Source organism: Argopecten irradians, chromosome 11 (assembly GCF_041381155.1).
Source record: "Argopecten irradians isolate NY chromosome 11, Ai_NY, whole genome shotgun sequence".
Taxonomy (NCBI): Eukaryota; Metazoa; Mollusca; class Bivalvia; order Pectinida; family Pectinidae; genus Argopecten; species Argopecten irradians.
The window spans coordinates 22,028,913-22,081,830 of NC_091144.1; the positions used below are offsets into that span (position 1 = coordinate 22,028,913).

Consider the following 52,918-nt stretch of genomic DNA (forward strand, 5'->3'; position numbering starts at 1 on the left):
TAGGAATTTCTAGACCCAGAAATACTAATTGTGTATTTTTCTTTTGCATGCAGAGTTCCATTAAATTGATATCCCCTGGAAGTATCTATGCTCCAGCATTTGTATACTATTGTATGAATTACTGCAGTCGAGTTACACATTCAAACTTTCCAGGGTAAATCTTACTGTTTAACTGTACAATATATAAATTCTATAAAAAATACTTACATTATGTACATTGTAATGCATGCTGATGATCAAAATACATGAACTAATTACCAGAAAGATGGGGCACAACACCTTATCTATTCTATAACGCTTTGGACTAAATGAAAGTTTTTATGATTTTTTTTTCTAATCGTTTTACATCAAATTCTTTATTAGATCTTAATCAAGGTTATTGTTTGATGTACTACACACATAACATATTACAGTAATTAGTAATAATAGATAATATTTCGTCTTATCAGCCGTGTTCTCTTCAATTCTTCAAATTGAATAATAAGTCTTAACCGATTGATAACACAATATTTTAAAAGGATATTTTACAATATTAAGTTGATATACATTTGTCGTCTCTGTCACTGTTCATTATACAAACATTTTTGTTCTGTGTTCTGACAACATCCTTTGTTTTGTTAATATTTATTTAATTTAATATTATAATTTCCGTTAAGTATAATACTTTTCAAAAGAGTTAACCATGGGGAAAATATGATTTTTAAACAATTTTGTACATCGAATATATTACAAACACACCAAATATTCACAAGCACTGACTTCAGTTTTCTATATTCAAAGATAGTGGCTATTTCATATGATTTGCGCATGTGTAACAGGAAGGCGACAAGTCGACAACTCGACAACACGACAAGTCGACAACACGACAAGGCGACAACACGACAAGTCGACAACTCGACAACACGACAAGTCGACATTTTACCGTGACAACACGAGATTCTGTACGCGCTAATTAGCGTGTTTGAAATGTCGACTTGTCGTGTTGTCGACTTGTCGTGTTGTCGACTTGTCGCGGTTCAAAAACGCGACAAGTCGACATTTTAACTGTTAAATCTCGGGTTGTCGCAGTTTGAGACCGCGACAACTCGACAAGGCGACAACACGACAAGGCGACAACACAACAACACGAGATGGCCGTAATCAGCCACCATAGGCACCGGTATGCGTTGTCTACCGACTGTTTTCTAATAAAAACTGACGGACTCATTAGGCCAACTGTCTGTCTCCAAGCGTTAGATCGATGTGAATATTGGTCATGACTGCTAAACTGGTATCGCCTTCTATCACTTAAAACTACGAGTTACAATACTAAACGACCCGCATAATTGTATTTATTTTACTAGTAAATGCATTACTTTACTCATTGTACCTCAAGATCTGTTTGTGACCATTTTATGAACAAAACCTATAACTTTAAAAAATAATTTTCAAGTGTGACAATGAAATTACCCTACGTAACTTGCATAGTGATATTTAGTAATTGTACATTGATTGAAATAAAAACCAAAACGACCTGCACATGGGCTTCTCGATCATGGATAGCATTCGGTGTACCACATGGGACACCTCTTGGGCCTCTTTTGTTGCCTGTCTTTATAAACGAACTTCCAAAGCCAGTGTTTTCGCTGACGTCCGAGGCTGACTCGATAGTGTAATTGCTAGAATATTGGGACAAGGACGGTGGGATTGTTTTAAACGCAGACAATTTGTTGAGCATTACTCGGAAGAGGAGACAAATAAAAGCCAAACTCCCATGGCTATGGTTCTGGAGATGGGTCCAGCAAATAGGAACAAACGCCGGACCATCTGATCAATCCATGAAGAGGAATCTAAAGCATCAGCAAGGTTCAAAGCTTACCAAATGCTGGTAAAGGTCCATAGGCATCTGAGAATTAGTTACAGTTTAAACAAGAGGCCCATGGGCCTTAACGGTCACCTGACTATTGGCAAAATACAACAAAGCCGATTAAAGATTTTAGCCATTTTGACCCCCTGTGGTATTGAATGAAGATCAATGTCACTTTTTTAAAACAAATATGGTACCCCTTCATCCCAGCATGTCACAGGCCCAATATTAGGTCTCTTAGTTATTCACAAAAAGTTATTTCAAGATTTTAGCCTATTTGACCCCTGTGACCTTGGATGAAGGTCAAGGTCATTCATTGAACAAACTTGGTAGCTCTTCATCCCAGCATGTCACAGACCCAATATAGGGTCTCTAGGCCTCCTAGTTATTCTCAAGAAGTTGTTTAAAGATTTTAACCTATTTGACCCCTGTTACCTTGAATGACAGTCAAGGTCATTAATTTGAACAATCTGTCAGGCCCAATATGAGTATCCTGGGCCTTTCAGTTCTTGAGAAGAAGTCGTTAAAAGGTGTCTATTTGACCCTGTGACCTTGAACGAAGGTCAAGGTCACATTTGAACAAACTTGGTAGCCCTTCATCTCTGCATGCTGCAGGCCCATTATGAGTATCCTGGGCCTTTTGGTTCTTTAGAAGTCGTTTTTAAAAGATTTTTGCCTATTTGAACCCTGTGACCTTGAATGACAGCCAATGTCGTTCATTTGAACAAACTTGATAGCTCTTCATCCCAGCATGATGCAGGTCCAATATGAGTATCCTGGGCCTTTCGATTCTTGAGAAGTCATTTAAAGATTTAAGCCTATTTGACCCCCGTGAAAAGAAGGTCAAGTTCATTTATTTGAAACTTGGTAACCTTACATCCCAACATGTCACAGGCCAAATATATCAGGTCTCTAGGCGACTTAGTTATTCTCAAGAAGTCGTTTTAAGATTTTAGCCTACTTGACCCATTTGACCTTGAATGAAGGTCAAGGTCATTTATTTGAACAAACTTGGTAGCCCTTCACCCTAGCATGCTTCAGGCTTAATATGAGTATCATGGGCTTTTCGGTTCTGGAGAAGATGTTGTTTAAAGATTTTAGCCTATGTGACCCCTGTGACCTTGAATGAAGGTCAAGGTAATTTATTTGATCAACTTGGTAACTCTTCATCCCAGCATGCTGCAGGCTAAATATGAGTATCCTGGGCCTTTTGGTTCTTGAGAAGAAGTGGTTTAAAGATTTTAGCCTTTTTTAGCACTGTGATCTTGAATGAAGATCAAGTTCATTCATTTGAACAAACGTGATAGCCCTTCATCCAAGCATGTAGTTGGCCCAATATCAGGTCTCTTGGCCTCTTAGTTCTCCACAAGAAGTTGTTTAAAGGATTTTAGCCTATTTCACCCCAGTGACCTTAAATGAAAAGGTCAAGGTCATTCATTTGACCGAACTTGGTAGCCCTTCATCCCAGCATGCAACAGGCCCAATATCAGTACCCTGGACCTTCTGGTTCTTGAGAAGAAGTCGTTTAAAGATTTTAGCATTTTTGACCCCTGTGACCTTGAAAGAAGATCAACGTCATTCATTTGAACAAACTTGATAGCCCTTCATCCCAGCATGTCGTGATTTCAATATCAGGTCTCTAGGCCTCTTAGTTATTCACAAGAAGGTGTTTAAAGAATTTTACCCTATTTGACCCCTGTGACCTTAAATGAAGGTCAAGGTCATTCATTTGAACAAACTTGGTAGCCCTTTATCCCAGCATGCTACAGGCCAAATAGCAGTATCCTGGGCCTTTTGGTTCTTGAGAAGAAGTCGTTTAAAGATTTTAAACTTTTTGAGCCCTGTGACCTTCAATGAAGATCAAGGTCATTCATTTGAACAAACTTGATAGCCCTTCATCCCAGCATGTTGTGGGCCCAATATCACGTCTCTAGACCTCTTAGTTATTCACAAGAAGTTGTTTAAAGGATTTTAGCCTATTTGACCCCTGTGACCTTAAATGCACGTCAAGGTCATTCATTGGAACAAACTGGATAGCCCTTTATCCCAGCATGCTACAGGCCCGATATCAGTACCCTTGGCCTTCTGGTTCTTGAGAAGAAGTCATTTAAAGAGTTTAGCCTTTTTGACCCCTGTCACCTTGAATGAAGGTCAAGGTAATTCATTTTAACAAACTTGGTAGCCCTTCATCCCAGCATGCTACAGGCCAAATATCGTTACCCAGTTATTGAGAAGAAGGTTTTTGAATGAAAAGTTTACGCACAGCACGTATGTAAACTACAACAATTTCAATGCCAAATAAAAGTTTTGAAAATTTGACGAACTAGGTTCGTCTTGAACCTAGTTCGTCAAATTTTCAAAACTTTTATTTGGCATTTAAATTGTTGTAGTTTACATATTTAGTATATCCCTTATATAATTGCATTGATAGTTTTCTAATTTTGCAGCTTCAGTTGCCATGGTAATCACTCTAATTATGCATAAATTATGAAAATGTGGATATTTAACAATTTCGGCTATTTTTTGTAGGTTTTTGTTTAAGAAACTATAGAGCTCATCCTTGAACAAACTTTATATTTCTCCTAAAGATGTATAGAAATTGCAGACATATTCTCAGTAAATTTTAGTTTGTTCATAGTTATTTAGCACACTGGTAAGTTAAACGTCTTCTTAATTTACCAGCATGCTAAATATGTATGGTTTGTTCAAGGGTGCGCTCTGTAGCTTCATAGACAAAACAAGGGCCCAATGGGCCCGAATCGCTCACCTGCAATCTGGAAATCATACATGGTTCATAGAGTAAATCAGAATTTAAATCATCCCTAAGCACATTAGAGGCCTCTTTGCCTCTTTGTTATTAAAAAAAGTCGTTTTTAGCCTATTTCACCCCTGTGACCTTGAATGAAGGTCAAGGTCATTCTTTTAAACAAACTTGATCCCAGTATGCCACAGGCCCAATATCAGGTCCCTATTTCTTTTGGTTTTTAAGAATAAGTTTTGGTTTTTAAGAATAAGTCTTTTAAAGATTTTAGCCTTTTTGACCCTTGTGACCTTGAATGAAAATTAAGGTCATTCATTTGAACAAACTTGGTAGCCCTCTATCCCAGCATGCCACATGCCCAATATCAGGTCTCTAGCCCTCTTGGTTATTAAGGAGAAGTCATTTAAAGATTATAGCATATTTGACCCCTTTGACCTTGAACGAAGGTCAAGGTCATTCATTTGAACAAACTTGGTAGCCTTCTATCCCAGCATGTCACATGCCCAATATCAGGTCTCTAGCCCTCTTGGTTATTAAGGAGAAGTCATTTAAAGATTATAGCATATTTGACCCCTTTGACCTTGAATGAAAGTCAAGGTCATTCATTTGAACAAACTTTATAGCCCTTGATCCCAGCATGCCACAGGCCCAATATCAGGTCCCTATGCCTCTTGGTTATTAAGAAGAAGTCATTTAAAATTTTTAACCTTTTTGACCCCTGTGACCTTGAATGAAGGTCAAGGTAATTCATTTGAACAAACTTGGTAGCCCTTGATCCCAGCATGCCTCAGGCCCAATATCAGGTGCCTAGGCTGTTTGGTTATTAAGAGGAAGTTGTTGCCTTTTTGACCCCTGTGACCTTGAATGTAGGTCAAGGTCATTCATTTGAACAAACTTGGTAGCCCTTGATCCCAGCATGCCACATGCCCAATATCAGGTCTCTAGCCCTCTTGGTTATTAAGGAGAAGTCATTTAAAGATTTTAGCCTATTTGACCCTTGTGACCTTGAATGAAGGTCAAGGTCATTCATTTGAACAAACTTGGAAGCCCTCTATCCCAGTATGTCACAGGCCTAATATCAGGTTCCTAGGCCTCTTGGTTATTAAAAAGAAGTCATTTAAAGATTTTAGCCTATTTGACCCTGTGACCTTGAATGAAAGTCAAGGTCATTCATTTGAACAAACTCAGTAGTCCTTCATCGCAGCATGTTACATGCCAAATATCGGGTTTTTAGGCCTCTTGGTTATGAAGCGAAAGTCTTAACAAGATATTTCAGCCTATTTGACTCCTGTGACCTTGAATGAAGGTCAAGGTCATTCATTTGAACAAACTTGGTAGCCCTTCAACCCAGCATGTCACAGGCCCAATTTCAGGTCTATTGGCCTCTTGGTTATTTAGAAGAAGTCTGTTAAAGATTTTCACCTATTTGACCCCTGTGACCTTGAATGAAGGTCAATTTCATTCAATTTAACAAACTTGGTAGCCCTTCATCCCAGCATGCTATAAGTCAAATTTCAGGACTCTAGGTCTCCAAGTTTTGGAGAAGAAATTGTTTAAATGGAAAAGTTGACGCCGGACGGCCGGACGACGGACGCTGCAACATAGCATAAAAAATGGCCAAAATTGTCAAAATTTCTACACTTTCATAATTTATGCATATTTTGGATGGTTACCATGGCAACTACATCTACAAAATTAGAAAACAGTCATTTTAGTTGAATCAGGGATATACTTAATGTTTAAAATACAACAAATTTAATCACTAAATAAGAGGTTAAAACCCAGCTAGTAAAGTTTCCTTTGTTGTATATGACCATTATATTACATAATGGACACCTAGGAGTCCATTATGTAACTCACTGTCCATTATTATAGGGCCACTGTTCATTATTCTCCAAAATAATGGACAGTCTATTTTAAACAAAGGGAAAAAAAACGCTGCTGTATGGAAAACTAAACATGTTTATTTGACTATCCAAAATTTTACATTTAAGTTCATTCCTCCATCGAAATTATTACTTCCCCTTCCTAGCTGTTACTGTTCTGAAAATAAAAAAAAAACATAATTAGATTCTTGCATTATTATTTGTTACATCTTTTTAAAACTTGTAATTGACGAGGAATAGGAACTCTAGATTCTTGACTGAGGTGGGATAATATGCATGCAGTCTTTTAGATCAGATATCTCACAACCCTTATAACATATAATCTGATGATTATGGTTAAACATAATATACTTAAGAGCGAAACCTGTCTAATCTGACACCTGCTTTCCCTATCCTATCTGTAACTGTTCCGTATTCAACAATAGCAACAATAGTATACAACAGTATCTGACTTTCCTACACCCTGAATAATCTGACCAAACACCCACGTGGTGTCGGATTAGACAGGTTTCATTGTATTCCAGTGCAATGCTATCATAGCAATCAGATATGGTTTTTTTTATCATATCTATAACATGCGTATGGTAGATTTTTTTAGGAAAAAACAGTTATGTTTAAATTGTAGGAAAAACTCACCTTGCTTGTATGTATTTGATGTAAAGTTAGACAATGCGCCTGTTCTTGTGCGAATAAACAGGTCACTTCAAACAGGCAAACAATCTGAATCACAGCTGCGTACATCCCTACATGTAAATGATGGCCGAGTAAGGAAAATATCACTATCCGACATGTTCAAAAACACTGTTGTACCTCCAAAGGTGTAAAACTAAATGACTGTGCATGCATCTCAACATTGTTAGTCCATTATTTGTCACAGGTGAGTGAACACCTGTGCAATTCCTGAAATGGGATGTCCCATTTCTCAAACAGGGTACGCAAGGTAGTGAGTAGTGGTATGATGGGTTTTAAGTAGGATAAATTCCTCAAACTGTCCATTATTAGAGAGAATGGATTGTACCTCGCCCTGCGGGCTCGGTACTATCCATTCTCTCTAATAATGGACAGGTTTTCGGAAATTATCCATTACTTAAAACATTTGATGGACTTGGGTGCTAAAAAGGGCCAAAACCAAACATAGTCCTTTGGGTCCAAATTAATTACTTCCTGTAAGATCATTTGTCTCAGGGAGCTTTCCACCCTTCTCAATACATGTATATATAGTACATATAAAATACTATTTTACCAATTTCTGTTCTAGACATCTAAAATGGTCTATGGGTACTTTGTTCGGTCCAAATTGATGTAAACTGTAACTAATTCTCAGATATTCACAGACAGTCTGGCATCATGACAAGGCAAATTCTGGTCACACATTTGGTTGATGTTAAATTCTAGTAAATTCGACCCAAATTGAGCATACAAGTTAGATTTTCATCCAAAATTCAACAGGATTATTTGCAGGTCAAAATTTCACAAATATCTTCATTTGAAATCAAGGTCAGTTTCAGATCATAATTTTAAGACACTTGACCATATATTTATCGGTAGTGCTTCCATAGATCGTAAGTGCAACAATTACAACAAACAAAAGCATAAACTATTTTTGTGATCTTAAAAGAAAAAGCAAGACATAATTATTTTTCCCCTTTTTTAATTAAGACATGTTTGAATTTCATTTGGAGCATGAGCAATAATAATTATTATATCTTGTAAACACCTGTATCCCAAAACAACCAACAAATCAGTTACAACTAGCCGTTCCTCTACATTATTTGATCTAACTATCTTATAGTAGCACAGCAAGATCTGATGACAATAAATCTGACCAAATATCTCACTTGACTGTTTACATCTAATAATACTGTAAATCACTTTATTTTTACATATACTGTATTCGGGGTCATCATCACTTTAAAGATATTTGCGAGTTTATTTAGTTTATTAGTTAAACGTCCTATTAACAGCCAAGGTCATTTAAGGATGTGCTAGGTTTGTTGGTGGAGAAAAGCCGGAGTTCCCGGAGAAAAACCACCGACCAGTACCTGGCAACTGCCCCACATTGGATTCGAACCCGCATCCCAGAGGTGGAGGGCTTGTAGTAATATTTCAGGACATCTTAACCACTTGGCCACTGCAGCCATTTGCGAATACATGATTATCAATTCACGACCAAGGGCTCTGAGAACTATTATTCATAAAGAATTATATAAGAATAATTATATACAATTATATTTAACTTTTACACAATTATTTGTGGAATTCACATGAACTTTGAATATAAAATGAAAGCAGGGATTAATTTTTATAAAAATCAAAAAAAAATCCTCTATATCTTGTATAGCTATAAGGTTAATGTTGGTAAACAAATAATGAACATATTCTCCTAGAAAGGTAGCTACTGTTGTAGCAGAAAAGATATCACCTTCTGACTGGGTAGGTGATATCTTTTCCGCTACAACAGTAGCTACTAGAAAGTTAATGTATATATCAATATTTCAGCAGTTATTAATTATAATTTAGCACTTTTCCCCACCAGATAACTCAAATCATATTTCCACTCTTTCATTGAGGTAGTAAATATTTCAAACCTGTTTGAAAATAAACTGTGTGATAAAATTTAATGGCTTCAAGATAAACATTAATTTTCCTTCTTTTCATGGAATATAAAAATCTAAGGTTAAGATCAAGAGTGAACACAAGTTTTAAGATAGAATTACTTCAAGATAATTAAATAAACACTATCTTATTTTTCTGAACAAAGATATTTGAGGCTGAGCAGTGAAAGTGAATTAAAGATCAATGTAGATTAAGTTCAAGAAAAGCACTTTCTTGTTATTCTGAACACAGATATTGGAGGTTGAACAAATTTGGTTTACATTTGTATGGCTCATTCTTTCTAGTGGAATTCCAGCTGAATTGGTGTCACTGATATATAACACTCTTTTATTTTTGTCGGTCCAGCTTAAAAACGAGATAATCAAATTTCAGCAAATTCAATTTGTTGTTTGATCTACAGAGCATACGTAATTTAAACATTTAACCTCAATATTTTGTGATTCAAATTGTCGCAATCATAAGTGTGAAAATTGATCCCTGAAAAAAATATATACGTCCAATTGTCTCATTATCTACAAATCTACACCAGTGACAAAGTCCATCATAAAAGTTGATTGTTGAATACTGATCTTAGCTAATATTCTTAGGGGAGACAACATAAATAACACTAAAATATATTCATCAGATCTAGTAGCAATACATTTTGTTAAAATCTAGGGCATTTCAAATCAAGTTGACAGATAAAAATACATGCTTGACCTTCACAAGGCACAAAAATAAAAGTAAACATTTCAATTATTATTGGTATCAGCTATTCCCTAGTGTCATAACTCACTATTGTATCCATCTGATTGTAGGACAGTATTAGAATGGTCAGTTTGGATGTCCATTGGGCTATTTCTCGTCTTCAAATCCGTTTGGTCACTAAGTCCATATTTATCATTATGCCTGTCCGACCTTTCATGTCTTTGACGTCTCTCTGACATTTCATGACTTTGACGACTGTCAAACTTTTCATGACCATGTCTGTCAGACCTTTCATGACTTTGACGCTTGTCTCTCGAATTATAGTCATCACTGTGTGAATGTGTCCTCCAGTTTCCTGGTGGAGACCTCTTCTTGTCCCCTCTCCAGGAACTTGTGTGACCTTGACCTCTCCTGTCCTGTCTTTCATAACGCTGATCTCTGTAGCCATTGTTTCTATAATGGTAACCTCCATAATCTTGTCCTTCACCTTCACGACCTTGACCTCTATAATCATGACCTTGGCCTATATTGTTACGACCTTGACCTCTATATTCATGAGATGCATAATCCTGTTTATCGTCTCTATAGCTCCGATCGCTATGGTAGTTGTGATATCCTGAATGCATGCCATAATCAAGCTCCCTTTGCATTTCTCGCTGTCCTTCTTCAACCTCATAGGTATATTCACCGTAAGGGTATCGATCATCCACAGGAGTGGCGTTTCTGGCATTGTCATGGTAACTGCCATGATGGCGGTCTTGATTCCCACCACTTGAATGTTGGTCCCCTGAATCTTTACTCTTACTCATTGATCTTTCTGATCTCGATCGTCTGTTTTGGTGTCCGTGCGAACCAAATGTTGATTGAGGTTTCTTTTGTTCAAGTCTATGCCTGCCTTCATTCTTGTAGTCTTCCAAACTGGAACAACCAACAAAGATATAATCATTATTTACCTAACTTATAACAATACCTTTAATCATAATCTTATAAAAGCCATTCCATTTGATTATTAGTGATATGTGATAGTTTCAATACTTAATATAAATGGAACTTTCTTTTATTGTTCCATGAATTTCAAATAAAAGATGCTTAATTTACCAACTTCAAAAAACAAGATAGCTAGATAGGTCTTCAAAGTTTCAGAGCAAGGCTGAGTCTGAGATAGATGACTTTAGAGATATTTATGTTCATACTAATGTACTCTATGCATTTTCTAATGAAAATATATCAATTTTTTTTTTCAATATTAAAAAAAATCTCAATAACCTACAAGGTTTTTGTACGTAGATTGTCGAGGTAATTCTCTCGTTCTATGTCATGTCCTCTCGCAGCATTGAAGGCTGAAAAGTTACGAGCAAGAATTAGAAGTTTTAACTAAACCATACAACGATAAACAATTATATTGGTTGTCAGGAAAGTTATGAAATATTTTCACTTTGAATCGAAAGATAGAAATATTTTATGCACCATTCCATACCAATTATAGAAATTTAACAAATATCACAGTTAAAGCTTGTAAACAAAGTCAGTGGATCCATATAGCAATTTCAAAGTAATAGGAGTATTTAAGTTAAGTTTACAAAAAGTATAGTTAAAACCTACAAAACACTTTTAAAATTCTTCCAGTTTATGACTTATCTTTATTGTAAACTCTATTATTCTATTATGGCCCTTTCCAGAGGGAACTGTTCTCCTATAGTGTTGTCTGGCGAGGTATAGTCCCCGAGTCGAAGACGTGGCGACTATACCTCGCCAGACAACTCTATAGGAGAACTGTTCCCGAGGGAAAGAGCCATAATAGATTTAGTACGTCACATGACATTCATTATGACGTCATATATTTGGTCGCGTGCTCATTCCCGGGGGACTATACTTTGGTATAGTTCCCGTAGTCAGACATAGTCTCCCGTAGTCAAGAAGGACAGGGAACTGTCGCAAAATAGATCATGGCTGTTATCCAATCGCATTCCTAGTAATTATCACGTGATGTACTAATTTAGCTTATTTTCATTCCTCAATACTAATTTTGTTTATATAAGCCTTACTTTCTTTTACCAATTTTAGCATATCAAAAAATAATACCTTGTATGGCCTCTTCTGGTTTGAATGCTAGTCGTTCTATCATGTACCTGTGGACATAAAAGTTAGGATACACATATCAGAAAGGACTGACCCGACCGGCATAGAATCAGATTCTATTGCAATCAATGCAAGTCCCCATCAATATCGAACATGTACCTGTTGAATACAAAATCATTTTGTTTTGGCATAATTAAAATCCAAAATGACTGCTAAGCAGCCATTTTGAATCCAGTTACTAAAAAGATCTAAAAGGCACGAGGAATCGTCCTACCAAATTTGAGAACAAACACATCACTTCCATCCATCGTATTTGTATAAAAGAAAAAACAAACAGACAGAAAGACAGACGAATGGACAGACAACCTGATTTCTATAAGGCACTGGCATCTTGATAGAATATAGATTGTGTAATTTTCTAACGTGCTGTTTTTCTTACCTACAAACCATGTAGCCCGTCCTGTTGACACCATGGGTACAATGCACTCCTATCACATCAACTGAAACAGTTCCCAATACATTTTTATTAAAATCCTGTAGTTTTTCTCAAAACCAAAACTTTAAGCTTTTCAGTACAAAACATTTTCATGTCAAAAACATATCAATCCCGAATTTATCCTGAAAATTGCATGTGGAAAAAAGTTGATTTACAGTAAAGTAATGCTAATTACTACGGCATCTTACCTTTATCGGATGATGAAGCTTTGGTTGTGGTTTCAATAGCATCAAAGAATCTACAATGTAAAATTAACAGTTTACTTCAGGTACATTTATTGCAATATTAATTTATGTTCTCGTTAATTCTAACATGGATTTATTGGTTAGTATCCTGAGCGGTGATACCTCCTCTAAGATTGTGATTAAGTTAACATCCAGTTTGGTAACATCACATGTAAAATGTCCTAGGGTTTCTAATACTCATATCACCCTGAATGGTGTTTGATCATGACCTAGCTGACCAGAGATAGTGAGGTAATATTGCATACTTAAGATCATTTGAAACTCCACTAACAGAGAATCTTGTCCTGTTTTCACTATAGGGAAAATCTCCCTCGCTAGACTGTTATCTCCCCAATGAGACCAATAAAAAAGTACACCATGTATCTATGTTACTTATGCTGCATATATAACACTTGGCAAATTAATTTGGTTTTTTTCATTCAACCAGATTATAAAGCAAATATCCCAATACACGTATCAGTTTTGTTAACATGGTATTACATATGTGATCAAATACTCTATATATATACACATGAAATGTTCGGTGTTACCACATACTACATACACACATGAAATGTTCAGTGTGACCACATACTACATACACACATGAAATGTTCAGTGTGACCACATACTACATACACACATGAAATGTTCAGTGTGACCACATACTACATACACACATGAAATGTTCAGTGTGACCACATACTACATACACACATGAAATGTTCAGTGTGACCACATACTACATACACACATGAAATGTTCAGTGTGACCACATACTACATACATACATACATACATTAAATGTTCAGTGTGACCACATACTACATACACACATGAAATGTTCAGTGTGGCCACAAACTACATACACACATGAAATGTTCAGTGTGAACACATACTACATACACACATGAAATGATCGGTGTGACCACATACTACATACACACATGAAATATTCAGTGTCACCACATGCTACATACACACATTAAATGTTCATGTGTGACCACATACTACATACATACATTAAATGTTCAGTGTGACCACATACTACATACACACATGAAATGTTCAGTGTGACCACATATACTACATACACACATTTAATGTTCGGTGTGACCACATACTACATACACACATGAAATGTTCAGTGTGACCACATACTACATACACACATGAAATGTTCAGTGTGACCACATACTACATACACACATGAAATGTTCAGTGTGACCACATACTACATACATACATTAAATGTTCAGTGTGACCACATACTACATACACACATGAAATGTTCAGTGTGACCACATACTACATACACACATGAAATGTTCAGTGTGACCACATACTACATACATACATTAAATGTTCAGTGTGACTACATACTACATACACACATGAAATGTTCAGTGTGACCACATACTACATACACACATGAAATGTCCGGTGTGACCACATACTACATACACACATGAAATGTTCGGTGTGACCACATACTACATACACACATGAAATGTTCAGTGTGACCACATACTACATACACACATGAAATGTTCAGTGTGACCACATACTACATACACACATGAAATGTGTGACCACATACTACATACACACATAAAATGTTGAGTGAGACCTCATACTACATACACACATGAAATGTTCAGTGTGACCACATACTACATACACACATTAAATGTTCAGTGTGAAATATTTTTTGTTGTTTTCATGGTTGTTGTGAAACCACAAATATAACAAGCAAATTTGTTGAATTTCCATCCTCCGCTTTCAGGACATATTGTAGGTAAACATTATTGAGGGTAGGTTTAATCTTGGTTGAAACATGAAAAAAAACACACCTGAAGTCTTATTCGGAAGTAAGGCATTTGACTTTGTTACCAAATTTGAAGAAAAATGGTGGCAGAAAATGACTTTTTTTTATTAAATCAATGGGCCATAACTCTGCTGATTAAGATCTGCCAAAGTGGTGATCAAACTTGGCTAGGCCCTTAAGGCATTTAACTTTGTTACCAAGTTTTAACAATATTAGTTTTAACATTTGTTAGTTATTACACAGAAACTGCAGAAAAAACAACATTTGTAGTAAATTAAAGGGCCATAACTCTGATAAATAACATCTCCTGAAAGAGTTGATCTAACATGGCCAGGCACTTAAGGCACTCAACCTTGTTACCAAGTTTGAAGAAAATCGGTTCATATTTATTACAGTTATATTGTACGGAAGTGGCAGAAACTGACTTTTTCATTTAAGCAAATGGCCATAACTCCACTAAATATGGTCTGTTGAAAGTCACAATTGAACTTGGCCAAGTCCTTAAGGCATTCAAACTTGTCACTAAGTTTGAAGAAAATCAGTTTACATTTGTTACAGTTATTGCACAGAAACGAAGTGTTACAGACAGACGGACGAACCCAAATTAATATCCCCCGTTTCGGAGAAAGCGGGGGATAAAAAATCCAACAAATTTTGTTTTTATATTATTGCCCCTATTGCTCCATTGGCTAACCACAAATATTTCTTTCCATGAAATTATATCAAAGCTCTAAACCATGAAAGAAAGTACACACAAATATTTTATAGTATACAGTATGTAAATGGACGATGTTGCTGTTATGAACACTTGATAGCTTGCTATTTATTATAATTAGGTAACACAAACACCTCTAACTGACCTGTGTACTATGTCATCTCCCGGAATCACATGACCTTCTGTGAATACTTTGAGATGTTCAACTCCATTTTTAGTAGTAAAATCCTGAAAATAAGAAGTGTACTGAAGAAATCTTGACAAAGATAAAATTAGTCATCAAATCAGTGAAATCACTATTCAATTCACTTTTCTAAGTTAAAACATTTGGTTAAAACATTTTTCCATGATAAAACTTTTTCCAATATACAACATGTACATGTCTTTAAGTCTAAAATCTATCCATCTTGCAATCAACAGGTGATACACTCTTTCGGTATTGTAAACACTCCCACGGTAATTACTCTCACTTTTTATGAAGTATTTATACTTACATCTGTGAAGTAGTATTTAGTGGTGAAAGTCAGGTCTATTACCATCACAAGTTTGTGATTTTCCTTCTCGATGTGGTCAATCAAATTTTTAGGGGTGAACCTGTCAAAAACAATTTGGAAACTACAAATGCCTGTATGACATATACCATCTCTGTATATTATTCCAACTTTGCAAATTACAGCGTTATCTGCTCTTGAAAGTAGACAGTTCCATCAGTAGATTGTGTCGATCATTACATTGTCTTCTCTCTGTGACTTGCGTGTTACATTTTGAGACACATGTTGAGTGCAGAAAACTCTGTGATACAGAATCAAAATAATGTGTGACAAGAAACTGGACTGGTTTTGAAATCCAAAATTAATATGAATGTAAAAAAGTTTTACCTACAACCACTTTTTAAATTTTTTTTTGACTGGTGGGTAATAATATATTATAACTATGGATAGTACTCGTTTTTTAAGCCTTAATGATAGCAGAATTTTTCTACAGAAGAAGTCCTATTTTTCATTTTTATAGACTTACCACATATCTGGTGGAACTTGTCTTAACAGTCCCTATAATAAGAACAGAGAAAATAAAGATAAATCAAATTTGATTTTAAGTGACTCTGTCATTTTGTAAATGCTGTATTGTATCAAATCATGAATATGTTATTGTAACATTATTTCTCTTGGACACATAAGATACACAAGTTCTCACGACATTCATGATTTTATATGTAGCCAGTAGGCACTCACACAAGATCCTCTGTTTAAAATCTGTTATACCTTGCAAATTGGAAGATCTGATAATCATTAGTTAATGAGACAGAGTAAAATGATTCTTACATGTTTCAGTGGTACTTTGAAGCAAACAATGTTTGTCCCAGGAATAACTTTCCCAACATTGGAATAGTCCAGCCACCTGTAACAGTTCATTTAAGGAGTTAAGCTTTGATGTGTACAAATGTATCTATACGTCATAATTAACTTACATAATATATAATAATAATAATACAAGAAATCCCAGAGGGATTTGGCACCCACCAAAGAATGATCTATGTGTGACAATGGAAAGAGGATCTTTTCTCCGCTTTTCAAACTTTTACTACATATGAAATTTGAGAAAGGTACTTTCAGTACTTTCTGAGATATACAACACTAACAAACTTCAATAATCAAAATCTAAGATGGCTACCTGTCGGCCATCTTGTTGACCGAACAGTCTCAAAATGTAATATGCACAACTAGGGCCCTAAGGGAACCTACATATGAAATTTGATAATGATCCCTTCAGTACTATCTGAGAAATAGTGATAACAAATTTTAACCATCAAAATCCAAGATGGCTGCCTGGTGGCCATCTTGTTGACCAATCAGTCCTAAAATGCAATATGCATAACTAGGGCCATATTGGAACCTATATATGAAATTTAAGAACAATCCTTTCAAAACTTTTTGAGAAATAGCAATAACAAACTTAACTATCTAAATACAAGATGGCTGACTGGTGGCCATCTTGTGCACCGATCAGTCCCTAAATGCAATATGCCCAACTAGGGCCCTACATATTAAATTTGAGAATGATCCCTTCAGTACTTTCTGAGAAATAGCGATAACAAACTTTAACTATCAAATCCAATATGGCTGACTGGACACCATCTTGTTCACTGATCTGTCCCAAAATGCAATATGCATAACTAGGGCCCTAGGGGAACCTACATATGAAATTTGAGAATGATCCCTTCAGTACTTTCTGAGAAATAGCAATAACAAACTTTGAATATTAAAATCCAAGACGGCTGACTGGCAGCCATCTGATGATGGTGGGCTTAAAAATACTGTTTAAAAGAGGTATCTTCATAATTCCAACTGTTCTGAAATCAAAATATCGACATTAGTCAGACATAGAACTCGGTACCAGAATATAAGAATTTCCTGTAACAGTTCTGATTGGAAAATATTACGATGTCAATAAACAAATGTTAGATTTCTTTCATTTGATTCAATTTCTAAATTTGATAATTTGATACCGAACATTCCAATGACGTCTTTTTTTAGTAGGAGTGAATGAAACATCAGTCAGTCCCGCCAAACAGTGGAAGTCGCAATCACCAGAATGAGGTCGCTTACATATTTCCCACAGTATTATAAAGGATTGCACACTCATTCGGTTTAGTGAAGGCATCTTTTCTTGATCATCAAAGAAACATTTCGCTTTAAGCGCAATCGTGTAAATAACTGGCAATTTGCTTTCATTTTGAATACCATCTTCTGTATGTATAATGAAATAGTTGCAGGATAAACAATTTAGGTCAGTATCTTACAATACAAGTTTTATTTTGGTGTTGACACGGAAAACCGAGATGACTCCACAAAACCTCCTCATCTCACCTCATCGGACAAACGAAAGCAGCATCAATATTAATTGTAGCAAAAATAAAATTTTTAGAAATATGGCAAGTACATTCATTATTTACATAAACCAATAATTAAAACAAATCATTTATTTCATCTAAAATAAAACCAATTTGCAAATCCCATACACCGCCTGCAGAGGAGACGTCCGCCTGCAAGAAGACGTCCTAGGCCTCACGCTACCCACGATACACTCGATCGTGGTCTATATATATGTTTTGTAACTTTTCATCGGATATTTGATCCAGACATATCTGTCTTCCACAGTTATATTTAGAACTATGGATATGTGGAAGGAATGTGTGTACAAGATAAAAACAACCCATCTCAACTGCTATTCCGGGACCGTAAAATGTAATATTGGTAACCTCAGCCAAAGCACAGGGGCACGCAAGTTATACATTATGTAAAATAGTTGCTATCTACATCATGTCCACATAATCTAAAAAATGAATTATATATTATGTAAATATCGGTTAGCTTGTAATAATCATAATAATAAAATGTTTTGCTAAAGTGGTTCTACATCATTTATGTAAGTAACTTTCATTGTACATACAATGACAAAGTGGACATTTTGTTACATGTTACTTTAATATTATGGTAGTTGCAATCAAACATTCTGTAAAGTTAATACCATGGTAATATGTGTAACTGTGCATCTACCATTTTGGATCAAACAAAGCTGGGCTGGTTCACTGCCATCCACCGAGTAGCTCAATACAAAAGGGAGTTTATAGGAAGGTTTCCTGGGATTTTTAACTATTGGATCAAGGAATTCTTAAATTATTACTAAACAGCTAATTACATTTAACTGATAGTTTGTTATTTTGGAGAGTACTGGCTGTGTAGCTAAGGTGTACAGATATTCTACAACTAGCCCTCTTAGGTTGAGAGTTCAAAAGTAAACCCATGTGAAGCAAGTGCAAAAGTATATTGCTGATAATGTATTTTGTTCTTGGTTACTTCAGCTGGCATCTCATATATACCTCAACCTAAAGTGTCCATAAAGAATTGCTCCACTGCTGACAAATGGTATTTTTTCTCTATCAAAAACAGGAGCAGACAATTTAGTATATTTCTTCAGTTACAAAATTTCAACTGATGAGTATTGTTTTATCGTTTATGCTCTGTTGGAGCATCTTTAAATAATCCTGAATGTAAAAATGATGTTAAATGAAAATACAGTGTACCAGAACAATTATGACTTAAAACAGTTTGACACACATTGATGCATCAATCTTTTTTCTTTCTTCTAGTTTTTATCCCATTCATGTGGACAAAACTTCTCAGAGTAAAATAACACATAACACAGTGAGTATAATCTCAATCTCCTTCCACAGCATGGTAAGCTACTTTTAAATACTATAGATGGCAGACCTTCATACAACTTAAAATAATCGATACCCTAATTATTTAACACTGTGAGTTTAAGAACACAATATTAATATATAAATGATATTTACCGGTCAGGAGGAGACATTTTCTGATGTAAAGCTAAGCTTACATGTACATGAAATCGCCATTTTCGATGTTACAATGTGTTGTTGGTATACCGTCACGGCAAACCTCTTGTCACTCGATCTATCGTTGACCAGCGGCTGATTTCAGAATATTCAAATCGCTCTAATTCATTCATTTTTGCTCCAATCTTCATAAAACTTGGTAGAAATATTCATTTTAATGTACTGAATAACATATCCTGTGTTGTCACTAACTTTTCTTTGTATTTAAAGTGTTTTGTCGTTTGTTGTCATTTCTTGTCGTTTTTTTGTCGTTATTAAGTGTTACAATGTAGGGTCCTGTTCATAAAACTCAAAACTGTAAAATCGGCCAATTTTATATTTGCCTCATCTTCTCTTTTAATTACTCAGTGTTCATGTAGGCCTTGTGCAAGTTTTGTATCGTAATCATAAGGCTTGGATAGTGAAGATGCAATCATTTCGACCCTGGATCCTGACATTTTATCCCATGTGGAACTTTCGTCAGTGTATATACTGATTTACAAAAATATTGCTGGTTGGTGTTTTTTCTCCGTGTACTCAGATTTTCCCTCGACCAATTAAACATGACACGTCTTTAAATGAGCCTAGTGGTTAATAAGACATTAAACTAATCAAACCAATCCATAAGGTTAATGGCGGTTATTGTTATGCTCATTATTCATTACAAACTCCTGTGCTAGAGTTATAAAGCCACGTGATCATGTACGTTCGCTATGAGCTAAAGGGCCAAAATATACCATTTCATGTCAATCAGTTATACAAAATCAACAGTATTTACCTATCAGGAGGAGGCATTTTCTGACGAAATGTTAGAGATCTATATATCGACGAGAAAGCTTCGTTTTTGACACTTGCAATTTTCTTTACTCGAAGAACATGCTGTAAAATCCGCATCCTTTCGACGCTTCAATATTTGGGTGCGTTCGATTACGAATAATTAAAGTCGATTAAGGGTGCAGGTACAAGTGCACTCATCAGTACAGCATATGATAAAACTAATTGAGAAAAACAAACAGGAAGGAGTTTAATGAATCAGATAACAATATTGCAATCTGTCCTTTACAACATAAATTTTTCCATTTTATAGTTTTTTTTGTGTGAATCAATCTAGTTTTTACAACTATGAAACTAAAATGGAAATGTCATAGCAAAATTGAAGGCGCAGTGTGCGACAGCAGAACGAGACAGGTAGTTTGTACATCAACGGAATTAAATAACGATATACTGTATGGCATTGACTTGGCACAGTCAGTTACTCCCTTTATATCTTCAACATAGGAAATCCCTGAAGGCGTGATTGGTCAGTATTTTTTTCTTCTGAAAGCATTGAGTAAAATCACTATGACATAGTCCAGGGGTTAAACAAGAGGCCCAGAGGGCCTGTATCGCTCACCTGGTTTGTAATGCCAAGTAATGTTCTGAATACAGGTTCATTGTTTCTTTTCTGAAGGAATTTGAATATTTACCTCTAAATTCCCTATTGGGGGTGGCCCCACCCCTCCTGTCCCCAGGGGGTCAGAGCCAAAATTTATACAAGTTCTGTTCCCCTTCCCCCAAGGATGTTTGTGGCCAAATTTGGTTACAATCCATGTAGAACTTAAGGACAAGTAGCGATTTATAGGATTTACCTCTATTTCCCCTATTGGGCCCCCGCCCCTCCTGCCCCCGGGGGGTCAGAGCCAAAATTTATACAAGTTCTGTTCCCCTTCCTCCCAAGGATTTTTGTGGCCAAATTTGGTTACAATCCATGCAGAATTCTAGGACAAGTAGCGATTTATAGGATTTACCTCTATTTCCCCTATTGGGCCCCGCCCCTCCTGCCCCGGGGGGGTCAGAGCCGAAATTTATACAAGTTCTGTTCCCCTTCACCCAAGGATGTTTGTGGCCAAATTTGATTACATTCCATACAGAACTCTAGGACAAGTAGCGATTTATAGGATTTACCTCTATTTCCCCTATTGGACCCCGCCCCTCCTGTCCCGGGGGGGTCAGAGCCAAAATTTATACAAGTTCTGTTCCCCTTCCCCCATGGATGTTTTTGGCTAAATTTGGTTACAATCCATGCAGAACTCTAGGACAAGTAACGATTTATAGGATTTACCTCTATTTCCCATATTGGGCCCCACCCCTCCTGCCCTGGGTGGGTCGGAGCCAAAATTTATACAAGTTCTGTTCCCCTTCCCCCAAGGATGTTTGTGGCCAAATTTGGTTACAATCCATGTAGAACTCTATGACTAGTAGCGATTTAAATTAAATGTTGACGGACGGACGGACGGACGGACGACAGATGCCTTTGGGCCAGGTGAGCTAAAAATGACAGAAATATAGTTACCCCTGGAGTATTGAGGATCAGATTTATAGTCCTTTGCCAACTTTGATTCATGTTGAAGTGATCTTGACTTCATCATTATTTTATTAATAGCCTACAAAATATATATTTGTACTCTTGCTTTATCAAGACATATCATTTTTGAAAATTGACATTATTTTCAAAAATTATAATTAAACAAGAGGCCCAGAGGGCCTGTATCGCTCACCTGGTAATTTTAGCACTGATGTACTGGTAAATAAAGCTTTCTTGTGGGCAACACTACTGGATGGATAAAAGCAGGTTCTGAATTGTGTTAACTTGGTTTCCGAGGTCATATTGCCTCAGCATACATCAGTACTTTAGTGCATAGATAATTCAGGCATTTAATTAGAATATAATGTTGTTGAATATATAACTGGAATTTACTAAAAAGTATTGTGTTGGCCCATTTTAACTGTTCACTATGTATTCAAGTTAAATTCTCAGAAAACTCAAAGACACATGCTTGATGTGTGATCCTGTTGTCAAAATGTTGGTTTTTTACCAATAAAAAATGTTTGAAGTTCATTTGTGAGGTTCGATTGAATGGCAAATTGTTTAAATAAGTATACCATTACACAAATAATGTTAATGACAAAACTTGGTATTTTAGGGATTAACTCAACAAATCCAAACTGGCCTTCATTATTTATGTACAAATTTTGAAAGGAACATCACACTTTTAGGAAAGAACATTTGACATGTATATGGATGGTTGAAATTGTAAACATAGAAACCTAATATTACAGTAGATATATATGACTTGTAAGCTGAAATTTGTTTTAAACCCTTGTGTCTGGTATGCATACTTGAGTTAGCCATTTATAAATGTATGTATATATATATATATATTGTATATGGATAATATGTCAACTACAATAAAATAAAGAAATCATAAAAAACCATTTGCAAAGCATTTATTACATAAAGTTCAAAACAAGATATAATATAAACATTTGTTCACTCTTTATTATTGAATTTAGGAATACAACTAGAAAATTACCTGCATCAATAAGGCATCATAACAAATATAACTGAATTTGTCGCAATTTGTCAGAAAAAATGTTAGCATTAAAACATAGAAATTCTTGGCACGTTAATTTTTGTTATCCAAAGAAAGACATATATTCTTAAAGGGAATATTTGATATTTATGGCTGAAAACAACAAGCAGTTACATAAATTACACAGAAAGATGTATTAATAGTAGTGATTGACACAGCATTTTAGCTAGATTTCATGTAGCTTAAGGTTCAGTGATTAAAATGGAACTTGGCAAGTTTGATTTATTTGAAGAAATGAAGTTTACAAGTATTTTCATACCGTGCCAGGGACTTCATTTTCTTTAATACTTACCATCAGAATAACTTATAACCAAGTTTCTTAATCTTAAACTTTCTTTAAGTCAATCTGCTGTTATAATATGTTTATATACGGCCACTAAGATATATGGGTCAAAAAAGTAATATCAACGGTTGTATTCCAGATAGATTTTTACAAATATATGTCTGTAGGATACAAATTACTTAAAGTAAACAATTCCAACAGCCACTAAAATAAAGATACAATTATCTTTATTAATATAAATAATGCCACATTTACTTTTTCAGTTATATTTGTTTATAATGTGCATTTCAAAATCAGTCAAAGAATTAAAGAGAAGGTACACAAGTAATCAATTGGAACCTTTAGAAGACAAGCCCCAATTTCTTAGAATATCAAACATAGTGACAGATCAATTCGTATCAATTATCTTTAATTACACAACCACAGACTTTGTTTAACAGAAGAAATATATTGTCAATGTTGTCATCCTCAAGGTATCAGGAACACATAACAATAATGACAAAAAGTTACATAAACACAGCATTTAAATGACAAGCAATTAGCACTTCCTATCACCATATTATTTTCTGTTTTAACTATGTATTTCAACATTATAGATGCAAAAATTACAATTGTAGAAATCCAATAGTATATAGGGTTTATCTGGAAAAGCTTTTATAAGATTATTAGAGTAATTACAGGTGAATATATTGCCTTAGATGATACAATTACAAAAATGTAATTCAAATGTGTATCTGAATCAGGGAATAGAAAGTATACTTAAAATACAAAAGGTTAATTGATCATTATAGTATTAAAAACAATAATTTGACACATTTCAGTAGATATGCTGTAATACTGTAAATGCACTAATGTAATTATACTTGGATCATTTTGGGCTAAAAAATGATTTAGGTAAGATAATATATACATGTACTCTATTTATATTTGATACAGCAGAAATAATGTGTTAGTGTGAATCTTAAGGACAAAAGACTAGGTATGGTAAGGGTCTTTTGTGGCCCCCAAATCTGCTATTTTTCAAAGTTTGTTATTTTAAGATGGCAACCATTTTTATTATACATAAATTATGCAAAATGTGAAAATTTTATCAAAATTGATCTTTTTCATGCAGTTTTTCATCAAGTTAACATAGAGCGCATTCTAGAACAAACTTTATATTTCTCAAAATGATGTATTTCTCGTGTCTGCTAATTCCCTTAAAATGTAAAGTTTGTTTTAGGTTGTGCTCTATTGCTTCTAAAAGAAAAACTATAAAAAAATATGGCGAAATTGATAAAATTTTCAAGTTTGCATAATTTATGCAAAGTTACCATGGTTATATAGCAAAAACATACTTTCTGTCAACAAAAATATCATTAAGTTTTTATCAGGGGCGTATTCAACATTTCAAACGCAGGAACTTAATTTCTAAATACTTAATTTGAAATTTGGTAGATTTAGGGGCCAAAAAGAGCCATTACCATATCTAGTCCTTTGTCATAAAGTGATTTTTTTGTCTTAAAAGTTGGTAACACAAAAATAACTTTAACAGAGATAAACATTGGACTACACAAAATCAGTATTTTTCAAAAATTTCTATCAGTCAGTGTATTTACATGATAAACATTTTAAAGACATGAGGATGCTGTGTAAGATATTAGTAGTAACCACAGTTGATACCAGGCATGTCAGGTGTTTGATACAGACTTTGTTAATGTTGGGTACTCAGAGTGTCCAGCATCATTAATAGCTTTGAGTGACGGATATAGTTGTTGGATCACACATTGGTATTGTTGAGCCCTTAAAGTGTCAAGTATAATTAATGGCTTTGAGTGTCTGATACAGTCGTTGGATCACACATTGGTATTGTTGAGCCCTTAAAGTGTGAAGTATAATTAATGGCTTTGAGTGACCGATACAGTTGTTGGACCACACTTTGTTACTGTTGAGTGCTCAGAGTGTCCAGTATAATTAATGGCTTTGAGTGTCCAATACAGTTGTTGGATCACACATTGGTATTGTTGAGTGCTCAGAGTGTCCAGCACAATTAATGGCTTTGAGTGACCGATACAGTTGTTGGATCACACTTTGTTACTGTTGAGTGCTCAGAGTGTCCAGTATAATTAATGGCTTTGAGTGTGCATTACAGTTGTTGGATCATACATTGGTATTGTTGAGTGCTCAGTGTCCAGAATAATTCATGGCTTTGAGTTACTGATACAGTTGTTGGATCACAATTAATGGCTTTGAGTGACTGATACAGTTGTTGGACCACACTTTGTTACTGTTGAGTGAATAGTGTCCAGCACAATAAATGGCTTTGAGTGACTGATACAGTTGTTGGACCACACTTTGTTACTGTTGAGTGAATAGTGTCCAGCACAATAAATGGCTTTGAGTGACTGATACAGTTGTTGGATCACACTTTGTTACTGTTGAGTGCTCAGAGTGTCCAGCACAATTAATTGCTTTGAGCGACCGATACAGTTGTTGGATCTCACTTTTTAAGTGTTGAGCCCTCAAAGTGTCCAGCACAATAAATGGCTTTGAGTGTCTGATATAGTCGTTAGATCACACTTTGTTACTGTTGAGTGCTCAGAGTGTCCAGTATAATTAATGGCTTTGAGTGTGCGTTACAGTTGTTGGATCATACATTGGTATTGTTGAGTGCTCAGAGTGTCCAGAATAATTAATGGCTTTGAGTTACTGATACAGTTGTTGGATCACAATTAATGGCTTTGAGTGACGGATACAGCTGTTGGATCACACTTTTGAGAGGTGGGAGTCTTATAAGGGTTAAACAAAAAACATTTTGAGCAAATGGACAATTTTGCTATTGATGAAATTCCAGTGTGTTACAGGCGTAGCATCAACATCCTGCAAATGGTTCATTTGATGTCCGATGAGACCTGGATAAAATCTTACACAGCATTCCATGACATGTCAACCATATTTATTCTGCAATAAGCCCATGGTTGATTAGAAACTGAAGACTATAATATTTCCAAAGAGTATACAGTACAGTCAAAATAGTACACCTTTGTTGTCACTCAGGGCTTATTGCGGAATAACCCCCTCCCCCCCCCCAACCCCCTGGAGGCCCGGATTTTTCATGCATTACCTCCATTTATTTTCTTTATATGCTCCGGTACACAATTATCAGAATTCAAATAGCACCATAAACCAGTTTATGGTCTGTCCAGCAACATTCAACAACACTTGTAATATAATTATCCATGTTGGTAAAGATAAGATCAAGTGTAGAGCCATAATCTGTTGTCACAGAAGATACTATTTGTTTGCACTCAAACTTATTTGTCATCCATTTTAGAAATGTGTCATCTAATTTTATATCAATATTGAAATCACCAACAATTAGAAAATTGTCATGAGCTTTTATTTGTGAGGCAATGTGTGTCTCAATCTCTTTTTTCAGCTGAGAATAACTACACCGTGGTGATTTATACACAACTGCAATCTGTACCACAGTGTCACATTTTTTTACATTTGTCACCATACATTCAAAATCAAATGAACTAAAAGTGTAAATATCCGACACATCCAGATTGTTTCCAAAATACATTGCTGAGCCATGATGGGCACAACCATGAGTAAGTTGTTGGTCATTCCTTTGAATATGAAACCCATCAAGTATCAAACTCTCGTCAGATATGTTTGGTTTAAGTTTGGTTTCTGCGAAAGCTAAAACATCAGCACCTATGATATTGTAATCACCTTTGATATCTTTGTGATGTAACATAAGTGATCTCACATTCAAAAAGGAAACTTTCAATTGTTGGGGTGAAAGCGTGTAAGGTGGAATGTAACACAAATTCAATGTTGCCTCTGAACGTAGCCTCTGCATTTCCTCAGTTACTGAATAATCTACCGATATCTTTTCTTCATTCAAATTCAGTAAAAACAAATCTGACAAATTTCTAACTCGACTTAAGGCTACATAGTGCATATGGGGCTGTTTTCTTGCAGAAGTCATATCTACCACAACCTTTTTCAATGTACATCCTTGGGATTTGTGTATAGTTTTTGCAGCTGCTGGTCTAATAGGAAATTGGATCCGGATGAAAGATTTACGGTTATACATGAAATTACGCTGAGTATCAAATATGGGAGTCCATGTGTTATCAATATTTGGTGAGCGTAAATGGTTATATGTCCTTCTTGTTTCTATCCCTGTGGAGTCATCTTCAAACTGTACCCATATAATGCTTGGACGGAGGGTGTTCTCTTGTTTGTATTCAATTTTTCGTACATGACAACATGCACCATTTACTAGTCCATCTTGAATGTTAAGATTAGCCGTAATTTCATATGGCATTCCAACAGCTATTGGGACAACATTCATAAGTCCAGCAGTATTGGTTGTACTGACATTTTGGAGTGCTTGTATTAGCCGTTCTTTGACATTTGCTGGGATATCACCGACAACAGTATCAAGAGATGGTACAGTTACTTTAGTACTTGAAGCAAGGTCAAATACATCTTTGTTGAAATCATCAACTTGTTTGTTTGTTGTGAATAGATGTGGTGCATCTCTTGGATAATGTGCATCACTAGAATTAATAATTCTTGATTTCAGAGTTGTGAGATCTTCATTTGAAAGTGTGCTATTTTCCAGCGAACGCAATCTATTAAGGAGTTCAGCAAAATCTTTGTCATCTTTCTGACGCATGATCTCACTTAATTCATGCATTGTAAACAAAGATGTCCAAAGGTTGGTTGCAAGAGGACCCATGTGCTCTTCCAAGTCTGCAAAAATCCATTTGTCCATCACAGGTTTTAACTGATATAAATCGCCTATCAGCACTACACTGACTCCGCCAAATAACTGACTCTGATTTCCTTTGATTTTTTGAAGACACTCATTTATAAGTGACAGCATCTTATTTCCCACCATAGACACTTCATCAATAATAACAACAGACAGATCTCTGTATTTGACTCTGAGGGTGTTTAGTGTGTCAGAATCTACATGGTAGTTTTGGTAACCACGATTCGGTAGGATTTTGAAGGCCGCATGTATGGTAGTGCCATTGATATTGTGAGCAGCTTTTCCTGTAGGAGCACATAGAAGAACTTTACAGTTGTCAGGGTTTTCACCTTCTACTGAACAAAGACACCTTTTTAATGCCTGATATAATGCCTTGATAACAACAGATTTTCCTACTCCAGCACCACCTGTTAGGAAAGCATATAAAGGGTCATCTCTTGTTTTAACCCAGTGTAGAACATGTAAGAAAAATTCTTTTTGCTTCAGGTTAAGCTGTCTCACAAGTTGAAGATATTCCTCATTTGGTAAGAGAGTTGGTGAATGTTCTACATGTGCAGCTGTTTGAGACATACCCAGGTCAACACCTATATCATATTCTTGATGAGCAACAGTTTCTGGCTTATAGTATATAAATTGTTTACTTTCATGCGAACCTTCACGTTCATCTTCCTGCTCGGTATGCTGAGTTAATGGAGCTATCTGGTCAAACTCATCATTGAGATCATCATGTGCTCTTTGTAAGGCACTATCAATTTCATCTGTATGATGTTCATATTCAGCACACTTATTATCTACAATATGTTTGACATACAGATAATGATCCTCATAAGTTTGAAATTGCCCTAACAAATCGGTTGTTTCATTTCGCCATGGAAAGAATAACAAGAGTTTCTCTCTGTAATGATTTTCGCTATCAGTTTTTACACTGTACCTAACATAGCGAATAACTTTACGATGTTTTCTTCGGCGGATACTTGTACCGTTTGGTAATGTTATTTCAGTCCAGTTATCTACATTGTCTGGATCATCTTCAGAATCAGAATGAGATCTACTTAGATCATCATCATTGATTTCTTCAGGTGATGACATTTTCTTTGGATAACTTATATCCAGTTCAGCAACATAATCAGCAAGACACATTTTTTGTAATTGCTTTGGACGCTTTGCATATCTTTTCACAATGTTATCACTTTCTATGTCAGTAGAATCTTGAGGAAGTTTTTCCAACACATCTTTTTGCTTAAGAAGAAACGTTCGGTTTTGAGGCTCGGAAGTGTTGATGAACACAACATCTCTTGATGACTTTGTCAGAGGAAGTTGCAAAGTTAGGTAGGCTGCTTCTTGTGCACTGACTTCTACACTGTTCAGGAACTTGTTTCCAATATGACGTACTTGTCTCTTTATATCCATATTGCCACTTCGTGCCTCTTTACATGCTTCATCAAGAAGTAAGCTCATTCCCCTTTGAGATTTACTAATGTAAGCTACGATATATACCGCGCATGCATATGGGTCAAGAACAAATTGAAGATCATGATTTGCATTCCATGCCTCTAACAAAGAAGTCATGTAAGGATTAATTCGTACTTCACAGGGTTGTCTTTTCAAAAACACTTTTGGAGATTTAAGGGACGACCTTATGCACAAAATGTATTCTTCCTCTGTTATACCAGCTACATCAGTTAGGAAATCTTCAAATGTTAAATTTTCTGTTTCAGCTAATTTTGTGATTTTCTCTTGAATTTCAGAATATTTCTTTTTCAACATTGCATTGTCTTCATCTAAAGGTTCTAAAATCATTGTCCTTGACATTGGGGGTAGTGGAAACCCAAATCTGCAAACTGCTTTTCCCTTTTTTCTACAAGTTTTTGAGTGTTTATGGGTCTGTATGTCTACAAGTGATTTCAAGTTATCAGGAACATTTGACTGACATGATGTATAATGTTCAACATATTCAGCTATCTTGTCATTTGAATCTTCCTTGTATTTTGGAGCATCCTTTACCCACATAAGCATGTGTATATGAGGTGAACCTCTGTGTTGAAATTCAACACGATAAAAGTAGTCTGTCAATGTTCCAAGAGGAGCATGGTCTGATTTCAAAACTATATTGATAAATTGTTGAACACGGTGGTCAAAATATCTTGTGCAGGTAATTGGATCTTTTTGTACCAGAGTAGTTTTGTTGATCCATGTCATATTATTTATCTGCTGGTTTGTATATGATATGTTATCATTTAACTCCCCTAGAATTCTCAAGAGGTCATGCCATCTTGTATCACCTGCAGACAGTGATCCAAACCATGTTGGTAGTCCAAGTTGGCGAATCATTGCAAAAACATCTTTCTTCCTCTTTTCTAAGTAGGGCGGCGAGTTTCTAAGAGTTCTGAATATGTAGAAACCTTCATCAAGGTTTACCAACTTGTCCATGCGTGTCTGATTAAGGGCTTCAGCAGCGGTAACATTTTTGTCTTTACTTTTGCATCTTCTTAGTGCCAAATAAACTTTGTCTGATATCTGCTTCATCTGTATCTTTTTCATTTTGAAGAAGAGATTTGGTACAGAATTAGCTGCTCGTCTATCAATATTTCGGAGTTCCCATTTTACAACATCACTGTAATTAACCTTTATTTCTCTTTGGGTATTCGGTATGCGACGTTTGCCACAAAATATGGAAGGAAATGATAACTCTTCCGCATCTTTGTCAGAGTATAAACTCAAAGGACGTTGTCCTTCACCAGGAGCAAATGTGTATATGGAGTCATTCTGTGGACATACAGGATCTATCAATGTATCAGCGTTTCCTATCACTCTGTCTTCATCTGCTATTTCACTGAATGTGTCGGAGTCCTGACCTTCATCATCAGACTGCTCTTCAATTTGGTTTGAGGAAGATGCTATGAATGTGTTAATGATTTCTTTGGCACTTTGATCCACCTTTGAAAACCACTCTTCATCTATTTCAACACCAGATTCTTTATAAAGTTCACCATTGTTAAAAAGCCAATGTAAAGCAGCCAAAACATGCAATGGTCGAACGTTTTCAGTAAACTCACACTTTTTATAAGACAGTTTTCTTTTAATTCTCACTGGAATTGTAGTTTGTTCAAACTGTCTCGGCAACGCTTTAATGGTTGGTTGTATATCAACTGGAACATTTACAACATTTCCATGAATACTTAATTGACCACCTCGTGGAAGTTCATGCATTTGCATAAAAGGGATTCTCAATGCAACTAACCTTTCTTCAAGCTGATGCAAATTCAGTTCTGCTGGTTTATCAGGAAATGACATTTGATTTGCAAGTGATAATGTTGGCACTTTCCCACTTTTCAGTGATGAAGAACAAGTTCTACAAATCCATTCCTTATCATTCTTTGATATGTAATTAGTAGTACATCTAGTAAAAAGAGAACTATGATCAACATTTCTATTTACTTCTGTTACAGAGTGTTTAAACCAAGTTTGGTGACAACTTGTACAAACATACACTGGACCTTCTGCTATTGATTTGTGAAATTTTTTGATGACATCAGTCAAATGCATTCCTCTTTTACAGTGCAACTCTTTCAGTTTGAATATAGGGTCATTTCTCTGCAACCTTTTTGTTCTTTTGGCAGCCTTTCTTTCTTTATTGTTTGTTGAATTTTTCCTTGTAATCTGTTTTACGATTCGTTCTTTTTCTTGGTAATATTTAGACAGACGAGCCCGCCTTTTACTAATAAGTTCTCTTACTCTTTCCTGATTTCGATAGTATTCATGAGTTCTAACTTTCTGTTTCATTTTCGCTTCGTTATGTTTATAATATACATTTTCTCTTGCTTTTCGCTTGATTTTCTTTTCTTTTGTTCTTTCAGATGTTCTGTATTCATCATCTGTTCTTGCTCTCTGTTTACTTTTCCTTTCTTTTGTTCTTTCAGATGTTCTGTATTCATCATCTGTTCTTGCTCTCTGTTTACTTTTCCTCTCTTTTGTTCTTTCAGATGTTCTGTATTCATCATCTGTTCTTGCTCTCTGTTTACTTTTCCTTTCTTTTGTTCTGTATTCATCATCTGTTCTTGCTCTCTGTTTACTTTTCTGTTCTTTCATTCTTTCAGATGCTCGATATTTGTCATCTGTTCTTGCTCTCTGTTTACTTTTCCTTTCTTTTGTTCTGTATTCACCATCTGTTCTTGCTCTCTGTTTACTTTTCTGTTCTTTCATTCTTTCAGATGCTCGATATTTGTCATTTGTTCTTGCTTTCAGCTTGCTTGTGTGGCCTTGCTTTCTTTCTCTATTTCTGTAGTTTTCATCTGATCTTTGGTTTTGCTTGTATTTCTTATAATAGTTTCTTCTCTTTACCTTTGCATTTTCTGTTTCCGTCTTTTTTTGAACAGTGCTCTTATCTGTAATATTGAGGTCATTTCCTGTAGTTAAGTCAGAGGTCTCTTTTTTTGCTTGATTGAAATACTTCTGATCTTCAAAATATTTATTGAGAAGTTCAAACCTGTTAGAATGTTTTTTCTCCACTAACGTGAGTGAAAGAGGTGTTGCATTTTGTTGCGTCACAGCATCAGTATGTATCACCAGAGGCTGTATTTCAAACTGTTCATTTGCAGACAAATTCAAGCTTGTATAATACTTTTTCATATATCCAACAAGGTCAGTGATGTTTGGAAAAGTGCAAAGAATAGCTTTACCTCCTTGTGCATCTAATAGATCATTACCATGGGGGTGTGAATCAAAAAAGTGAAAGTATCCATCATGTGTTTTCCAAAATGCTGATGTAATTGACCCTATTGTTATCAATCCCATATTGTCTTGTTCAAACATTGAACATACAGATGAATGCAGGGATAACAAATTAGAATTGTTATGGTTATTGATAATTCCAACAAACATGTTCTGTTTTTCTATATGGCATTTATAACATGAAGTATGAATGTCGGAGGGGAGTTCCTCAAATTGTAGTAAATAAGACCTGAAGTTTCCACTTGCTCGAAGATCAGATATGACAGTGTGATAGAGCTCGTCTCCTTTGTGTAGGACTTCATCAAGAACATCAGTACTAAATGACTTACTGTGTCTGGCATAAAGAAGCATCATAAGCGAATTACAAGTACATTGACGACCTCTTGATATACTTGGAAATGTACTATCTGACTGGGAATAACTTGCAAATATGCAATGCGTTTGGTTGGATAGTTGCGATATTCTCTTCTGTATCTGAATTGACATGTCTTTAGTAATAATGACATCTTTAGAATTTTCATTCTTTTGTTTTTTCACATTCTTATCATCAATGTTATGTCTGGACTTTCTTTTGTTTGTTTTTTGCTGAAGTGTCTTTCTGTGATTTTGTGCAAAAGTACCCCCAGATTCACCATTGGCAAGTTCAACAGGGAAAACTTCCTCCTTAGAGTTCTTGTCATTTTCACCACTAATATCTTTCCTTGCATCTTTTTTAGTTAATTTTGAATGATTTCTTTTTAACCTACAGCTTTCTTCGTTTCCAGAGTTTTTTCTCTTTTTTGTTAGCCGTTTAAGAGGATCACTTGCAATAGACTTAGCACTTTCATCAGGTTTTATTTTCATGTTTCTTGTTTTAACCCGTCTTCCATTCGAAGAATGAAAATCACATGAAAACCTTAATTTCGATGTGCGTCTGTATTTTTTGTGCTTCTCTGGTTTTGATACAATTTCATTCAGGTGTTCTGGTTTCTTTGATGTCACCACTTTCCTATTCAATTTTGCAGTAGCAATCATGATATTGTAAATAGGCTTTTTAACACGTTTCCTTACTGCTTTTTTCACTGGAATCTTTTTCCTGTCTGATTTGCCAGTTATCAGCATTATGTTATACAGTGGCTTTTTCTTTTGATGGTCATTTCTGAATTGACTAGTTTTTCTCCCAGATTCATGAACAACATCTGTAGTGTTATTGGAGGCAGTATTCTTGGAAGTTAATTTAGATTCACAACTATCACTTTGAGACACATTCAAGTTCTTGGCAAGTTTGTGGAGGGAAATTTCATTCACATCTCTTGAATCAGCATGTTTTTGTTTACTTTGTTGTATGCTCTGTTGCAAGTCATCCTTAGCTTTAACCATAGCTTCATCTGGCATTTTATTTGGCAATTCTTTTGGCGATTCATTTGGCAAATCATTTGGCAATTCATTTGGCAATCTCATCATGCAAACTTCATTTGGCAATCTCATCATGCAAACTTCATTTGGCAATTGATTCTGAGTTTGATTGTAAAGTTCATTGGCGCTCTTGCGAGCTTCATTGGCAAGTTCATTGGCAAATTCATTGGCAAGTTCATTGGCAAGTTCTTTGACAAGTTCATAAGCAAATTCATTGGCAAGTTCATAAGCGCTCTTACGAGCTTGGTCACTTGGCTGTGTTTTTACCGAGGCCACTTCCTCAGTCACGTCACTCGTCAGGTCAATTGGCTGTGTTTTTAACGAGGCCACTTCCTCAGTCAAGTCTATGTCAATTGGCTGTGTTTTTAATGAGGCCACTTCCTCAGTCGGGTCCGTCAGTCTCTTCTCGAGAGATCTCCACATCTCTCTCTTCACCAAAGACTTCTTCTTCCTTCGAGGCATCTACAAAATACAAGCAAGATTTTAATTGAAACTTTACTCCAAATTGTTTAAAGCATTTACTTTCCTTTATATGATAATATAAGATTTTGTGGATGTGAATGGTAAAAGCTGAAGAAATGGTTAAAAATGTATGTCTCTAATTCTTGCAATAAAATGAAAATAATTCTTCGCATCAGCAATGTTTTATTGAAAGTAATCTGGGGCTTAATCTGCAAGTTATTCCTGCTAAATAAGCAGTAGTTATAAATATGCTTTCATTAAGTATCAAGATTTCCGTTTACCGTATATATATACACTGCATATATCATTATTTGTGATTGTTGACAATAATGGTAAAAATAATGTTCATCTACTTTTTTATTGCATTATAGTACAGGATAGTGAGGATACTGAATTTGACTTAAAAATTGAACTTCAACTTGTGTCACCTGATCAACTAATTATATAAAATGAAAATTCAAAATATTTTCCTTTATGAAATTTGACATTGGTTTCATTCTAACTGTTTAATGTTGACTATCTGTCCTTATTTGACTTTATACTGAATAATCATAAATTAATACTGACCAGGTAAAATTCCACTTTTCAAACTTCGAAAAAAACTGCATATGCAATTTGAATTTCTGTTGGATGTCATATAAATATTTTCCTAGTTCGATACAAGTTGCAAATTAAAGAAACTAAGTCTTGAGATTCAGCACCTTTCTTTACTCAATCGTAAAAACCTCTCAGATAAATGTATAATCCATGGGCCATGCGAAGTGAAGCCGTGACAATATTCTTTTTTTCTTTCTAAAAGTTTTAACACTGACCTAGACCTTTAACCTCATAACCTGGAACTTATCCTGGCTATATTGATGTTTTGCATCTCTTCATAAAATGTTAATTTTATTGATAATCATTGAAAAAAGGAAGCTGCAAGAAACCTGACAATGTTTTGATTAAAACTTCAAGAAATTTCACTAGCTTGACATATATTACTTCAATTTGACCTACTATATGTAGTTCAAAATATTATTTATATGTATATGAGAAATTTGATAATAATCCTTTAGAGAAATGAAGCTGTGAAACCATCGATAATATACCCAGTCTTATACGTGACCTCATCTACATCCCTGAAACTTGAGGCCCAAATATCCTTGAAACTTGTAATAGATGTATTAATACCGCGGTAATCTATAATTTGGTGATTATTTGTGAAGAAGTGAAGAAGAGACTTAAATGACCCATACTGTAGATTGAAAATACATTCATATGAAATTAAAAAAAAAATCGGATAAACAGCCATAACAAACTTCAGTATTGTCAAAATCCAAGATAATTGTCTGTCGGCCATTTTGTTTTTGTATTTGTCACAAAATGCAATATGTATATAATTTGTTAGCAAGAGGAAACTACATCTGATACTTAAGAGATCCTGTCCATAATTTCTGAGAAAATAGCAATAACAAGAATTCATATAAATGGAAAGGCGGACCACGGGCGGAAAACAATTTTCTAAATATTCCAATTTGAAAAGTATTCTAAGTAAGTTACACTACATACTGAATGAAGTGTAGTTGATCCTTTGACCAAAATTCAATTCCAGGCTGTAAAAGAACCTGGAAATTACTTACTGGGTTACTCGCTTTTGTATCCATTCAACAATTTTGAAGTTTATACAAATTAGTGTTGTCCGATGTCTAATTGAAAAAAAAACTGATTTCGATTAATAGATTATAATGTGTCAACATCGATGATCAGTATCAAAACAGGAAGTGGGAATTCTACTTTCATTTTCCCTTAGAGTAGAGAGTTTATGCCGTTTCTTTATAGCAATGACTTAATTCTTACCAAACCAAACCTGCCATTAAAACAACATCATAACAAAATAAACTTACATATATAGGTCTAACTGGTTCATCAATAAAGATTGTTACAATGACTTGAGTCAATCTAAAATAAACGGAGATACAAAACTATGCAGAGTTAAGTCAGTATGAAAAAAATGCCTAAATGCTGGCCATCAATATCGTGAAGCTTTTTATTTCATATAGGCCTACATTAATATTGTTTCACTCAAATTGAATTTTAAAAGTCAACATTATCAAAGTTTGTAAATTGAATTTGAAGATTATTGTATATTTTGCTCTTTGTCAAGAATTTTGTTAATAATTCTTTTATTGGGTAACATCTTAAGCAACTGAAAACATGAAAAGGTTAAAAAAAAATATTCTTCCTAACTTACTTTATCTTTCCCAATGCCTCCATTGGCACCGCCTCACTTTTGGCCTTGAGATGAGCGTTTGCCCCTGTAAGGAAGGCTCTGGGTTCTGTCCCCTGCCGAGACAGACCAAAGTCTATAAAAGTTGTAGTTTCCGCTACTGCTTAGCGTTTCAGCATAAGGGGAGTGGGACAACTGGTTTGCCCGTTGTCAGTATAATGTGACCGGGTGGGGAGTGTTGTTTGGTGTCTTCAGTTGCATGCTTCAGTGATATAGCACTATAAAAAGGGCAACAGTTCCACTATACAAGAAGACACAACATGAATTTACTGCAGTCTCCCAAAACAAGCACCACCTCGCACAACATTCACGCAACACACTGCATACATAGGAGGCCATAGCTGTTAATAGGACGTTAATTAATCAAACAAACAACACACGTAAATCTTTTGGGAAAGCCAATCAAAGTGCAGAGATAGGAAGGGAAGGCCACGCGCCCTGCGCCATAACGCGCATTTGTTGGATAAATGACGCATCAAAAAACATACTTAGACATTTTGATTGATCATCGGTAAGATATTAAATGGTTTTTTGAGACGGACCCCGGTTTCTAAACACGATGACGCTAAGATCTTTTTTCTATTGGTTCCCCACCCGCTGATTTGTCAAAATGTATACAGAGGTTATATGACATGTATTACAAACCACTAATGCATTGAAATATCGAGTTTTGTTTATCGTTTTTTAAGAAAATGTAACTATTTATCGTGTTCTGCCTTCGAGTGTAAGCGTTTTTCATCTAAATAAAAGCGACTTGTCACATGACACTCAGCAAATGGTATAAGCGGTTCCGATGTAAACAGTAAGATGTCATAACGCAAAATCTGATACTGTTCAGGGAGTTCCCTGCGTTAGAACCTAGATGTAAATCTGATACTGTACTTGCTGGTCGAAATCATCTATGAGAGATAAATTTCCATTCTTTTCACTCAACAGCTTGAAAGCGACAGAGACAATTTCTTTAGCATCCCCCCGATGTGGTCGATCACATTCACGTAACTTTATCTGAAGAACACCTGAACAATGCAACCATGTGCATTACGCTAGTAATCTTCAACATCCCTTCGTATTTGGAGACAGAAACAGTAAAATTCGTAAGCGTTCATTTCGTTTTGTTTCTACATTAAATAAATTGGTCTTTGGGTCGGTATATGAACTACATACCACTTATGTTTCTGATTTTGTATTTGACAAACAATGACGCATGAAGTGAACTAGGTAACATGTCTGTGTATTTCTGCTAACATACATATAATCAATGTTTTGTTTTACAACAAGAAAAAAAAAGTTTAATATTACTTCTAAATTTTGAAGCAGTTTCTGGTTAAATGATCTGTTAACAAATTCATCTGCTAGCATTTTTTACTTATTTGCTGAATCAACAGTACACTGACTAATGAGTGACTAATAAAACATTGATGATACATGCTGATGTTAATTTTTGTTTTTCGCCTCAATGTCCCTAGAAAATGTTTGTTTTGGCGCATTGTCTGATCAAATGTCCCATCGCAATTTTATTTCAAGGGGACATAGTCGCATAGTAACAAATCTCCTTCCCTATCACTGAAGTGAACTGTGTTTAATTATGTTTATTCAAAAAATACTTGAATAAAATAACATAGCATAACATAACAAAACATTATTTTTATTTTACTCTTTAGTGATACATGTCCATCTGAACGTATGCTTTTTGATATGTTTTTTACATACCGTAAATCTGTTCAATTGCAAATTTACTTGAAACCTGCAGTCCGCTAATTATGTCATGTTCATCATTAGATGTTTTGCAACACTACGGTCAATAAGACAGAATTGTAACCCTAGATCTGACGACAAAGTTGTCTAGAGCTTTATATTATCTGCCATTGCAGCTAGTTAATATATGCCCGGTATTATTTCACTGCTTCTTGATAATCTCAATTCTTCAACATTTTGAGTCTGACTGTGGATGACTAGCAAATATTGGGTCCTGTTATTTTTAGAATTTAACAAAATATGCAATAATTTCAATAAAAAGTTATAGAGTCCTCTAACATAAACTTAAAGAATTTTGTTAAGTTCAAGTCAGTTGTGGAGTCTTGTTTACAAGTAATTTGAGTTAATATATTAGCATCATTAATCTTTTTTTTTTTTTATTTTCAATATTTTAATCATGAGAGTTTTTAAGATTATACATTGTCTTAATAAAATCTAGCCTTCATAAGGATTACACTTGTGGCCATATACCCATTGTAATTTAGAACTGTAAATGAAGTTCAATATATTGCAGATTGTCTATGTAAGGAGTTGGAAAAATGTAGCGGCCAGACTATTTCAAACCCGGGACCCTCAACACTAGCCGATGCTCTATACCAATGATTACCAAACTCCATTTGTGACCCAGGTTTTCCTGCTATTAATTCCTTTCTCGAAGTATTCAAATGTGTTCGAAGAAATTCAAGATGATTCCAAATACAACATTTTTTTGAGGGCGCCAATTTTGTAACAGCCAGTACGGCCAGACCGGGATTCAAATCCGGGACCCAATTTCAAGTACATCTAGCCCTGACTTCGACTGAGCTACCTGGTCACCGATGATCAACCCAGATCCAATCCCGCTACAATTGTATCTCTATATTGATTAGCTACTGTTGTAGCAGAGTCAGTCAGAAGGTGATATCTTTTCCTCTACAACAGTAGCTATATATTAATTGATTACATCAATATGCTAATTCATTGTCATGTATGTTACACACTATACAAAATCCTACATACTGTTATGTTTTGTGATGTGACACTCCATTAACACGGTATCAATATGGACAATTTGGCAAATTAAATCTGTTACAAACCTACTGAATTAAATGCATTAAATTGTATGTCATAAAATTAGAAAATAATGCTAGCAGTTAATTTTTGTCAACTTCGAATTTGAAAAGGAAACTGCTCCAAAAATATAAAGTAATGTTCTTGTTCTTGTAATAAAATAAAACATCTATATCACATACGTTAGCAGAAATACACAGAGACACGTAAGTTCACTTCATTTGTAATTTATTTACTGTAGACAGGTTTAAGCAAAACGAAATGAACACTTACGATTTTTGCTGTTTCTGTGTCCAAATACGAATGGAATGTTGTAGGCCTTGATTATTGCCACACGGTCGTGTTGGGGAAGTACCCGGGTACCCGTCAAAATACACGTAGGAACCATGTGTAGGCTTCCCGGCCGGGCATCCGTCAAAATACTGACGAAAACATACTGATACTGAGTGTTAGATGTCTGTGTAAACGTAAAATTCAGTAACAAGAAGTACAAAATAGCACTCTTTTGTTCTATTTTACTCACAAAGGATGACAACTTCATCTGCTAACGACATGTTCACAAGCAACATTGTTGCAATTCTTATTTCCCATGATCGGAGAAGTGATCATGAATGGCGCACATGTTTACTTTCACTATCGGTATGCTGTATATGACAACACCAGAGGCTATCCGAATGAAGACTACGTCCACTCTTTTGTACTTCCTGTTGCGCATGTGCGGTAAACAACATCTGTCACGGACATTCTGGGCTCTGTCAGCTTGTTACATTACGATTGTATGATGTTACCGATTGATATTAAATTGATATACCAATGCCATATTTGCAGTATTGGAGAATAAATCTCTCACATTTCATTATGATTACATTGAAATTTGCTCCATCTGCAGATCGCCCCAAACAACATCGGTAAATTGTACCACTAAGCTAACTCACGAAGTTGATACGTTCACATAGGAATACGTTCACATACTGTAGGAATACAGGTCGAGTATCTAGGTACGGATCGGATACTTCAATTCGGGTACACGAGGACAAAATTTAGTACTCATACCAACCCTATTCATACATACTTTAAATCCTGTCAATTCCCTTTATTTAGTGTTGTCTAAACTAGAAGTTCATCCTATATGCAAATGATTGGCGAGAATTTAGGTCATTCGATCGCTATCATTCATGCAAATTATTCTCACTATTTTTTCCATTAATAGACAATGATTTTATAGCTTTGGACACATTTTTGAAACTATAACACTTAAGGAAAATACTACAGATTTTTTTCATGCAATCATAATTACACATGACCAGCATATTTGCTTTAGAAAGCGGATTTTTGGGACCTGAGGTGTAGTACTTTTTCACGCTAGGTGGTGTCGTAGTCGAAAAGGCATTTCCAGTATTTTCCGGTATCCAGGCAATGACAATGCTCGCTGTAAGGCTATTTAGCCTTAAAGCGTAAAATGCCTAACATGCTGGCCCATACCAATATCGTGAAGCTTTTTTATTTCATATTTGCCATAGCAACTTATTTTGTTTCCCTCAATATAGACATTTTTAACCACGAACGTGATCAAAGTTTGTAAATTGAAAATTTATAAGATAGATTGATATTTTGCTCTTTTTCAAGAATTTTGTTAATAATTCTGTTTATTTATGGGTAAACATCTTAAAGCAACTGAAAACATGAAAAAGGTTAAAAACAAAAACTGTTTAAGGGTATGTCCAAATATGAAATTTTTGATAGGTGATATCAATAAAATTCATATCGTCATGAAAAATAACATAACATTTTCTAAAATTATGGTAAGACAAAGAGTAACCAAAAGATTAATAATTTCTTGTAAAAAAATTGACCATTTGACACTAACCGATTTTATCTGATCATCAATGATGAAATCTTAACCGAATTCCCATACTACAAATTAGTGCTAAGTTCATTAGTTTTAAATTATCAGTTATAGCATTAATTTTCAGATGTTGAAAGGGAAACACATGAATAAAACTTATATTGTTGACTAACAAGGACTATTGCGCAAGTTTGTATAAATTTACTGACTAGCCAGTACTTTCAAATTTCAATAGTTTGATTTTGGTTTTATTAGTTTAGTTCTAGTTATATTAACAGCCAGCGTCATTTAAGGATGTGCCAGGTTTGTTGGTGGAGGAAAAGCCTGAGTACCTGGAGAAAAACCACCAACCACAGGTCAGTACCTGGCAACTGCCCCATATGGGATTCTAACTTACAACTTAAAGTCGAGGGCTTGTGGTAAATGTCGGGACACCTTAATTATTTGGCCACTGCTGCCCAAATTCAAATAGAAGAAATTCCTGAAATTTTTATGTTTAATTTTTGTTTACATCAGCATTTTAATATAGGCGGCTCTGGGTGCCACCGCGGCCTCAATTAAAAAAGAAGAAATTCCTGTAACTTTTTATGTTTATGTTGTTTACATCAGCATTATTAGCTAATTCAAGCTAGCTATATATATATATATATATATATATATAGTGACAGCAACATGTTTTCATTAACATTGAATCTTTAATGTGTTATATGGATGAACAATGGGATTCATGAGTATGATATGAACATGTCACAGGTGCAATTATCATTAAATAGTTGGTTTGTAAATTGAATTAATATACATTACGAGGGGAATCTCGGACCCAAGAGGTCGGACGGGCCTTGTGGTAAATCATGTCGGTACATCTTAACACTCAGCCATGGACCTGACTTGTCAGACCGCTGTGGTGATATAATGTTTAGAAACGCGCCATCGTCTAATTTTAATGGAACTAGGGAAGTTATGTACATGTAGTCTGTCTTTATTTGGCTTTTGCTTTTCAATTTATAAGATTAGTCATAAGGTCAGAGTGTTGAAACTGCGAAAATTGTCATCTCGCTAAGGGGAGAGAGTGAGCCGCTGTAAACTACCCCACATTAGTTATCCAACTGACCCATTTATAAACAAGGACGTTAATCTCAGGGGTCCGGAATGCCAGACAGTTAGTATTTTTACCAGACCTTAGTCGTGAGAAGATAAATAAAATATTTCTACAGTATGTACTAAGTATGGATTAGGGATTCTTTATTAACTAATAATCATTATTACGACTTCTGACAGTTCTGTTTGGTGTTTAGATATCACGACAATTACCAAATAATAAGCCTACGTATGTATATTACATTGTATGTCAGTTTTCCTATTGTTTTGTTTTCATTTAATGTTCAGAATGTCTAAAGTTCAATAAATTTCTCAGCCAACCAACTCAGGACAACCTTGTTCTGCTTTGTATATCTGTGACCTATAGGCAATTCTCAGTAAACTTATTGCCAAAAATTTCGGCAAAATGCATCTATGCAGTAAATTTAATTAATTATTATATTAAATTTAATAGAAAATATTCTTAATTGCATGTGCATCTCTAATTATATATAAAATAATATGTAGGTCATTTAAACCTATTCAAGGTCAATAGCGTTAAATCTAGCAATGTGTATAGCCTGATATTGGGCTCTAACATTAGATTTAGAACAGCCTACAGATTAGTATAGAAAAGTAGCCCTTGAAGATTTCAATCATACCACCTCTCTTGAAAGAGAATCTCCCTTTTTTATTCTGATGAATTCTTACACTAAAGAAATGATAGAGTTGGACTATTTACTTCATAGGATTATTAATCTTTAGGGTATATTTCCTGTACTGCTTCATACATTGTGAATCTGTATAAATCCCTGTGAGTGTCAGTCAAATCTTAGCATGTCTTATATTTTTTTATTTCTTGTCTATTTATAAGTAAAAAAAACATAATACTATAAAAAAAAACTTATTGGTCATAATTGACATGTCTATCATCTTTTTACACAGTCATTGCCAATATTTTCCTTTCCATATGGTCTGTACAGTAACCGACCACTGCCAGGGTACTGACACACAGATACTGCAAGCTAAGCTTCTACTGTACTGCATTTTTCATGTCGATAGTAAAATGACTGTAAACTGCAAAATGTTTTATAAACAGATATAAACATCAAGCTCTTACCAATTCTTATAAAAATGTACACATCAATAAACAATCATAAAAAGGTTTGAAGTATCATTTACGCTAGATTCATTTCAACAGAGAAGACCAAAATGGCGTCCATTTTCCTCACCTTGCAACTGTTCTTGTAATAATAGGCACATCTCGGAGGGGTCACTTATAAGCTTATAATAAGGCACTCTTCCGTTTCAAACACGGTAGAGACCAAGATGCTAGGTAGCAAATTACAGTGATCGGCATAACACAGTAGATTTGGACAATTTTATGAAAAAAAGGCACAATCTCAAATATTAGGCATTACGTCATACAACTGCATAACCACTATGGTGAAGTGTGAACCATCTGTACATAAATTATATATAATTACTCAATCCGTACAACATTTGCAATATTATATTTAGATAAAGATTTGTCAGTGTCTAATCTTATTACTGCATCGTGATTACCATGGTAATTGAAAACAATACAGGATAAAATTTAAAATTGTAACTATTCTCATGGATTTTTGCTCAAAATTGCAGGGGGGTCTAAAGCCATGATTTATACTCTGTTCCCTATCCCCCAAAGGATGCTTCAGGCCAAATTAAAATTACATAAAATACAGAAACTCTGTTACTAGTAGCGCTTTATAGGATTTACCTCTATTTACCCTATTGGACTCCCCGCCCCTCTGCTCCCCAGGGGGGGTCAGAGCCGAAAATTTATACAAACTCTTGTTCTCCTTCCCCATGGATGCTTCAGGCCAAATTTGGTTAATTATTAAATGCAGAACTCTATGACAAGTAAGCGATATATAGGATTTCTTCTCATTTCCCCTATTGGACCCGACCCTCCTGCCCCAGGTGGGTCAGAGCCAAAATTTATACAAGCTCTATTCCCCTCCCCCCAAGGATGTTTAGTGCCTCAAAATTTGGTATACAATACCATGCAGAACTTTAATTATGACAAGTAGCGATTTCTAGGATTTACCTCTATTTACCCATTGGGCCCCGACCCCTACTGCCCCAGGGGGGTCAGAGCCAAAATTTATACAAGCTCTGTTCCCCTTCCCCCAAGGATGCTTCAGGCCAAATTTGGGTACATTCAATGCCAGAATCTCTATGACATAGTAGCGATTTATAGGACTTTTACCTCTAATTTCCCTTATTGGAAACCACCGCTCCTACCTGCCCCCAGGTGGGGTCAAGAGCACAAATTTATACATAGCTCTATTCCCCTCCCCCCAAGGACTGTTTGTGGACCAAAATTGGTTAGTGATAGGTATTTTGTTCTGGTTATACCAAAATACAAGTTCCGGAACGTAAATTAACGTGGATTTTTTTTTTTTTTGCAAAATATACTTGAAGATTTCTTTATAGCAACAACATTGCATATCATATCCTTCGGTTTGGTTACAGAAATAAATCTGAGAGCATTCGTCTGGAGCACAGATTCAGTAACCAATGGAACACGCCTCGTCAATCAGTTGGTAATTATAATTTTACTGACACGTGAAAGTCAATGCTATGGCGGGGGCTGGGCCTCTGTCGTCGCATGAGTACGGCGGCCTCCCGCAAAAAAACCATGTACATGTACTTCGGTACAAGATTTATTACATAAAAATGCATGTGTTCGTGTCAGATGTCTTTTTAATCATGTTGTTATAGACTTATAGCGCTGATCAATATGCTGCAAATATTCCAGTTGTGAATATCAGAAAAATAAATTACAGTCAATTTATTAAAGATGCTCCACCGCTGACAGAGTATAAACGATACTCACCATTTGAACTCTAATTTGGTGTTTAATCGCGTATGTATGTACACATGTATCCAATTAACACAAATAATAAATTTGATTTTGGTGCATACGTAATCAGTACTTCATTGCATATTGAACTAGTGCCACGGATTTTTTCGGGATGCAATTATTTTTTTATATCTTTATCTTGAAGTAAAATTAGAAGCTCAAACTTTTCGATGGTGGTAATGATGTAAAGTAAGTAACTTTTGTAATACTAAGTCGTCTGCTCTTGTTTTTGATAGAGAAAAAAATACCACTTGTCAGCGGTGGAGCATCTTCAAAAATGCTGAAATCAAGAAATTGAAGTATATTTTATTCTCTTACCGATTAACTAGTACTTAAGATCGGGATTAAGTCGATATTTTGTAAGTTACTACATGCCACAGGGACCTGACACGAATTTTTTTAAACTAAGAGTATACATATATATATATCATAGTATCATACTATAATATATATATGTATACTATTGGATAAAATTTTTCGTGCCAGGTCCCTGTGCTACACGCTTCAAAAGTCTGTCGACAGCATAATTTACATTACATGCATCTTTTACCATTAATCACTGACAGCTACTTTTAGGATTTAATTTGCCGTAAACTAATTATTATATGATATGAAAGATAACTGCAGATCTTAATCGACTTGAAAGAAAAATGATAGCATGCATTAAGGTTGTTAATGAATATTTATATGTATAAATATATCGTAAATTGACACATTCTGAAGTCTGAACTACAATGTATATTATTGTACCACGGAACACGTGTGTTTATGACATAAGATTTAGATCTACATCGTTGGTTAGAATTTTAAAAGAAAAGAGAAATATTCTTGTACATGTATTTACATGTATTTGTGATAACTCAAAATAAACAAATGCCGAAAATTATTATCAATCTTAATTTTTACAATTTACAATGTATGTTCGTATTCTGTAAAAAATTATAAAAGGGGTACTGCAGTATTTCATATGACAAGGATTTATAATTGAGGCATTAAAGATTAGACAAATGATGTATCTTATACCGACAAAGATACCAACAAGTGCCGAGATATCGGGAAAAATGTCGAGGTGAAAAAAACACCCAGATATCCGATACCGCTGCAGCCTGCTGCAACAATGCACCATCATCCTTTGTGCCGAAAGCTTGCCATTTTTATCACATTTGCAGGAAAAAAAACTTAAGCATACAAAAAACTGTATACGTGCGTAAAAAAGATAAATTCAAATATAAAGAGGCGATAAGTTATAATGCAATGTTTTCAAATGGACACGCATCGAGCACGAAGCCATCGTGTTGTCACAGACGTAATCTGTTGCTCACAGTACGTCACTTCCGGTAAAAAGGGGAATTCCCTAAAATTGAAAATTCTAAAGGTATGTTTTTGAACGGAGATTACTTTTACGCCTTTTATATGTAAAATGACGCACCGGAAAAATTTTTGCTTCATGTTATAGTATTTGTTACGGCTAATTAATTATTTTATTTAAGGTTTGCTTCCACATTACACTACCTCTTTAAGAATATAAACCCTAACAAGTCTCCTGGCCCTGACAACCTTCACCCAAAGTTAATAACCGAAACAGCAGATGAACTTAAAGGACCTTTAAAAATTAGTTTTAAGAAGTCCCTACAAAACTGTAAATTACCATCAGCATGGAAAGAAGCTAAGTCACTCCATTATTAAAAAAAGAGCAAAAAACGTTCCTAGCAATTACAGACCAATCAGCTTAATATCAGTTCCATCAAAAATCATGCAACGGATAGTAAGGGTTGAAATTGTTGCTTATATGGATACCAACAACCTCTTCATTCCTCACCAACACGGCTTCAGATCAGGAAAATCGTGTGTCACTCAGCTACTAGAATCAATGGAAAACTGGACCAGAAGCATAGATTCAGGAAAAAGTGTTGCTGTCATTTATCTGGACTTTAGCAAAGGCTTTCGAAAAAGTTTCGCACAAATTCCTTCTCCATAAATTAAAACAGTACGTAATCAACGGTAAACTGTTGGGATGGATCAAAGCTTTTCTCGACAATATGACTCAACGAGTAAAGGTAAATGGAGCAACATCAGAACCCCATCCAGTTACCAGTGGAGTACCACAAGGGAGTGTACTAGGACCAGCCCCTTTTTGATCTATGTCAATGACATGCTAAACTGTACAATTATTGTTCGCTGATGACACAAAGTTATACTCCAAAATCAACTCTATGGATAATAGACAAAACCTGCAGCACAACATAGACCAAATGTGTAGATTGACATGGACCTGGCTCATACCTGGAGATTGGCAGATCTCAGGGAAGCCATGTTTATACTGTTAGGCAAGATGGCATCGCAACACCAGTACAAAAAGTGGAATCAGAAAAAGGACTCAGGAGTGAACATTGACCAAAACCTGCAATTCTTAATTCATGCCAACTCGTCAAGCTCAAAGGCCATTAATATCACCGGTTTAATGTTTAGATCTTTCTCGTACAGTGCATATGAGCCCTCAAATGTTCTTGACACTTTACAAATCTCTTTTCCAATTGTGGAATACGCAACACCAGTATCCTCACCACACCTGGTCTGAGACACGATCGTCATTGAAAACATACAAAGACGAGCAACAAAAAGGATACCGTGTTTAAAACATCTACCTTACCAAGATAGCTTAAAAAGTCTGAGTCTACCAACACGTCAATATTGTAGAGAACGGGCAGATATCATCCAAACTTACAAAATTCTAAATCATTTGGACATATTGAACGTTGACTCACTATTCGATGAAATCGAACGAACCTTAACAAGAAAACTATATAAGAGGCAATTTAGACTGAGAAAATCGGGCCACTTCTTCAGCAACAGAGTTATCAACATCTGGAATTCTCTACCAGAGGAAGTGGTGTGTTCACCATCTCTAAACACCTTCAAGTCAAGGCTCAACAAGTACTGGAAAAACCACCCAGCAAAATTTCAGTCATCTTTCTGACAAAATTGTACAAATCTGGAAAATTTACTCACAGGAATGGACAGTAAACCCTGTAAAATTCTAAATCTAATGAAACATTTTAACCTGTCTATTTATTTTATCACTGTCTAGCATTTATATATGTGTCAGTATCTTCAATATTATGATGATAAGTAACAATATGTATATATCTCCTGTTCCATTTTCAACGATTAAGGATCTCAACATTAATGAAATGACTGTACAGTGTACATTATTTTAAGCAACCGGACCATAGTACGCGTTAGGAGTACACCATGTCATTGTTTGAAGAAACTTTAATACATCTCCACAAGCTAGCCTAGCTTATCAATGATGTCAACTGAGCAAATACTGAGCGAATATGAGTGTCTGTGTTTTTGGGGGGCACCTATGGTGGCTGATTACGGCCATCTCGTGTTGTTGTGTTGTCGCCTTGTCGTGTTGTCGCCTTGTCGAGTTGTCGCGGTCTCAAACTGCGACAACCCGAGATTTAACAGTTAAAATGTCGACTTGTCGCGTTTTTGAACCGCGACAAGTCGACAACACGACAACACGACAAGTCGACAACACGACAAGTCGACATTTCAAACACGCTAATTAGCGCGTACAGAATCTCGTGTTGTCGCGGTAAAATGTCGACTTGTCGTGTTGTCGAGTTGTCGACTTGTCGTGTTGTCGCCTTGTCGTGTTGTCGACTTGTCGTGTTGTCGAGTTGTCGACTTGTCGCCTTCCTGTTACACATGCGCAAATCATATGAAATAGCCACTATCTTTGAATATAGAAAACTGAAGTCAATGCTTGTGTATGGTGGCATATGTCTGCCATCGATTTGCCGACTTACGACTTAATAATGTCGACATCGTTAAGGCATTAAGTCGACATCATATCGGAAGATGTCGACATAAACAGAAGAATATGTCGACTTACCACATGTACATGCCCACATAATGATTCCAAGATATTTATGTAGACAGTCGGTAACTCGCGGCGATTTATGTGTTTATGCTCGGGTGTGACACCGACTTGTCAGTTATTGATGTCGACATCTAAACTAAAAGATGTCGACATCTGGTCTTGAAAGTGGAAATCAAAGGCCACCCTTTCATAGAGCACTGTGTATATGCAGCAAAAGCCATACAACAGAGATCGACGTTGATTTTGTTAATTAAAGTTTTTATTTATTTGATTTCAAAATAAAAAAAAATTGTGATCCTGCACATCCCGGCCATGAAACTGTAGCCTGCGTGTACGTAGCTGTTAGCCCGAGCTAAGGAAGTGTACAACGAATTATTAATATATATAACCTTGGGTTGAAAATTCGTTTCAAAGCTGTGTGTGTGTTTTGTTGATTGGAATTCGTACCAAGTCCATGTAGTACATACCGTACTATACTATATTAAAAGAATGAATGAAAAAAAAATAAAAAATAAAAAGATTTTTTTTATGTTGTATTTTCTTGTGAATCCCGAAAAATACCAGTTACCTAATTTAAAAGCCATAAAGGTCACAGTATAGGTACACAATACACATTGGGAAACCAGCTTTACTTGTTAGCTTGGCCTGTCCATATATATATACATAAATATTTACATCCCTCGATACACTTATATAAAGGAATTTTTGTTACGGTCTTAATGGTCAGATTCAACCTTTGGGCTAAAAATCCTCCAGGAAGGCGGTTTTAAACTCCCAACTCGCGATACATCTGCATCTATTTTTCGTAGTAAAAACATGCGTTCTTTGTAGTCAAACGTAGTAAAAAAAAAAAGTCACGTGCTTATACCTCATTCATGCCATTGGCCGGAATATACAATTGTGTTATGGGTAACTAGTGATCACGTGATTTTGTGTTTACTTCCGAATATGGTGATAGTTTGCTTGCCATTTCTTCGGAGAAATTGATTTATTTGAAAATATTTAGACTCCAAAATGTTATTAATATTGCATGCATATCATTTTGACTTGCACATATGCACTGTTTTACTATAAATAATGAACTGAATGAGTTGTAAAACTGCCATTTTCACGTTTTGTAAATAAATGATATAATACGAATTGACCAATTCAATAGGTCTAACCGTCTAATCTAAAATCAGCGAAGATCGGCTACTCCCGGCTAAATTCGTAGAATTCTAAATTTATATTTATATATATTATTACCTGCTTTAGGGTTCAGAACATATACATATATATCACAGAGAAAATAAGGCCAAATTATGTGTAAATACCAGGTCAGAGAAATCACTCTATTTGGAAGTAAACACACACTCATGTGATCACTAGTTACCCACTAATACAATTCCATATTTATTTCGGCCAATGGCATGAATGAGGTATAATCACGTGACTTGTTTTACTACGTTTTACTACAAAGAACGCGTGCTTTGTACCATTATAGGGGAAATCCTCCGCGGATCGTGGTTTCATTTCCACCATTTGAAATTGTTAGCAATACTATCATATCATAGTTTATTTTCCATATTATTTCCAAACAAATAGTTATAAGTTTCCGCATAGCCCACTTAGCTTTTTGGGAATCTAATACATACATGTACATGTATGTACACATATACTAAGAAACACGGGCTTATGTGCTTACATGGCTGCTTCCCGCCTGGTAAATTGGGACCTAGGACCTAACTCATTATGCTTCGGTAGGTTCCGTACGAAAATGTATCATTTTGTTTCTCCATAGATTGAAAGGTCTCAAGGCCCTCTACCAATATTGTGAATTTCATGGCCCTGGGGTCTCGGGAATTTTCCCCAGGAGATAGGGTCTTTACCATAGTTTAAATAGGGAAACACATTTATGAGCATTATTTGCTCAATTTTCAAAGGAAACATATGTAATGGAATCAAATACTTTCATATATTAAAAGGTTAAATGGATATCATCACTGGCTGATTTCATGGGCCTGATAGGCCAATATATGGTGCTTATATACAGTGTATGTATTTGTTTCATTCTGTATCCGAACTCGGGTGACCAATCAGAAAAAAACCATGCATGGCTGACAGGTGGCTATGTGTTTTGTAATTCCTGCTATATAGACTTCATTTTTAGTTTTCCCATGTTATAAAACATTTCCAAGAGGAAAGAAAAAGGTAAACAAAAATACAGAAATAGAGAAAAGATCCATCTTTTATTGGCATGATTTACATCAGTCAGTAGTGGGTACCAAGTTCATCAAACTTTTTAAATGTGCAACTGCAGGGGCGTAGGAAGAAAAGGGTCCTCCTACACATTTTTCGTACTTCATTTTAGAAAATTTTGCCGCTTTGCGGCGCATTTCCTAAAAGTTCAAGCACGTAATGTCCAAACCTTTAATAATAAAAATTCAATACACATGAACTAAACTAAAAAGGTGTCCATCAAGGGATTCTACTATTTCAAAATGCTTCTTAAAATATTAAATTGTTTATATGTCTAAGCAACACAATTAAATCAATTCATTATTTTTTTTTTAGTTAAACAACAATGTGCTGATGGTGTGAAGACGTATGTTCAGATCGAGCAGGGTTGCATAATGGTATGACGACATTCACAATTATAATTTCTAAATGCAGGTAAATGTAAATCGAAAAATTACCACGTTAAGAACGCATTAAAATCCTCAAAATACACCGTAAAACTCATCTTGGCCATTCCAAATCGTAATATTTTTCGCGGGGGAGACCCCCGGACCCCCAGAACACCAAAGTCTCGCGCATTCGGCGCTCGCAACATCATCAAATCATATTTTTTTTCCGGGGGAGATCCCCGGACCCCCAAAACACCAAAATCTCGACCCTTCAACGCTCGCACGCCATTTTGCATATTCATTAATTTCCTGTTAGCGTCGCCATTGATGTGGATGTGTACAAGGATTATATGTAATGATTTATGAGAAAAAGTATATAAAGTATATATATGATTGTGTGTTGAATTAATCTCCTCCTGTGTGACCTATTGCAACTGTCTTTTGGCTGGCATCATCCAGTGTCTGTTGTAAACAATTTACAATCTTCTTAATAACCAAGAACCTCATACATGGACATGTTATTTGGCCATAGCATGCTGGGATGAAGGGATACAGAGTTTGTTCAAATCAATGATCTTGACCTATGTGCCAAGTCACAGGGCTGAGACATATTTATTTGTTTGTTTAAAAGCAAAACATTATTTATAACTGTGCATATCGGAATTCAGGTGACTGTTAGACATAAATGTATATATCCTTATTGCCTTCTGCTCATTCTCAAATCTCATCCATTTGTAAACAATTCAAATTTTAACAAACTTCTTCTCCACAACACGGTTTTTCTCATTTTACAGCAAGTACAAAAACAACAACAATCAAATAACGATCATGAATATTTTGTATTGATATTATTTTTTTGCAAATTTTCAGCAAAACAAACATGTTTCAAATTAAATTAATACACATATTTGATTAATATTTAAAAAGGA

At 35.3% G+C, this 52,918-nt stretch overlaps 1 protein-coding gene and 1 long non-coding RNA gene across 2 annotated transcripts; both read right to left on the reverse strand.

Moving 5' to 3' along the window:
* Window positions 1–6,551: 6,551 nt before the first annotated feature.
* Window positions 6,552–7,585, reverse strand: LOC138335011 (uncharacterized). The gene is made up of 2 exons (XR_011210220.1): window positions 7,130–7,585; window positions 6,552–6,650 (listed from the first exon to the last, which is right to left on the reverse strand). It is a non-coding gene; the product is annotated as an uncharacterized lncRNA (long non-coding RNA).
* Window positions 7,586–8,127: 542 nt separating this feature from the next.
* On the reverse strand, window positions 8,128–20,432 carry LOC138334484 (pre-mRNA-splicing factor 38B-like). Its single transcript, XM_069283141.1, has 10 exons — window positions 20,313–20,432; window positions 16,461–16,536; window positions 16,156–16,187; window positions 15,633–15,732; window positions 15,284–15,366; window positions 12,560–12,609; window positions 12,315–12,375; window positions 11,879–11,925; window positions 11,067–11,136; window positions 8,128–10,714 (listed from the first exon to the last, which is right to left on the reverse strand). Exons 1-10 carry the CDS (start codon window positions 20,426–20,428, stop codon window positions 9,874–9,876), a joined length of 1,476 nt encoding a protein of 491 aa, XP_069139242.1. The 5' UTR covers window positions 20,429–20,432; the 3' UTR covers window positions 8,128–9,873.
* Window positions 20,433–52,918: the final 32,486 nt, after the last annotated feature.

Bases quoted from the DNA above. Each gene is read 5' to 3' on its own strand.
- LOC138334484 (XM_069283141.1), bottom strand. From the start codon at position 20,428: ATGCGGATTTTACAGCATGTTCTTCGAGTAAAGAAAATTGCAAGTGTC. The intron at 16,188-16,460 runs GTAAGAATCATT...TTCTTATTATAG, and splicing joins TCAAAGTACCACTGAAACAT to GGACTGTTAAGACAAGTTCC. The intron at 12,376-12,559 runs GTAAGATGCCGT...GAACTGTTTCAG, and splicing joins AGCTTCATCATCCGATAAAG to TTGATGTGATAGGAGTGCAT.